The sequence below is a fragment of the Zea mays genome, chromosome 7, assembly GCF_902167145.1.
Source record: "Zea mays cultivar B73 chromosome 7, Zm-B73-REFERENCE-NAM-5.0, whole genome shotgun sequence".
Lineage (NCBI taxonomy): Eukaryota > Viridiplantae > Streptophyta > Magnoliopsida > Poales > Poaceae > Zea > Zea mays.
The window spans coordinates 168,473,141-168,544,568 of NC_050102.1; the positions used below are offsets into that span (position 1 = coordinate 168,473,141).

At 44.8% G+C, this 71,428-nt stretch overlaps 4 protein-coding genes across 5 annotated transcripts; 2 read left to right on the forward strand and 2 right to left on the reverse strand.

Annotated features, from left to right (window-relative positions):
* Positions 1–29,718: 29,718 nt before the first annotated feature.
* On the forward strand, positions 29,719–31,542 carry LOC100283120 (axial regulator YABBY2). Of its 2 annotated transcripts, NM_001156022.1 has the most exon segments (7): positions 29,774–29,968; positions 30,084–30,227; positions 30,320–30,443; positions 30,546–30,594; positions 31,057–31,132; positions 31,303–31,351; positions 31,381–31,542. In NM_001156022.1, coding segments are annotated over 6 exon segments (531 nt in total). In that variant the 5' UTR covers positions 29,774–29,869; the 3' UTR covers positions 31,342–31,351; positions 31,381–31,542.
* Positions 31,543–31,635: 93 nt separating this feature from the next.
* Positions 31,636–34,003, reverse strand: LOC103633324 (pre-mRNA-splicing factor 18-like). Its single transcript, NM_001319725.1, has 2 exons — positions 32,986–34,003; positions 31,636–32,238 (listed from the first exon to the last, which is right to left on the reverse strand). The coding sequence occupies exons 1-2, from the start codon at positions 33,901–33,903 to the stop codon at positions 31,834–31,836; spliced, it is 1,323 nt and encodes a 440-aa protein (NP_001306654.1). The 5' UTR covers positions 33,904–34,003; the 3' UTR covers positions 31,636–31,833.
* An 8,327-nt stretch (positions 34,004–42,330) lies between these two features.
* On the reverse strand, positions 42,331–44,124 carry LOC103633325 (uncharacterized). Its single transcript, XM_020541010.2, has 3 exons — positions 43,984–44,124; positions 43,415–43,903; positions 42,331–43,327 (listed from the first exon to the last, which is right to left on the reverse strand). Exons 1-3 carry the CDS (start codon positions 44,122–44,124, stop codon positions 42,722–42,724), a joined length of 1,236 nt encoding a protein of 411 aa, XP_020396599.1. The 3' UTR covers positions 42,331–42,721.
* Positions 44,125–44,491: 367 nt separating this feature from the next.
* On the forward strand, positions 44,492–47,862 carry LOC103633326 (COMPASS-like H3K4 histone methylase component WDR5B). The gene is made up of 2 exons (XM_008655045.3): positions 44,492–45,939; positions 47,245–47,862. The coding sequence occupies exons 1-2, from the start codon at positions 45,244–45,246 to the stop codon at positions 47,533–47,535; spliced, it is 987 nt and encodes a 328-aa protein (XP_008653267.2). The 5' UTR covers positions 44,492–45,243; the 3' UTR covers positions 47,536–47,862.
* The last annotated feature ends 23,566 nt before the right edge of the window (positions 47,863–71,428 follow it).

A 71,428-nucleotide genomic window follows, 5' to 3' on the forward strand; every position in this document is an offset into this window, starting at 1 on the left:
ATTGAGAAATGAACTCTTCACATCCATTTGGTAGAGCTTAATATTGTGAGCGCAAGCATAGGCTAGAAAGATCCAGATTGCTTCCAATCTTGCCACCGAGGCAAAAGTTTTGTCGAAATCTAATCCTTCCACCCGAGTATAACCTTGTGCCACTAGTCTTGCTTTGTTTCTTACTACCAATCCATCTTTAGTATGCTTGTTATGAAACAACCATTTAGTACCAATGATATTGTAATTCTTGGGTGTTTCAGCAAGCTCCCAAACTTCATTTCGGGTGAAGTTATTTAATTTCCCATGCATTTCATTTAACCAATCAACATCAAGTAGTGCTTCATCTACATGGTTAGGCTCAATACAAGATACAAAAGACAAATGTCCACAAAATGAAGCAATACAAGAGTGACTTTGAACACCCTTACTTATGTCACCTACTATTTGATCAACCGAGTGATCTTTAGCAATTGAATGATGAATCCTTGATACAATATGAGAGTCACTAGTTGAAGCTTGAGGAGGAACTGAATGACTTGGAGAACCATGATCATGGACATCCTCAACTTCATTTTTTTGTTGTCTTTGGTGTTTTTCTTCATTTAAGGTTGAAGGGGATGGAATTATATCCATGCTATCATCATCTTTATTTGGTTTTGCATCACCAATAGTCATAGCTAGTTTTGATTGTATTTCTCAAGTGAACTCCACTAACATCATTAAGATTTACAATTTAATTTTGAGACTCATTTTTTCATCAAACTCAATATCATAAGATTCTTCAATAATACCATGAGTCTTGTTTAAAACCTTATAGGCCTTACTATTTGATGAATACCCAAGTAGAAAACGCTGATCACATTTCTTCTCAAATTTAGAGAGACGACTTGCTTTTCTCAAGATATAGCATTTGCAACAAAAAAATAAAAAATATGAAAAATTTGGCTTTGTACCAATAAGCAATTCATAAGGGGTCTTCTTCAAGAGCTTGTGACAATATAATTTATTTGATGCATGACAAGCGATATTTATGGCTTTGGCCCGATAAAAATCTGAAATATTATATTCCGCAAGCATTGAATTAGTCATATCAATTAAAGTCATATTCTTTCTTTCAACAATACTATTTTGTTCTGGTGTAGATTTAGAAGAAAACTAATGCTTAATACCCTTGTCACCAAAATAATCAACAATTCTTGTATTTTTAAATTTCGAACCATTATCACTTTTAACTTTCTTGATATCAAATTCAAATTGGTTTTGAGCCAAAATATCAAATGACTTAAATGTCTCAAAGATATTTGATTTATCACGAAGAAAATATACTCATGTAAGTCTAGAATAATCATACACAATCACAAGGCTATAGGAATTACAAATGATGTTGGTCAAAGAGATCCATGCGAAGTAATTCCGACGACCGATGAGTTGAAATTTGACTCTTGTTGGGATGAGTATTAGCCACTTGCTTTCTGGTTTGACAAGAGCTACATAATTTTTCTTTCTCAAATTTCACATCTTCCAAGCCACGAACTAGATCATGCTTGGTTAATCGATTGAGTTGCTTTATTCCAATATGACCAAGTCTTCTATGCCATAACCAACCTAATGAGGCCTTAGAGAATATACAAGTTGTAAGCTTTGCTTCATTTGATGAAAAATCAACTAAATAAGGATTCTCATGTCTGATGCCTCTAAACCTGAGATTGCTACCATCAACACTAGTAATAAGCACGTCATCAATAGTAAAGTTATAACTAAAGCCTAAATCACATAATTGAGCAATATATAGCAAATTAAAATTAAGTGATTCAACTAGAAGCACATTAGAGATAGAATGATCATTTGAAATAGCAATTCTACCCAAACCTTTGACCTTTCGTTTGCTATTATCCCTAAAGTTGATGTTATCATATCTTGAGCAATCTTCCTCATTCATTTGGGTGAACATCCTCATATCCCCAATCATGTGTTGTGTGCATCCACTATCCAACATCCAGTGATTCCCTCCTACCTTGTAATTCACCTACAAAAGGAAACCAATCTCTTTTAGGTACCGAAACTTGTTTGGGTCCTTGGATGTTAGTGACCAAGGTTTTTGGTACCCAAATGGCTTTCTTCTTGTTGCCAATAATTGGTGTACCAACAAACTTTACATGAACACATCCAACATTATGTGTAAGAACATAACATTAATCAAAGCGAGTGAAGGATACATTCTTATACTTTGGGCAATCCATCTTGATATGTCCCTTCTTGTGGCATTTGTGACAAGTTTTGTCACAATCCTTCACAAATATAGTCTTTTGCTTGGCAAAAGCATTCTTGCCTTTCTTTGGGACATATCTAAGACCCTCACGGTTAAGTGAGCAACATTGGCTTCCCAAAATGAAATCCAACTTAGCTTTGCCACCATAGGCCTTCTCTAAATCAAGAGTTAGAGCATTAACCATTTTCACTAACACATCATTCTCAACAATAATTTGTGAGTCATCACAATTAACATTATCAATCATGAGAGAAGTTGCATTTGCTGCATAGCGTGTTAGTAAGATGTGGTTAACTTGTGGTACTATCAAATAAGTAATAAGTGACTCCAACATCCATGGTGACCACCACGGCTTCATGCACATGAGAGGAGTTTTGAGCTTCCACAAGATTCTCACAACTCTAATTTAGATTGTTGTGAGAGGTCTTTAGCTCCTCTAGAGACGCTTGAATGTTATTATACAAATCCTCCAAGTCCCTAAACTTTTCTTTCTCCTTGTGCATATAAACGTCAGTCTCACCAACATTTTAACTAGATCATCATAAGAATAGCCATCATCATCAACATTCTCATCCACATCCTCATCATCAACATCATGCAAGTCATGAATAATTTTTACCTCTATGCTACCTTTTGCCATAAAGGTAATGTGGAGATGAGAAGAGTGAAGGGGCCTCCTTGGTGGCAATGTCGACATTGAGTTTGGATGAAGTATCTGAGAGCACCTAGAGGGGGGTGAATAGGTGATCCTGTAGAATTCAACACTAAATTCCAACAATCTTGATTATAAAAATATTAGTGCGGGTTAATCAAGTCAATGAGACGATCTCTTGCGAACACAGACAATCAAAGAAGGAACAATCACAAGAGACACGCGATTTTATCCCGTGGTTCGGCCAAGTAACACTTGCCTCTTTCCACGTTGTGGTGTCCCAATGGACGAGGGTTGCACTCAACCCCTTTCAAGTGATCCAATGATCAACTTGAATACCACGACTTTTCTTCCTTATCTCTTTTTCCCGTTTGCGAGGAATCTCCACAAGTTGGAGTCTCTCGCCCTTACAACAAAGATCATAGTGAAAGCACAAGAGTAAGGTTGGGGAGCAATACACACAAATCCGCAGCGCACACACGCACACAAGCCAAGACTTGAGCTCAAAATGAAGCACAAAGAGTTCACGACTAGAACAGAGCTCAAATCACTAACACAATCGATCAAGTGCACGGAGACGAAGTGTGGGAGACTTAGAATGCTTGGGTCGCTCCTCCATGCGCCTAGGGGTCCCTTTTATAGCCCAAAGGCAGCTAGGAGCTGTTGGAGGCCAATAAGGAAGGCTATCCTTGCCTTCTGTCGGGTGGTGCACCGGACAGTCCGGTGCGCCACCGGACAGTCACTGTAGACGGTCCGGTGCCGATCTCCTTCCTATTCTGGCGCAGACGACCGTTGCAAATTCATGGCAGTTGGCGCACCGGACACTGTCCGGTGCCTCCTGTCGACCATTGGCGCGGGCCACGCGTTGCCCGCGGATTGCGCAACCGACCGTTGCGCTGGCGGCCGTTGGCTCACCGGACAGTCCGGTGCACCACCGGACAGTTTGGTGAATTATAGCTGTACGCCGCCGATTTTTCCCGAGAGTGGTCTGTTCACCAGAGGCTGGCCTGGCGTACCGGACACTGTCCGGTGCACCACCGGACAGTCCGGTGTGCCAAGCCGAGCTGGACTTTGGCTGTACCAAGCCAAGTCTTTTGCATTTCTTTTCTTCTCTTCTTTTCTTTGTTTCTAGCACTTAGACAACATATGTTAGTACTCAAAACAATGTACTAAGTCTAGAAACGTACCTTGTTACATGATTTGCACCTTTTGCTTGTTTGGCACATAATATCTCACTCACTATGTGTTGGACACTTAATCACCAAAACATTATAGAAATGGCCCAAGGGCACATTTCCCTTTCAGTATCATCATCATCCGAGCTTGCATATTTGAATCCCATTCGACTAGATAGGCTTGGCCATCCTTCTTTCTATTGAATTTCTTCTTATCTTCCACACCCTTGTCCTTTTTCTGCTTGTTTGGATAATTCATGGCAATGTGTCCAGATTCCCCACACTCAAAGCACTTTCTATCATTGAAAGCATTCCTTATTGAAGACTGACCTCTTCTTGGTTGACCCTTCTTCTTCTTCATGAACTTGTTAAACAATTTCACAAAGAGAACCATTTCTTAATCATTCTCACTTCCACTTTATTCATCACCACTTTCCTCCTTTTTAATGACCTTGGAGGCTTTAGCTTTGAGAGCTATTGATTCACTTTTCACTTTCTTTCCAAACTTATGGCTTCTGCTTGAGATTTTTTTAATATGTCTTGAGTGAGTATCTCTCCTAATACGTCAGTTGGAGAAGTATTGTTCAAATCACTTTCTCACTAACATGGTGACAATAGTATTATACTTCTGTAGAAGAGACCTTGGAAACTTGTGAGAGAAATCCACGTTTGGCACATCTAGTCCAAGTACCTTGAGCTCATTCATGATCTGATTTAACAAGTTGAACATGTCAGATATGCTCTCATCCTTCTTCATGACGGATTTCTCAAATTTTCCTTTGTACACATAGAGTTTGGCACTTTTCACAATAGTTGTGCCCTCATAAATTTACATTAACTTTGTCCAAATCTCATGAGCAATCGTGAGAGTTTTGTTCCGGTTGAATTCATTAATATCCAAAGCAACATATAAAACATTCATAGTTTGATCATACTAGAATTTTCCTCATCACTAGTCGTAGGCTCATCTTGCTTAAGAACCACAAATCCATATGTAACAATTCTCCAAATTTTTTCATCCATTGCTCTAAGGTGAAATGTCACTCTTATTTTTGAAAGGGAAATAGTCTCAATATTTCCTATAATCGATTTTGGTGTTTGACGACCACCACAACCCTTGTGGACTAACCAGTTTGCCTAGTTGATCATTTCACAGGTGCACAAGTTCATCTACAACTATTCTAAATCGACTGTCCGGAATACCGTAGATTATTCCGGACATGAGAAGCTTTTTGGAAAAACACCTAAGAGCGGATCGTCCGGGCCCTTACGGCGAACCGTCCGCGACACCAAGGTGACCCTCGGACAGGAACACTGCAAAAACACAAGTCTACACTACAGATCGTTCGATGGAGAAGCGAGCACCGGTCGAGACCAAGCGCGGACCGTCCGGCCTCAGGCGCGGACCGTCCGGTCGGTGAAGAACCAGAAAACCCGAAGGTGACAGGTTTGGTAAAATGAATTTTAAGCGTCCTCGCGGACCGTACGGGGTGCACGATCGGACCGTCCGCGACTACGGTACCTGACATCTGACGACACATTTAATGCACAGTAGCCGTTGATATAGCCGTTACTGCTGACCGTTGCGATTTCAGCCGTTGATGTGCAGGGGCAGACCGTCCGCGGTCGGCAGAAAGGGAGCAACGACTAGGAAGTGGTTGGGGGCTATAAATACAACCCCAACCACCTCCATTCACTCCACCCAAGCACTCTGTTGGGGGTATGCTTCGTAGCCGAAGATCCTAAAGAAAGAGAACACCTTCGGAAGATCCTCTCAGGAGCAGCGTCGAAGCTATTGCCTATAGAGCTTCGACATAGTGACAGATCTCTAGACGAAGGGACGAACCGACTTAAAGATGGATTGACTTAAAGACCCATGATGTTTTGTGCCATTATTGTAGTCGATTGTAAAGGACATAAATGTAATTTTACACAGGCTGTGCCCTGTGCCTATTGGAAGGGAATTAGGCTTACACCTATTTCCTAATTGATTTTGGTGGTTGAATTACTCAACACAAATAATTGGACTAACTAGTTTGCTCTAGTCTATAAGTTCTACAGGTGCCAAAGGTTCACAATAAGCCAATAAAAAGACCAAGAAAAGGGTTCAAACAAGAGAGCAAAAGACAATCCGGAAGGCACCCTGGTCTGGCGCACCGGACAGTGTCCGGTGTGCCACCGGACAATGTCCGGTGCACCAGGGAACTCGACGCCCAACTCTTCACCTTCGGGAATTTTTAGAGGAGCTCCGCTATAATTCACCGGACTGTCCGGTGCACCACCGGACAGTGTCCGGTGCCCCAAGGGAGATCAACTCTGAACTCGCCAGCTTCGGGAATCCGCTCCGCTATAATTCACCTGACTGTCCGGTGAGTCACCGGACTGTCCGGTGTGACAGCGGAGCAACGACTACTTCACGCGCAACGGTCGACTGCAACGCATTAAATGCGCGCCTGCGCGCACAGAGGAGCAAAACACGCGCGGGTGGCACACCGGACAGCCAGGCGGGCCCACAAGTCAGAGCTCCAACGGTTGGAACCCAACGGCCAGGTGACGTGGCTGGCACACCAGACAGTGTCCGGTGGCGCACCGGACTGTCCGGTGCGCCTGTCGACAGCAGTCTCCACCAACGGTCAAGTTTGGTGGTTGGGGCTATAAATACCCCAACCACCCCCACATTCAAGTCATCCAAGTTTTTCACCTTCCAACTACTTACAAGAGCTCTAGCATTCAATTCTAGACACAACCAAATAGATCAAATCCTCTCCCAACTCCACACAAGCTCTAGTGATTAGAGAGAGATTTGTTGTGTTCTTTTGAGCTCTTGCGCTTGGATTGCTTCTTTCTCTCATTCTTTCTTGCGATCAACTCAATTGTAACCGAGGCAAGAGACACCAATTGTGTGGTGGTCCTTGCGTGGAAGTTTGGTTCCCGTTTGATTGAGAAGAGAAGCTCACTCGGTCCGAGGGACCGTTTGAGAGAGGGAAAGGGTTGAAAGAGACCCGGTCTTTGTGACCACCTCAACGGGGAGTAGGTTTGCGAGAACCGAACCTCGGTAAAACAAATTCTTGTGTCACACTCTTAATTCGCTCACGATTTGTTTTGTGCCCTCTCTCTCGGACTCGTTTATATTTCTAACGCTAACCCGGCTTGTAGTTGTGCTTAAGTTGTTAAATTTCAGATTCGCCCTATTCACTCCCTCTTTAGGCAACTTTCAATTGGTATCGGAGCCCAGTGCTTCATTAGAGCCTAACCGCTCGAAGTGATGTCGGGAGATCACGCCAAGAAGGAGATGGTGACAGACGAGAAGCCCGCTACAAGCCACGGGAAAGCTCCATCGGGAGAGTCCCGCAACAAGGAGAAGGAAAAGGAATCCCTTTCACACAAGTCGCGTCGGAGCGGTGACAAGAAGAAGAAGATGAGGAAAGTGGTCTACTACGAGACCAACTCCTCGTCGTCATCCACCTCCGGCTCTGACATGCCGTCCGTAACTTCTAAGCGCCATGAGCGCAAGAAGTTTAGTAAGATCCCCCTACGCTATCCTCGCATTCCTAAACATACGCCATTACTTTCCGTCCCATTGGGCAAACCACCAACGTTTGATGGTGAATATTATGCTAGGTGGAGTGATATGATGCGATATCACCTAACCTCACTCCACAAAAGTATATGGGATGTTGTTGAGTATGGTGTACATGTACCATCCGTAGGGGATGAAGACTATGATGAGGACGAAGTAGCCCAAATTGTGCACTTCAACTCCTAAGCCACCACTATACTCCTCGCCTCTCTAAGTCGAGAGGAGTATAATAAGGTGCAAGGGTTGAAGAGCGCAAAGGAGATTTGGGACGTGCTAAAGACCGCGCACGAAGGAGACGAGGTGACCAAGATCACCAAGCGGGAAACGATCGAGGGGGAGCTCGGTCGTTTCCGACTTCGCCAAGGGGAGGAGCCACAAGACATGTACAACCGGCTCAAAACCTTGGTGAACCAAGTGTGCAACCTCGGGAGCAAAAAATGGGATGACCACGAAGTGGTTAAGGTTATTCTTAGATCACTTGTCTTCCTTAACCCTACTCAAGTTCAATTAATCCGTGGTAGTCCTAGATATACACTAATGACTCCCGAGGAAGTGATAGGAAATTTTGTGAGCTTTGAATTGATGATCAAAGGCTCAAAGAAAATTAACGAGCTAGATGGCCCCTCCACGCCCGAAGCACAACCGGTTGCATTCAAGGCAACGGAGGAGGAGTCTACATCAAGTAGACAACCAATCGACGCCTCTAAGCTCGACAATGAGGAGATGACGCTCATCATCAAGAGCTTCCGCCAAATCCTCAAACAAAGGAGGGGGAAGGATTACAAGCCCCGCTCCAAGAAAGTGTGCTACAAATGTGGTAAGCCCGGTCATTTTATTGTTAAATGTCCATTATCTAGTGATAGTGACAGGGGCAACGACAAGAAGAGGAGAAGAAAGGAGAAGAAGAGATACTACAAGAAGAAGGGCGGCGATGCCCATGTTTGCCGGGAGTGGGACTCCGACGAGAGCTCCACCGACTCCTCCTCCGACGAGGACGCCGCAAATATCGCCGTCACCAAGGGTCTTCTCTTCCCCAACGTCGGCCACAAGTGTCTCATGGCAAAGGACGGCAAAAGGAAGAAGGTAAAATCAAAATCCTCCACTAAATATGAAACCTCTAGTGATGAGGATAATGCTAGTGATGAGGAGGATAATTTGCGCATCCTTTTTGCCAACCTTAACATGCAACAAAAAGAAAAATTGAATGAATTAATCAGTGCTATTCATGAAAAGGATGAACTCTTGGACACCCAAGAGGACTTCCTAATTAAGGAGAATAAGAAGCATGTTAAGATTAAAAATGCTTACGCTCTAGAAGTAGAAAAATGTGAAAAATTGTCTAGTGAGCTAAGCACTTGCCATGATACTATTACCAACCTTAGAAATGAAAATGCTAAACTTATTGCTAAGGTTGATTCAAATGCTTGTGATGATTCAATTCCCAATCTTAGAGATGATAATGCCAATTTGCTTGCTAAGATTGAAAAATTGAATGATTCTCTCACTAGCCTTAGAAATGAAAATGAAAAATTGATTGCTAAGGCTAAAGATTTTGATGTTTGCAATGTTACTAGTTCCAACCTTAGAAGTGAAAATGATATATTGCATGCTAAGGTTGTAAAATTAAAATCTTGCAAACCATCTACATCTACCGTTGAGCATACTTCCATTTGCACTAGATGTAGAGACATTAACATTGATGCTATTCATGATCACATGGCTTTAATTAAACAACAAAATGGTCATATAGCAAAATTAGATGCAAAAATTGCCGAGCATTACTTAGAAAACGAAAAATTTAAATTTGCTAGAAGCATGCTCTATAGTGGGAGACGCCCTGACATTAAGGATGGCATTGGCTTCCAACAGGGAGGCAATGTCAAACTCAATGCCCCTCCTAAAAGATTGTCTAACTTTGTAAAGGGCAAGGCTCCCATGCCTCAGGATAACGAGGGTTACATTTTGTACCCTGCCGGTTATCCCGAGAGCAAAATTAGGAGAATTCACTCTAGGAAGTCTCACTCTAGCCCTAATCATGCTTTTATGTATAAGGGTGAGACATCTAGCTCTAGGCAATCAACCCGTGCTAAATTGCCTAAGAAGAAAACTCCTAATGCATCAAATGAACCTAGCATCTCATTTAAGACTTTTGATGCATCTTATGTTTTAACTAACAAATCCGGCAAGGTAGTTGCCAAATATGTTGGGGGCAAGCACAAGGGGTCAAAGACTTGTGTTTGGGTACCCAAAGTTCTTGTGTCTAATGCCAAAGGACCCAAAACCATTTGGGTACCTAAAATCAAGAACTAAACTTGTTTTGTAGGTTTATGCATCTGGGGGCTCAAGTTGGATCATCGATAGCGGGTGCACAAACCATATGACTGGGGAGAAGAAGATGTTCTCCTCCTATGAGAAAAACCAAGATCCCCACCGAGCTATCACATTCGGGGATGGAAACCAAGGTTTGGTCAAAGGTTTGGGTAAAATTGCTATTTCACCTGACCATTCCATTTCCAATGTTTTTCTTGTAGATTCTTTAGACTACAATTTGCTTTCCGTTTCGCAATTATGTCAAATGGGCTACAACTGTCTTTTTACTGATGTAGGTGTCACTGTCTTTAGAAGAAGTGATGATTCAATAGCATTTAAGGGAGTGTTAGAGGGTCAGCTATACTTGGTAGATTTTGATAGAGCTGAACTCGACACTTGCTTAATTGCTAAGACTAACATGGGTTGGCTCTGGCACCGCCGACTAGCTCATGTTGGGATGAAGAATCTTCATAAGCTTCTAAAGGGAGAGCACATTTTAGGATTAACAAATGTTCATTTTGAGAAAGACAGGATTTGTAGCGCATGCCAAGCAGGGAAGCAAGTTGGTGTTCATCATCCGCATAAGAACATCATGACGACTGACAGGCCACTGGAGCTCCTACACATGTACCTATTCGGCCCGATTGCTTACTTAAGCATCGGCGGGAGTAAGTACTGTCTAGTTATTGTGGATGATTATTCTTGCTTCACTTGGGTGTTCTTTTTGCAGGAAAAATCTCATACCCAAGAAATCTTAAAGGGATTCTTGAGACGGGCTCAAAACGAGTTCGGCTTAAGGATCAAGAAAATTAGAAGCGACAACGGGACGGAGTTCAAGAACTCACAAATCGAAGGCTTTCTTGAAGAGGAGGGCATCAAGCATGAGTTCTCTTCTCCCTACACGCCAAAACAAAATGGTGTAGTGGAGAGGAAGAATAAAACTCTATTGGACATGGCGAGGACCATGCTTGATGAGTACAAGACTTCGGATCGGTTTTGGGCCGAGGCGGTCAACACCGCCTGCTACGCCATCAACCGGTTGTATCTACACCGAATCCTCAAGAAGACATCATACGAACTCCTAACCGGTAAAAAGCCCAATATTTCATATTTTAGAGTCTTTAGTAGCAAATGCTTTATTCTTGTTAAAAAAGGTAGCAAATCTAAATTTGCTCCTAAGACTGTAGAAGGCTTTTTACTAGGATATGATTCAAACACAAGGGCATATAGAGTCTTTAACAAGTCCTCTGGACAAGTTGAAGTTTCTTGTGACGTTGTGTTTGATGAGACTAACGGCTCTCAAGTAGAGCAAGTTGATCTTGATGAGATAGGTGATGAAGAGGCTCCATGCATCGCACTAAGGAACATGTCCATTGGGGATGTGTGTCCTAAGGAATCCGAAGAGACTCCAAATGCACAAGATCAACCATCCTCCTCCACGCAAGCATCTCCACCAACTCAAAATGAGGATGAGGCTCAAGTTGATGAAGGAGAAGATCAAAGAGATGAGCCACCTCAAGATGACGGCAATAATCAAGGGGGAGATGCAAATGATCAAGACAAGGAGGATGAAGAACCGAGACCGCCACACCCAAGAGTCCACCAAGCAATCCAATGAGATCACCCCGTCGACACCATCCTCGGCGACATTCATAAGGGGGTAACCACTAGATCTCGTGTTGCACATTTTTGTGAGCATTACTCTTTTGTTTCCTCTATTGAGCCACACAAGGTAGAGGAGGCACTACAAGATTCGGATTGGGTGGTGGCGATGCAAGAGGAACTCAACAACTTCACTAGAAATGAGGTATGGCATTTAGTTCCATGTCCTAATCAAAATGTTGTAGGAACCAAGTGGGTCTTCCGCAACAAGCAAGATGAGCATGGTGTGGTGACAAGGAACAAAGCTCGACTTGTGGCCAAGGGATACTCCCAAGTCGAAGGTTTGGATTTCGGTGAAACCTATGCACCCGTAGCTAGGCTTGAGTCAATTCGTATATTATTAGCCTATGCTACTTACCATGGCTTCAAGCTTTACCAAATGGACGTGAAGAGTGCCTTCCTCAATGGACCGATCAAGGAAGAGGTCTATGTTGAGCAACCTCCCGGCTTTGAAGATAGTGAGTACCCTAACCATGTGTATAAACTCTCTAAGGCGCTTTATGGGCTCAAGCAAGCCCCAAGAGCATGGTATGAATGCCTAAAAGATTTTCTTATCACTAATGGCTTCAAAGTCGGAAAAGTCGATCCTACTTTATTTACTAAAACTCTTGACAATGATTTGTTTGTATGCCAAATTTATGTTGATGATATTATATTTGGGTCTACTAACGAATCTACATGTGAAGAATTTAGTAGGATCATGACACAGAAATTCGAGATGTCTATGATGGGGGAGTTGAAGTACTTCTTGGGATTTCAAGTGAAGCAACTCCAAGAAGGCACCTTCATTAGCCAAACGAAGTATATACAAGACATTCTAAACAAGTTTGGGATGAAGGATGCCAAGCCCATCAAGACACCCATGGGAACCAATGGGCATCTCGACCTCGACACGGGAGGTAAATCCATCGATCAAAAGGTATATCGGTCGATGATAGGCTCTTTACTCTATTTATGTGCATCTCGACCGGACATTATGCTTTCCGTATGCATGTGTGCAAGATTCCAAGTCGACCCTAAGGAAGCTCCCATTACGGCCGTAAAACGAATCTTGAGATATTTAGCTTATACTCCTAAGTTTGGGCTTTTGTACCCTCGGGGATCCACATTTGATTTAATTGGTTATTCGGATGCCGATTGGGCGGGGTGTAAGATTAATAGAAAGAGCACATCAGGGACTTGCCAGTTCTTGGGAAGATCCTTGGTGTCTTAGGCTTCAAAGAAGCAAAATTCCGTAGCTCTTTCTACCATCGAAGCCGAGTATATTTCCGTAGGTCATTGTTGCGCGCAACTACTTTGGATGAGGCAAACCCTTAGGTACTATGGTTACAAATTAACCAAAGTTCCTCTTCTATGTGATAATGAGAGTGCAATCCGCATGGCGGATAATCCCGTTGAGCATAGCCGCACTAAACACATATCCATTCGGTATCATTTCTTAAGGGATCACCAACAAAAGGGAGATATCGAGATTGCATATATTAACACTAAGGAACAATTAGTCGATATCTTTACCAAGCCACTAGATGAACAAACTTTTAACAAACTCAGGCATGAGCTAAATATTCTTGATTCTAGGAATTTCTTTTGATGTTTTGCACACATAGCTCATTAATATACCTTTGATCATGTCTCTTTTATATGCTATGACTAATGTGTTTTCAAGTGAATTTCAAACCAAGTCATAGGTCTATTGAAAGGGAATTGGGGTCTTCGGCGAAGACAAAGGCTTCCACTCCACTCCATCGACTCATCCTTCGCCGTCGCTCCAAACAATTCTCCAACTTTGGTATAATCTTCACTCATATTTTGTTTGCCAAAGGGAGAGAAAGTAGTTTCCAAGGGCTCTAATGATTCCGTTTTTGGCGATTTATGCCAAAGGGGGAGAGAGCATGAGCCCAAAGCAATTGAACCGCACCACCACCAATTTCAAAAAAATTTAGTCTTCCAATTTGGTTTTAAAGAAGTATTTTCAAATTGGTATCTTATTTGTGATATAATTTCAAATTGGTATACCCTCTTCAAAATTAATATCAAAACCCTCTTGAACCCTAAGAGGAGGATTTCATTAAGGGGGAGTTTTGTTTAAGTCAAAGGAAAAGCATTTGAAACAGGGGGAGAAAAATTAAAATCTTGAAAATGCTTCTCAAAATCTTATTCACTTACCTTTGACTATTTGCAAAAGAACTTTGAAAAGAATTTACAAAAGAATTTGCAAAAACAAAACATGTGGTGCAAGCGTGGTCCAAAATGTTGAAAATAAAGAAACAATCCATGCATAACTTATGAAAATTTCTATTGGCTCAATTCTAAGTAACCTTTGCACTTACATTATGCAAACTAGTTCAATTATGCACGTCTATACTTGATTTGGTTTGTGTTGGCATCAATCACCAAAAAGGGGGAGATTGGAAGGGAATTAGGCTTACACATATTTCCTAATTGATTTTGGTGGTTGGATTACTCAACATAAATAATTGGACTAACTAGTTTGCTCTAGTCTATAAGTTCTACAGGTGCCAAAGGTTCACAATAAGCCAATAAAAACACCAAGAAAAGGGTTCAAACAAGAGAGCAAAAGACAACCCGGAAGGCACCTTGGTCTGGCGCACCGGACTGTCCGGTGCGCCACCGGACAGTGTCCGGTGCGCCAGGGAACTCGACGCCCAAGTCTTCACCTTCGGGAATTTTCAGAGGAGCTCCGCTATAATTCACCGGACTGTCCGGTGCACCACCGGACAGTGTCCGGTGCCCCAAGGGAGAGCAACTCTGAACTCGCCAGCTTCGGGAATCCGCTCCGCTATAATTCACCAGACTGTCCGGTGTGACAGCGGAGCAATGGATACTTCGCGCGCAACGGTCGACTGCAACGCATTAAATGTGCGCCTGCGCGCGCAGAGGAGCAGAGCACGCGTGGGTGGCACACCGAACAGCCTACAGGGCCTGTCCGGTGCACCACCGGACAGCCAGGCGGGCCCACAAGTCAGAGCTCCAACGGTCGGAACCCAACGGCCAGGTGACGTGGCTGGCACACCGGACAGTGTCCGGTGGCGCACCGGACTGTCCGGTGCGCCCGTCGACAGCAGTCTCCACCAACGGTCAAGTTTGGTGGTTGGGGCTATAAATACCCCAACCACCCCACATTCAAGTCATCCAAGTTTTTCACCTTCCAACTACTTACAAGAGTTCTAGCATTCAATTCTAGACACAACCAAATAGATCAAATCCTCTCCTAACTCCACACAAGCTCTAGTGATTAGAGAGAGATTTGTTGTGTTCTTTTGAGCTCTTGCGCTTGGATTGCTTCTTTCTCTCATTCTTTCTTGCGATCAACTCAATTGTAACCGAGGCAAGAGACACCAATTGTGTGGTGGTCCTTGCGGGGAAGTTTGGTTCCCGTTTGATTGAGAAGAGAAGCTCACTCGGTCCGAGGGACCGTTTGAGAGAGGGAAAGGGTTGAAAGAGACCCGGTCTTTGTGACCACCTCAACGGGGAGTAGGTTTGCGATAACCGAACCTCGGTAAAACAAATCCTTGTGTCACACTCTTAATTCGCTCACGATTTGTTTTGTGCCCTCTCTCTCGAACTCGTTTATATTTCTAACGCTAACCCGACTTGTAGTTGTGCTTAAGTTGTTAAAATTCAGATTCGCCCTATTCACCCCCCCTCTAGGCGACTTTCACCTATAAATAGGTGAACAGTACCCCTGCACTGTTCACGCAATCCTATAATCGCTAACGCATTACGCTGAAATTATTACTTTCCGCTAAGGCGAAGGTATAAATGTACCTAAATATTATGCTTTAATATTTAGGTTCATACTATAAAATATGTGAATAATGTCATTTGTTTCTAATAGATCTTTCTCTAATGTTTAATATTTTATATTTTATTTTGCATTGTTTTATGTCTGATCACGAAGGCATGACCTTCGTGGTATTCTGACCGCGGCCTTCGTCCGAAGTTCATAAAATCCTCGGGGAGATAATGCTTCAGCGGACGAAGGACATTATTATTTAACATTTTATGTTGCCTTGTTTTTGATTCATAGCATTTGAGAACAAGTCTCCAACATTGGTGCCCACCTCCGGTGAACTCACTTCCACTTTTTTGAGCTGATGGCTTCGTTCAACAACCAAGTTGGAGCTGTTTCGGCTCCAAAGCTGGTACTCCCGATAACAGGCGGTTCATGCTCAGAGCCAGCCAACAAGAAGCAGAAGAAGGAGGCACAGAGAAGAGTACAGCATGTCAGGGTGCAAGGACCCTTCATCAAGTCAAGATGGTCCCACATCCCAATTACCTTCTCTCAAGAGGACCTTCAGCTCAAGGATTACCCTCACAATGATGCTATGGTTATTTCTTGTGTTATCAAAGGATTTCTGGTCCACAATGTTCTGGTTGATACATGCAGTGCAACAGATATCATATTTGCTTAATCCTTCAGACAGATGCAAGAGCCAGAGGATAAGATTCATGATGCTACACACCCTCTTTGTGGCTTCGGAGGAAGGCAGATTGTAGCGCTCGGCAAGATCACGATGTCAGTGACCTTCAGATTTGTTAACAATACAAGGACTGAGCAAGTTGTGTTTGATATTGTCGACATGGAATACCCTTACAATGCAATCATTGGTCGTGGGACCCTCAATGCTTTTGAAGCAATTCTTCATCCAGCATATCTTTGCATGAAGATACCTTCGGATCAAGGGCCTATTGCTATTCATGGAAGCCAGGAAGTTGCCAGAAAGCCTGAAGGAAACTGGACAGATTCAAAAGCAATCCATAATATAGATGGAGCCGAAGCTTGTGAGCAATACAAGTACAGAAGGGAGAAGGCCGCTTCGGCTGATCAGCCAAAGCCCATGCTTTTATGTGAAGATATAGCAGAACAGAAGGTGCTGTTGAAATCTCAATTGTTTGAGGAGCAGGAGAAAACCCTAATAAGGTTCCTGTTCAACAACAAAGATGTCTTCGCATGGTCAGCTAATGATCTCTGTGGTGTCAACAGGGATGTTATTGAACACTCGCTCAATGTTGATCCATCCTTCAGACCTAGAAAACAGAGGCTTCGGAAGATGTCTGATGACAAAGCCGAAGGTGCTCGGAATGAAGTGAAAAGACTTCTCAGTGCTGGAGTCATCAGGGAAGTAAAATACCCAGAATGGCTAGCTAACACTATTATGGTGAAGAAGGCCAATGGTAAATGGAGAATGTGCATTGATTTTATAGATCTCAACAAGGCTTGTCCGAAGGATGAATTTCCATTGCCAAGAATAGATTCTCTGGTAGATGCAGCAGCTTCGTCAGCGCTCATGAGTCTACTAGATTGTTATTCAGGTTATCATCAAATCTTGATGAAGAAGGAAGATGAGCCAAAAACCAGCTTCATCACCCCTAGTGGTACATATTGTTACCTTCGGATGCCTAAGGGGCTCAAGAATGCCGGAGGAAGCTTCAGCAAAATGACAGCGAAAGTCCTTCATTCTCAGATAGGCAGAAATGTGCTAACATATGTTGATGATATCATAGTAAAAAGCACGAAGCAAGGAAATCACATTGCCGATCTACAGGAAACATTTGATAACTTTAGGCAAGCTGGCCTCAAGTTGAATCCAGAAAAATGTGTCTTCGGAGTAAAGAAGGGCAAATTCCTTGGTTGTCTAGTTTCAACAAAAGGGATCGAAGCTAATCCAAATAAAATTGAAGCCATTCTTCGGATGGAGCCGCCAAGCACAAAGAAGGGGGCTCAGTGGCTGACAGGAAGATTGGCATCTTTGAATCGATTCATATCTAGATCAGCAGAGAGAAATTTACCATTCTTCGAAGTGCTGAAGTCGGCCGAAGTCTTTTAATGGGGATCAGCTCAACAGAAAGCCTTCGATGAGCTGAAGCAGTATCTGATAGATTTAACAACCCTAACTCCACCAGCGCCAGAGGCTCCTCTGCTGCTGTATGTGGCAGCTTCGCACTCTGCAGTAAGTGCGGCGCTTGTCCAGGAGAAGAGTGAAGGACAAATGAAAAAGCAAGCTCCAGTGTACTTCGTCTCTGAAGTTCTCAGTTTATCAAAGAAAAACTATACAGAATTGGAGAAGGTGTTGTATGCTGTCTTAATGGCCTCCAGGAAGCTTCAACACTATTTTCAAGCATACCATATAATTGTTCCTTCATCACAGCCTTTGAAGGATATTATGAGGAACAGAGAAGCTACTGGAAGGATTCGAAAGTGGGTTGCGGAACTCAACGAGTTCAGCATTGATTATGTGCATAGATCTTCGATTCAGTCCCAGGCGTTAGCAGACTTCATCGCTGACTGGACGTCAGGGGCTCAGGAGGAAGAAGCAAGTAAAGATACCGAAGCTTGGACAGTGTTCTGCGATGGTTCCTGTGGAACCTTCGGGGCAGGTGCAGCTGCTGTTTTAATTGCACCTTCCAAAGTTAGAACATGTTATGCAGTGAAACTTGATTTTAGCTGCACAAATAATATTGCTGAATACGAAACTTTGCTTTTGGGACTTCGGAAGTTGAAGGCAATGGGGATAAGAAGGGCGGTTCTCGAAACTGATTCCCAAGTTATTTCTGGCCACATTGACAAGGGTTGTAAAGCAAGAGATCCGAAGCTTGATAAATATTTGGATACAGTTCGAAGGCTTGAAGCTTCTTTTGAAGGGTTTTCTGTCAAGAATATTCCACGAGAAGAAAATGAGCACGCTGATCTGCTAGCCAAGTCAGCGGCACAGGGGCTGCCTTTACCTTCGGAAGTATTCTTTGAAACAATAAAAGCACCTTCGGTGGAACTTCTTGAAAGAGCAGTGCTCAATATATCTCCTATTTATAGTGAAGATTGGAGAACCGAGATCATGTCTTTTCTCTAGGACAATTTTCTTTCAGATGACGAAGCTTATAATAAGAGAATAGAGGCAAGAGCTCGACAATATGTAATAATAGAAGGGGAATTATACAAACACGGAGTTTGTTCTCCATTGCTCAAATGTTTATCCAAAGCTGAAGGTATAGAATTGATGAAGGAAATACATGCAGGCCTATGTGGATCTCACATCGGATCTAGGCCCTTGCTGGGAAAAGTTTTTTGTCAAGGATTTTATTGGCCGAAGGCAGCTTCGGATGCAGCAGAATTAGTCCAAAAATGCGAAGGCTGTCAAAAATGTGCAAGAGATCAAAAACAGCCTTCATCTGTGACTCAGTTAATACAGCCCACTTGGCCGTTGCAAAGATGGGGCCTTGATTTGCTAGGCCCACTTCCACCAGCGCAAGGAAATTTAAAATATGTTGTGGTGGCAGTAGAATATTTTTCTAAGTAGATCGAGGCGAAGCCTTTAGCCACAATAACTTCGGTCACCGTTCAAAAAAATTTCTGGCAAAATATTGTTTATCGCTTCGGAGTGCCGAAGGCTATTACTGTGGACAACGGAACACAGTTCGATGCTGAAGCTTTCAAAGAGTTTTGTGAACAAATTGGCACGAAGATTCATTTTGCATCAGTTAGACATCCGGAGTCAAATGGACTTGTCGAAAGAGCTAACGACATTATAATGACAGGAATAATGAAGTTAATCTTCAACCAGCCCAGGGGAAAGTGGCCAGATGAATTAATCAAAGTGGTGTGGAGCCACAACACAACAATGTCAAGGTCAACAAGCTTTACACCATTCAAATTACTGTTTGGTGACGAAGCAATAACCCCAGAAGAAGCTAAAGCTGGGTCAATAAGAACAGTGGCTTCGGCGGAGGACGAAGTTGATTATTCTGTGGAAAAAGATGCTATAGAAGGAATCAGGCTTTAGGCTGTGGAGAACATCAACAAATATCAAGCCGAAACAATAAAATGGCGTGATAGAAAGGTTCGGCTAAAAAATATCAAGCCAGGACACTTGGTGCTTCGGAGAGTTGCTAACCCAGATACAGTAGGCAAGCTGCAGTTAAAGTGGGAAGGACCTTTTTTGGTAGTATCTTCGTCAAGACTCAGTTCTTACAGATTGAAGGATATGGACGACAACGACATTCCTAGATCTTGGAATGCGGATGAGCTTTAGCGATATCATGTGTAGTTTAATGTAATCATTTTTATTCTTTCTATGGCACCCTTTTCCTTTCCAAAGGGGGGAGAAAGGTTTTTAATGGGGCCATAGCATATAATTTTCCTTTTTCTTATTTCAGCTCTAAAAGAGCAATATCCCCCAAAAATGTAAATGTAAAAGATGAGCATGCACCATCGAGTGCAAAGAGAAAAGAAAAAACAGGGAGAAGCTCGAAAGACGTCCTTAAGGGGATGCAGAGCACGACGAAGCTACAAAAAAGTCGTTCCTAAGGGAGCGCAGCGTAAGTTTTCTGCTCAAAAGTCGTTCCGAAGGGAATGCAGAGCTTACAGCAAAAAGTCAACGCTGATTCCGCCGAAGTATAAGACAAAGCGCGAAAAGTCAACGCGATACCGCCGAAGTAAAAGGCGAAGAAGTTCAAAAGACGTTCCTAAGGGAATGCAAAACTTACAGCGAAAAGTCAGCGCTGATACACCAAAAAATAAACGGCAGAGACTTTGGTTGTTCCTAAGGGAACAAAGGTTTTGGTTGTGGCTTCGTATGTGTGGGTTTGGACATTCATTCGCACGATACATTACATCATACATTTGCATTCATAAACATTCATTTAGACATACATAAGATCATCATCATCATAGCATAGATAGTTGTTTCGGCTCTAAAGAGAAGGCTTCGGAAAAAAGAAACAAGTTTTATGCTTCGCTGTGTACGAAAAGAAGGGAAGGTGTTTTTCGCCTTCGGCTCAAAATGCTAATTTTGTCCACACCAAAGCACTTCATACATTGATGGAAAGGTAAGAATATATTACAAGGTATGGATAAAGTCCACAAAGTGAAATTCAATTACATCATTCTTTACACAAGTTATTACAAGAGTTTTTTCAGCTATTTCTACAGACTACTCGAGCTTCGTCAGTATTCATGGAGCTTCGTCTTTTTACTCCGTAGCTTCGGCCTCGGCTTCGTCATCCTGTATGTAAGTATTATAAGCAAAATTCAAATTCAAAGGAAAAGGTAAGCATAAGGTATGATTTTGTTACCGGCTTAAGATGGCTTCGAGCTTCGTCACCAGCTTTGCTTCGTCCACCCTTTGTCCATACTAATTTTATAAATCTATTTGCAATACTTCGGGCAAGGTTGGGAATGTTATCCAAGTCTGCTGGTGATAAGTTGAAATTGGGTCTATTGATGACCTTTTCGTGTTCGCAGCCAGACTTCAGGAAGACAACAGCTATGCCCCGAGAAGCTACCAGGGCACAGAAGTCACCATGTCCGGCTATAATTTCGTCAAGATCATCAATTTCACCTTCAATATGTTCGAAGGCACCCGGCAGGTCTTCAGCCGAAGGAGTAAATTTTTCGCTGCTGGCTCCAACTGAATAGAAGACCTGCTTCAGCCGTTGAACACATCGATTGCTGAATTCCAGACATTTATTCTGAAGGCTTGTCAACGATTTTTTCAAGTCTGAACTTTTTTGGACTTCGGCCTCAAATTTTGCGTTAAGCTTCAGCTTTTTTTGTTCGAAGTTTTCTGATTGAGAGAGAAGCTTTGTATTTAATTCTGTTATTTTAGCTTCAGCCTCCGCCAATAAGCCTTCGGATGTTTGAAGCTCGAAGTCTTTCTTTTCAGTAACAGTTGATTGCTCTTTTATTTTGCTCTCTAAATTTTCAATTATAACCTCTTGTTTTTTATCCTCTAAGTCCTACTGCATTTTCAAAGCTTTGCTTAGTAGCATACTCTGCACACAAACAACCTTCGTTAGAAAAAATCTTCTTTATTAAAAACAATAAAAGTCAGAGAAAAGTTGTTTACCTTGAAATTGGAATAAAATAAACTACCGACGATGTGCTGTCGTTGGTAGCGGCTGATATCTGTTTCGAGCTTCAGAAAACCGATACTCTTTGATAGAGTACCGATAACCTTCGCGCCGGTTTGATCCCGCACGCTGCCCAACCTTTCGTCGTCAATACCACCGAAGAGAAGCGCTCCCGGCCGATACCCGCAAGATATAGCATATTCTTTCAGCTCTTCTTTCTCAGCTTTTGTCAGCTCTTGACCAACTAAGTTTTGAAAGTTAAAAGCTTCATCTTCCGAAGTATCTTCGGTCATTTCTTCCTTCTCGGGCTTTGCGACCGTAGTTTCTTCGGTGGCTGCGGCAGCCTCTTCTGCGGCAGCTTCTTCCGCGACCATGTTTAGTAGTATTTTGTCTATATCAGCAACCATGCTTTCTAAATTAATATCTTCGGCTCTGGCCTCTTCTGCGGCAGCCTCCGAAGGTGCAGTTTCAGTAGCTGTCGTGCTTTCAATAGCCGGCGCCTTCGGAGCTGAAGCTCCTGGTGGTGTTCCTTCGATAACTTCTGTCACCGTAATAATTCTTTGCCTTTTTGGCCTAGCTGCCTTCGTTTTCGCGAGCTCCTTTTCCTTCTGAAAAAGCTTTGTCAGATGTGGCCCCAATGGACTTAGTTTGATAGGCAAAGATTCAGTCATTACCTTTAAGATTTCCTCTACTTCAGTAGCAGAGGGTGTTGCAGGAGTTCCTTCTTCATCATCAATTGCTTTGTGCTTCGGAGTCGAAGCTTTTCTCTTCTTTGAAACACCTGTTTTTGGCTCAGACTCCAGCTTTTTCTTCTTTGGTTGTTCTTCATCATTTTTATTCAGAACACTAGCTACTCTTTTCCTTTTTTGGCCTTCGGCACCCTTGTCTAGCCGCTCGTAGTCAGGATATTCAAAGCCCAGAGCATCCATTACTCGGTTTAGCCTTCGTTTCGGACGAGTGCCGAAGGCCGCAGTCATCAATTGGTCTTGTTTTCTAGAATAATTTCCGAGTATTTCATTGCACATCACTTCGATTGTGTCCAGCCACTCTTGGCAAGGCACTTTGAAATGTTTCTTGAATTTGTAATGGTAAGGCAACCGAATAAGTTCCCCCTCCTTCTTTTTTCCTTCAAGCTTCGGCATGGCCCACTCTTTCATAGTTGGAAATACTTTAAAAGTTAAGAATTCTTGCACTAAGTCTCTAGTGCCAATATGCTCCGCAATAACTCTAAATTTAGCTAGAGCAATTTGTGTTGGACCCTCTGGTGTCATGTTGCACGGGGGTCTGGTCTCTCCAAAGATCAACTCTAACGGACTCTGCACTAGCTTCTCCTTCTCTTCGTCAACTTTGACGTAGAACCATTCAGATTTCCAGCCAGCTGGCCACTTGCTTCGGTAACTGATCACTGGAAATTTTGTAGTCTTGCGGTAGGCAAAATTGTAACAGCCGAAGTTTTCATGTAACCCATCTCCTCTAGCCTTGGTCTGATAATGAAGCTCATGCACTCGGCAGAAACCTTCGGCAAATGGTTCCACCCCTTGGTTTCGGAGAGCCCAAATGTAAACGCTAAGCCTAACGATAGCGTTAGGAGTTAGCTGATGAAGGTAGATCCCAAACTTCTTCAGCACATCAGCAATCATCTTGTTCAAAGGGAATCTTAAACCAGCTTTAAAGAAACTTTTAAAGATCACTACTTCATCTTTTCCTGGCTTCGGAGTAGTTTCTTCTCCATCAAAACGGACCAGCTCTTTCTTTGCTTCACTTAAATAGCCCAAATTCAACATCTTAGGCAAATCACCTTCGGAGATGGTGGATTTTCCGAAATCCAGATGGCTGGGTTTACTTGGCACCGCACTGCTATAATCATCTTCAGATTCGGTCTCTTCAACATCAGCCTGCTCTGCTTCAGCGGCAGGGACATCCTCCGATGTTAGCAGCCCTGCCCGCTTCATCGCTTCGGAAATCGGAACAGTCTCAGTAGCTTTGGTCTCATCTCCCTCACGATCAACCCTGGCAGTGGAACGAACTCTGGCCATTTGATTATGACTTTCTTGAAATTTTTGTTGTTGACTTTTTTGATTTTCCCGAAGCTCTTCCTCTTGTGACGAAGCAGAATCAAAAGCGGTGTTTCGTTTGAGCACGATGATTAAGCTTCGGCTATGGCTAAAATTTTGGCAGCAAAACAGTGCAATAGCAATGAATGCTGTGGTAACTTCACACCTACCCGTCTGTTTATATAGTGTCGTAGGTGGGAAGGTGAATCGTCAAGGTCTCCCGCACCGAACAAACAGTCACCCGCACTCGCTGAACGGTGGGCCACAGGGTCCGAGAAGGTGAATCGCTGGGGCGCGCGTAACCGCTGCAAGATGCGGCCACCGCGCGCGCAGATTATTTTAATCGTTTCTCGCCAACGAGCTCAGGGAAGGTGTTTTTCGGATCTTCGTCATCCCGAAGCCTAGAAGACTTTTTCATGGATCAAGCTCGTTACGAAAAACGATCTAGCACCGCGAAGGGGCTACTGTTGGGGGTATGCTTCGTAGCCGAAGATCCTAAAGAATGAGAACACCTTCGGAAGATCCTCTCAGGAGCAACGCCGAAGCTATTGCCTATAGAGCTTCGGCATACTGACAGATCTCTAGACAAAGGGGCGAACCGACTTAAAGATGGATTGACTTAAAGACCCATGATGTTTTGTGTCATTATTGTAGTCGATTGTAAAGGACATAAATATAATTTTACACAGGCTGCGCCCTGTGCCTATAAATAGGTGAACAGTACCCCTGCACTGTTCACGCAATCCTGTAATCGCTAACGCATTACGCTGGAATTATTACTTTCCGCCAAGGCGAAGGTATAAATGTACCTAAATATTATGCTTTAATATTTAGGTTCATACTATAAAATATGTGAATAATGTTATTTGTTTCTAATAGATCTTTCTCTAATTTTTAATATTTTATATTTTATTTCACATTGTTTTTTGTCTGATCACGAAGGCATGACCTTCGTGGTATTCTGACCGTGGCCTTCGTCCGAAGTTCATTAAATCCTCGAGGAGATAATGCTTCAGCGGACGAAGGACATTATTATTTAACATTTTATGTTGCCTTGTTCTTGATTCATAGCATTTGAGAACAAGTCTCCAACACACTCCAATCCTTCACATTCAATACAAGAGCTAGCAATCCATTCAAATACACAATCAAAGCTTCCAATCTCTCCAAGTTCCACAATTGAGACAAGTGATCATTAGTGATTAGTGACTTGAGAGAGAGATCTGTGTATTATTTGTCGCTCTTGTCGCTTGGCTTTTGCAATCGTGCATTCTTCTTTTCCCATTCTTATTCTCAAGTGCTCTGTAAGCAAGGCAAGAGACACCAAGTGTGTGGTGGTCCTTGCGGGGTCTTAGTGACCCGTGAGATTAAGGAAGAAGGCTCACTCGGTCTAAGTGATCGTTTGAGAGAGGGAAAGAGTTGGAATAGACCCGGTCTTTGTGACCTCCTCAACGGGGACTAGGTTCTTTGGAACCGAACCTCGGTAAAACAAATCACCGTGTTCATCCGCTTGTTTTCCATTTGATTTGTTTTTCCCTCTCTCCCAGACTTGAATTAAGTTCTAACGCTAACCCCGTCTTGTAGTGTGTGCTTAAGTTTGTAAATTTCAGATTAGGCCTATTCACCCCCCTCTAGGCGACTTTCAATTTTCTAATAATCATAACTATTTCCTTCAAAGTGTGGCAGCTTCCCCATATGCATGTTGCTTCGACTAGCCATAATATCCTACTTCGAGATGTTTAGATCCAAAGACAATGGAGTTCTCGGGTCTGATACCACTTGTAAGATCTAGGACACTGGCTAGATGGGGGGTGAATAGACAGTTTTGACTAAAATCAACAACACTAGATGAATTTAATCAGTACAATGAGAGGGATAAATTCTCTAGCCTATGTTGAGCTAAGTTAGGTTGGCAACCTAGGGTGAATAAGTAATCAAGGTGACTAGAACAATGATTCAAGTAATCACAAACAATTGCAAGAAAACAAGTAATGGACAATAGAGATATCGATTTTTTCTTGTGGTCTCAGTGATTTGCCAATCACCCCTAATCCATGTTGAGGTGGATTCCAAGCTCCCACTTGCTCCTCTTTCAAGAAACCGCTTGACCTTTGAGCCAAGTGGGCAAGAAAACACTCAATGCCTCAATTCCACTAGTGTTGCCTTTGCCGCTCCAACGAGGTAGGCACAAACCCCTCACAATCTCCTCTTCTACTTCTTCACAACCTTCTCGAAGAGCTCGACAGAGTCAACACCAAGCCGTCTAGGAGGCAACAACCTCCAAGAGTAAAAAGTTGATGATAATCGCTTGTTTGTTCACCTAGTGCCTCATGATCACTTTGATGATGCAGCACACTAGAATCACTGGATCACTCACTAGAATGATATCCCAAGCAATAAATGTAAGTGAGAGTGTTTGGAAAGCTCAAATGTGCTCAATATGTGCAAAGGATGGCCAAGAGAGCTTCTACTCACGAGAACCACTTCTATTTATACCTCTCCAAACACTACTAGCCGTTATGGCCATGTTGCCCCCTTTCTGCGCACTCGTAGACGGTACACGCCTTATGGTCGGATGATTCACACCACCTGTAATAGCTACTTTCCATTTGAAAATTGTGTCAAAGTTGTTAGAAAAAGCAAGGCGCACATAGTCCGTTGACCCTGACCGGACAGTCCGCGACCTGGGAACATTAACTCCCCGAGTTCGACCTACCTAACTTTAATAAAGGTGGACGATCTACTACTCATGGCTGGATGGTTCGTGACCCATGAGTTAGTATAGTCTGAGCTCAGGCCTCGAACAATCTATAATACAAATTACCCAGACGACACAGTCCCTGCCCAAATCAACTTAGGCACATGCGGACGATCTGTCGGCCCCAACCAGACGGTCCGCACACCAACACATGGACTGTGTGCAAATCGACATCTTTCTTGGTCAGGACTGTGGACGGTCCGGCCACTAGGCCCGGACGGTCCGCAGTACAAATAGTTCGGACCACTCTGAAGAACACTAATCTTCGGACCTCTCTAGAACCGCGCAGACAGTCTGGCTTCCTGGCTCGGACGGTATGTGACACAGACACTTAGCCTCCTTTCCAAATTCTCTTTTGAAAAGATTTTAACTCGCAAATTCGGAAGTGTTGTTAGTCCTCATACACATGCAACATCTATATGCTCTATGTCAACCTGTCGGCTCCTACTTTCGGCCTCTACTCCAGTCTCATCGTGTGTGGTGCCCCCGTTGCGACTGCGGGAGGATGTTAGACTGTGTGTGTGCGGGGGCCGGCACCACTGTTGGGCTGCCGGCCCATTAAGGTTAGGGTTGAGTCTATATATATTGTATCCCATCTATTATCAATACATCATCCATTACACTATTCTACACTATGAAGCACTAAGTTTCACATAAGAAACCATCACTGGCTCTCTTGATAGTACGACCATCTAGCGTAATAATCCGATCAAATTACTTCTCTAATCACCTTGTGGCCGACAAAAGTAAAACCCTATTGAATACCTTTGCGTAGACCCATTTCACAATCAATATCAAAGTCTGCAAAACTTTCATTGTAGCTCATCTTTGGATGGTCCAACTTTGTATTTTTATTTCTCCGAGAATTCGTTAGTCCACATATAATCGTCATTAGTTACCAAAACACTACTTAGTGGCCTAGATGCTTCACACCCGCTCGCAAGTGACTCCTTCGGTCCGTGTGTGAGGAAGAAAGGTGAGGCTGACAGTGGCCCCCACCTTCCGGCGCAAGAAGGAGGCACGACGTGCCATTGGGCTAGACAAAGTTTAGCTGGGCCGAGGGCAAGCGGTTTCGGCCCAAAGGCGGGTATTTCAGATTATTTTTTGGTTTTGATTTACAGATTCGGATTTCAATGCACAAACAAAACTCCAGCATGAGATGCAATTTTTATTTTTATATTACTCATTTAAATAAATACATATATATTTAATATTCTTGAAAGGAATATCCACTCAAATAATTAGATAGAAAATCTTTCTTTTTTTGTTCCAAGTTTAAATTCTAGTTCGAAAAATTTAAATCAAAATTTAATATTATCATTTTTCTGTTTTAGGAAAATAACTTCAAAAAGTAAGGAAACCCTTCTTAAAAGACATTTTAACTCAAATCTTCTTGGAGAAGTTTTTATAAATCCAAAAATAGAATTTTAGGGTGTTACAATAAAAAATTATCCATAGCACCCTTTTGTGATTTGATCAACTTGTCTTGTCTCTTTCTTTATTTATTTTTCCTTTTTTCGTTGCTTACATATACTTTCTAGTCATCATGATCTGGATTAAATTAAGAAGAAGAGAAGTATACTTGTTTGAATGTCATGCATGAAGTAATACACATGACAGAACAAGAATATGAGATCGCGGCTGGTATAGCAATTAAATTGAAAGAATGGTATGCCCATCAAGGCTGGATTTGGACAGCGATGCGCATTCGCGTCCCAGTGCTGTAACTGTAAATTGCGTTGGACGCCAGTTTCTAGACTCAGCATCGTCATGGAAGAAGCGATAAAATACACAGATAGGATGATGAAACCATTAAAAGCTTTCACGATCTCTTCATATTACAGTGTGGGGCTTTTGCTTTTCTTTCGACTGAAAGGCATGATGTTGGACTGCTTCATTTTTGTCTTCTTTGTATTTCTTAACTAGACCAAAACTAAAGTAACTATATAGAAAAGGCAGAAGGAGGGGGCCTATGGGATTTAGGGGCCTAGAGCCACCGTTCTGGTGGAGTGGTGGCTCCCTACCTAGATCGGGTTCTGCTAAGGTTAAGGTACACAAAAGGAATGGTTTGTGAGAGAATCTTTTAAGGCTAGTTTAACAGCTTTATTTTTTAAAAAAAAGAATTTTCATTTTCATGAACTAATTTTCGTTGAAAAAAATAGAATTCTTTAAAATAAATAGGAAACTAGCTCTTAGGGGGTGTTTGGTTGCTCCTGCTAAAGTTTAGCCCGGGTTACATCAAGCGTTTGACTTTTAAATAGGAGTATGAAATATAGACCCAACCAACTGGACTAAATTCGTCCCGTCTTTTAATCTTCGGCTGACAAATTAGTTTTATAATCCGACTACATTTAATACCCGAAACGGAGGTTCAAACATTCGATGGGATAGGAGCTAAATTTTAGCGGGGTGTAACCAAACACCCCTTAACCGGAGGTAGTAGATAAAAGAGAAATACAGGGAGACCTCGTGGTTTTCTGCGTCGGCCATCTTTTCAGCGAGGATTCTGAGCGGGACGAGTCCCCTCTGGGGGGGGGGGGGGGGGGGCAGACTTCGCCGCGGACCGCGCGCCGCCGGCGTCGTGGAGAGGACGCACGAGGCTCAGCACTCAGGTCGACAAGTTCAGCAGGCTGGTCAGGCACCTATCGTCGACAAAGACCTTACGGATTCCGTCGCGCTCAACGAAATGACCAACTCCAAGATTAACGCCATGGCCGAAGCGCTGCCTCCAAGACTTGAACTCGGCAACTCCTACGTTTATTTAGAACGAGTCTTTTTGTCGCGGAATCTGGAAATTCAATAGGCTTGCCCGGATCGGACGAATCTTGAGAGTGGCAAAAGGCGCCGAGACCACGTAACCGAAGAGAGGAGTAGCTAGAGCCTCTGGGCTGCAACTGAAAGTCACTCGAAATCCGAAGGAGCACCAACTGTTTTTTTTTCTTTTCTTTTACCAAACCTGCCATGGAGCAAAATTGCCGTGCAAGACCTTTATGGCAGTCAGTGTGGTGGCTCAGTGGCTGACTCTCGCAGCAGCATGGATTTCTGATGAGAGCAGAACAGTGCGCAGGCCGACTGCGACTGCGATAAGGCGCCGATTCTCACATGCCCAGCGTCTGGTTCGCCAGATTAAAAAGTTTCCCCTGAAAGGCTGAGGCCCTCTTGTGGCCTCTAGAAACAGGGGCCGGGGCCAGGGCGGGGCCTGTACCCGAAATACGCAGAGATGGGCATGGCTGCCTGTCCGGGGCACTTGCATGGGAAGTTCCGATCACTTCATTGATTGGAAGCGCTGCCACTCACATGCCGCGAGCACATGCGATGCGCGCGCACGTAACTTGCCCGGTTTCGCAAACGTAATGTTGGATTACAGGCCAGGCTGCGTCTTTAGTTTATCGTCGTCGTTCCCGGCTGCCGCCTACAAAATCTATTGAACACCACCCCATGGTGACACCCTACACTGTCTGTCCTGTCACCAACTCACCAGTCACCACTCACCACCACCCCGCTCTTTGCTGCTTCGCGCTGTGGAGCTCAACGGCGGACGGACGGCCATGTCGTCGTCGTCGTCGCCACGCCACCCTTGCTTCGGCGCCGCCCTCCCGGAGCGCCTCGGCTACGTGCAGTGCAAATTCTGCGCCACCATCCTGCTGGTAACTTAACAACGACCTGTATGCACTGCATGCTCCGGAAACCGCCAATGCCCACACACGGTCTCACGTACGGCGCGCACGATTGCCTGCCTGCCTGCCTACGCATGCAATGCAGGTGGGCGTGCCGATCGGCGGCAGCCTGCAGCTGCTGAAGACGGTGGCCGTGCAGTGCGGAAGCTGCTGCGGCATCCTCTCCGTCGCGCTGCCGCCCGACGAGGCGCCGGCGCCGGCGTCCGTCGAGCTGCTTCCCCTGATGCAGGTTCCCACCGTGCCCTGCCCTGCCCTCCCTTTGCATTAGCGCGCGTCCTCGCTCATTGGGCAAACGACGACGCGTCCCGTTCGATGAAACAGGAGGCCGGCGGCGTTGATCCGCCGCCCAGGGACTCCGACGAGAGCAGCGGAGAGGACCGGGGGGAGACAACGGAGGCTGCTACCGTTGCCGACAACCATGCCGCCTTCCCTGCGGTTAACAAACGTAGGTGATCACACGCGCGGTTTTAACAATGCCTCCACTGATATTTTGGCACTTCTCATCGTTCGTACTTAAGCAAGCATGTGCTTTTGAAACATTTCGCAGCTCCACTTAGGAAGCAACGGACGCCGTCGGCCTACAATTGCTTCATCAAGTAAGAATGCCTTTGTTTGGTTTGTGGAGTCACTCTATGCTTCATGAGGTGATGCATTATAAGTTCATTCCATTAATTTTGGTGTAATCAACTCACTCCTCATATATATACTAATTATTAGCTTATGAGGAATGGGGTGATGATAGATCAACCCATTCTATTCCACAAACCAAATAAAAAAATGAGAAGTGAGAAGAAGATGAATTACTTTATTTTTCAAACCAAACACACTCATAGTCAGCATTTTGCGTACAATAGTTTACGAGACATACGGATCGTGTACACGCATGCTTCGGGTATACACTCATACAGGTCAAATGCATAAGAACTGTTAGCGTTGTTGACTATAAAACCAACAGCTGGTTATATATATATTGTGATTGAAATTTCAGCATGTTTTTAGCTGCTACTCTGGTAGAGACGACGAGATCTTTAATATGCGCTCATCTGATTGTTACTCAGGGAGGAGATACAGAGGATTAAGGCAAGAGACCCGGGCATCACCCACAAGGAGGCCTTCAGCGCTGCTTCTAAGAATGTAGGCGTTCTTCAGCGGACTGCAAGCTCCCCAGACTATTCTGATCTGCCTCAACTAGTTTTTGGATTATTTGTTCATCGAACCATTATCCATTCATATTGTTCATCAAACCATTATCCATCAAAACTTCACATTGTTAGCAAGCTATCATATTGGTTCCTTCACTGCAGTGGGCTCACTTACCTAGGATCCAGAAGACGGGAGGCTGATGGATCTGCTGCTGCTGCACGCGGTTTCCAGATTTGCACGCTGCAAAGAGAGGGAAACAGATTACCTGCGACCTGATCCACGTTGTTAGCTTCAGATGAGATAAATCCATGGATTTCAATGTTGTACATAAACCTTTGGCACGTGGTGTGGTGACTGAAATTACAATCATGCGATAAATGCAGCATTGTTTCCAGATCTTATCAGTTGCGGTACTGACACAACTAGGATAGCACCAAACCTGATTAATACAGTAAGCATGACTGCTGCTTGATGATAAATAGTAAAAAATGGTTCTCCGGAATTGGCAGATATATTAATAAAAACTTTGCCTGACCAGATGTAGCGGTAAAGCGATTTAATTAGCATACATAACTCTGTTGCTTTTCTCTTCAGCACAAACAGGAAAAGAAAAAAAAACAGGCAGGATTGATTGTATATATTACACAAGCATCTCAAGCTCTACTTGTAATCCAATCTAGTCTGCGAAGGCATCACTCTTTCAATGCTGGCATCAACCGGAGCCTTTCCTCGGAAGCTTTACCCGAACCATTCTCTTCCGATAGAAGCGCCTGCAGGTCACTCCCATTTGCCAGGCTGTTGAACTCCACTGATTTTGAGGGCAGTGCAGGGTAACGCCGCTGGGAAAGCGTCATGAGCCTCTTGATTGACTGAAGATACTTGCGAGTGGTCTCGTCATTCATGATGTGGGCGACGCTGTTTGTGTAGATCTTTTCTCGGGCAGAACGCTCGTGGATGCCAACCATTGTAACTCCAATGGGCCATGGTGCATTCCCGATTGCCAGCTTGATATATTGGTCCATTGCTGCTAAATAATCTCGCTTCATGCAACACTCGACAATAACAAGCAATGCTCGACGGATGTCATCAGGAAGAACCTAAAAATGGATCCAGCCATACATGCATCAGAATCAGTGAAGCACCAAGAAACTTGATGAAAGGCTGTAATGACATTAGTTGTGAACGGTATAAACATAATCAATATTCAGATGAGCATCAGTATTTCGCTCAAGCAGAAAGCGGGATGATATTTCCAAGAAGCTTGCTACGCCCTATAGTGAGACTACATTAGTTATATCAAATCTGAATCTCAGTCACGAACTAGAATTTAGTTGATTGCTCAACTGAATTGCAATCCTACACACTAGGTAATTCCATTTAAAAACAAACTTGGGGACATAGTATGCCAGAATTAGAATCTGCACTAGTACAGAACAAATGCAAAACTAAGAACACAAAAGATGCTCGGGGGCTGTCTCTTCCTGCCTCCCCCCCTCCCCCAAAGTCAAGTTTTTTTTATCATAAAATATATATGACAACCAGAATATGATACTAGCATGCATGAGAGGGAGGTATACAGAAGTAGTGTTTATTATACTTGCACAATATACAATGGGTAGCAGACAACATAACATCAAATGTACAACGAAATGATCTTTCAAGAAAGCATGGTATTCAGAATAAAAGTAACACGTTACATGTCTATCGTAAATGTTTGCCATGTTACAGACTAACTACTCAGTTTACTGATTAGAGTTTTGAATAATTGTGTCAATTTGAAGTGCAATCAAATTAATAGCACAATTTAAGCAACCAACAGATGGAAATTGCATAAGAATCAATACCTTCTTTCTGCAGAACTCAAACAGCGGGCTGAGATACCGTGCACACTGCTTGAATGTTGCAACCATGGACTTCCCCTTTGCTGTCCGCTTCTCTAGCTCAGTCATCTCATCCAATTCCTGGTTCCACTCATTAAGCAGCTTCTTGAAGAACACCAAAATCTTGTCTTCATTGCAAAGCTCCTCAAACTTGGTCCTCATCCTCTTGGAGTCCTTGTCTGCGTCAGCATCATCGCCGCTCCCCTTGGCATCCCCATCATCTGCACTGTCTCCAGCGGCACCCCCGTCGCCACCATCACCCCCACCTACACGCTTGCTCTTGCCCTTGGCGTAGGTGTCCCTCCCGGACTTCTGCCGCTTGCGCATCTCGATCATGTCGCGGAGGAAGTCGTTGGTCTGTCCCTCGGTCATGTCGATGTCGTCAATGTCGTCGATGACGCCGGACTTGAGCACGAGCTTGAAGCGCGCGAGGCGGGCGTCGTCGTCCTCCCCGAACAGCGTGACGGGCTCGCGCAGCACGCGGAGGCGCCGCACCACCTCGTGCCGTGGGAGGTCGAGCTCGTCGATGCGACGCTCCTCGGAGAGCAGCGCCTCCTCCTGCGCGGTCTTCTTCGGCGCGAGGGCGGGCGGGACGGAGGGCGCCGAGGAGGTGGCGGCGGCGGAGGAGCTAGGGTTAGGGTTCGCCGCCGCCGTCTGAGCTGCGGCGTCGAAGCTGCTGGGGTCGGAACCGGTAGCAGCTGCGGCGGAATTCGCGGAGGGCGCCGACGTGCCGCCGGACTTGGCGAGGAGCTGGCGGTGCTCGTCGCGGCGCTTCTGGAGCTGCTTCTGCTCCAGCTCCGAGCGCCGCACGAAGCTCTTGCCCCCGAAGTCGGCCGTCGCCGCCTTCCGCTTCTTCTCCAGCTCCCGCTTCAGCAGATCCATTACGCCCGCCGCCCAGTTCGGCTTCGATTCTCCGAGAGGAGGTGCGCCGTGCCGGCGCTGCGGATACCGGCCGTGTACGCGTATTTGACCGTTCCCCTAAATAGAAGAGGACTCGACTCGACTCGACTTGGATCGCGTCGTGGGCAGATTTATAAAGCGTCAAGCGTGCAAGTCCGTTAGATCTAAAAATCTAATCTCTACTATATTATCGGTAAGTGTCCGTGGCCAGAATCCGGTTTCCTCGCTCCGTCTCCTCTTCCTCCGCCCTTTCCTCCCCTCCGAGCGGACTCCTCCGCTCTCTCAGCTCGCATGATCGAACATTCAAGGTTGCGTGGCCAGTTTTTGTGGGATTAGTTTAGCTGATCCTAATCCGGCCATGGTGCTGATATATTTTGTAGTCGTCACTCTCTCTGCTTCCGCCCGGCTCTGCTCCGCCAGTCCAAGCGACGCACCAGTGATCTCCCGGTGCAATCACACTCTCGCGTACCCTCTCCTCTGGCTGCCTATGCTTCGCCCCCGCTCCGGAAGATTTGCAGCTTCATCACCCCAGCATGCACACTCCCCGTCTCCTCCACTGCTTCTGCTTCTGCCGCCGCTCTCGCTCTCTACGGCATTAGGCCGAACGCTCGGGGGTCTGGATCGTCGGGTTGCGGATTTGAGGATCCGCGTGCGTCCAAGCTTGCCTCGTCGCTCTTTCGCTTCCTTAGGTGAAAGCGCCCCCGAGGGATTCCCTCCCTCTCCCTGCGTAGCGGCTCTGCGGCGGTGGCGGTCAACGCCGTTACGTTCTTCGTCGTGTACGTCGTCGAGGTCGTTGTGCACTTGTGCTGGGCCTCGCGCTCTCCTCAAAGTTCCCCTCAGTTTTCTCCCCCTCCTTGTCTCTTCTCCGGCAACGAGCACCAAGAGATGGTATGCCTACAGCTTTTCTTCTCTTACTATTGCGCAAAACTGAGCAGCACCCAAAAGCCTAACTTAAGATATTTGGCTATTTGTAATCAGACCTGAACCTGTTTCAGGGTGTTCTTCTGAACCATTCTGTATTGATTTTGTTGGACAGTGGCAGTTCACATACTTTTGTCAGTAATCATCTTAGAGACAAACACCAGCCTACTCATGTGGTGCCCATATCGGTTAGTGTTCGTGTGGCTAATGGAGAGGTGTTGCTTTGTGAAGAAAAATGGTTGCAGGTTCCATGGCAAATTCAGGGTTGCACATTTCTTTCAGACATCCTGTTTCTTCCTTTGCGCGGTTGTGACATGGTAGTTGGAATGGATTGGTTGCAAACCTTCAGTCCCATGCGAGTTGATTGGGTACAACAGTGGTTAGCCATTCCTTACCAGGGACAAGAATTTATATTGTATGGTCATACACATCCAATACCAGAGTGCACTGTGGTGGAACTACTTTTGGTCAGTGACGACACATCCGTCCGTCCAAGCTCTCAGTTACCGGATCAGATTCAGGCACTCTTGGAGCAATATGCTTCTATCTTTGAGGATCCTCAAGGTTTGCCACCCTCTCATGATTGTGACCATACTATACCTTTAGTGCCGGGTGCCCAACTGTTCACAATGCGGCCTTATCGATATCCCCCACAATTGAAAGATGAGATTGAACGACAAGTTCATGACATGCTCCAGCAGGGTGTTATTCAGAAAAGTCAGAGTGCCTTTGCTTCCCCGGTTCTTTTGGTCAAGAAAAAGAATAACACCTGGCGCTTCTGTGTGGATTATCGCTATCTCAATGCCTTGACAATCAAGAGCAGGTATCCAGTTCCTGTTTTCGATCAATTGATGGACGAGATAGCAAATACCCAGTGGTTTAGCAAATTGGATATTAAATCCGGGTATCAGCAAATCCTGTTAAAACCAGGGAGGAATTCAAAACAACATTTCAGACTCACATGGGACATTATGAGTTCAGAGTGATGGCGTTTGGTTTGACCGGTGCACCAAATACTTTTCTAGCTGCTATGAGTGAGACTTTACAGTCAGTCCTACGTAAGTGTGTTTTGGTTTTTATTAGGACTTGTTTTCAAATGCTATGAATTAAGAACAAGGCAACATAAAAGGGTTAATATTAGAACCCTTCATCCTTCAAAGCATTATATCTCTTAAGATATAAAGATCTTCAGACGAAGGGTGTGAAGGACATACCTTCGACATTTTAACACATATTAATGAACGAAGAGGCATATAAAACATGAGAAATAACATAAATAATCATATGGCATCATTAATATCCTCAAATCATATTATTATGAACAAACGTGAACAATATCGAATTACATTTATACCTTCGGCTCGTCAGAAGGCAAAGATCCAAGTGTAACGTGTGAGCAAATACGAATCAGCGTAAACAGTACGGGGTACTGTTCATCTATTTATAGGCACAGGGCGCAGCCTGTGAGATATTACATTCATATCCTTTACAAAAGATTACAACTATGACACAGGCTCTCATGGACTAATCGGTCATTTTATCTTTAAGCCGGTGCGATCCTTCGTCTTGATACATGTTACTGTGTCGAAGCTTAATGGATGGTGGCTTCGGTGCTGCTTTTGAGAGGATCTGTCGAAGGCATCTCCTCTTTCAGGATCTTCGGCGACGAAGCATACCCCAAACAGCACCCCAACATGTTGTACTCTTCTCTGAGCCTCCTTCTGCTTCTTGTTAGCTGGCTCTGAGCACGAACCGTCTGTTATCGGGAGCACTAACTTTGTAGCCGAAGCAGCTTTAGCTTGCTTGTTGGACGAAGCCATCAGCTCAATCAGTGGAAGTGAGTTCACGGAGATAGGCGTCAATGTTTGGGACTTGTTCTCAAATGCTATGAATTAAGAACAAGACAACATAAAAGGGTTAATAGTTAGAACTCCTCGTCCTTTGAAGCATTATATCTCTTAGGATATAAAGATCTTCAGACGAAGGGTGCGAAGGACATACCTTCGACATTTTAACACATATTATTGAAGGAAGAGACATATAAAACATGAGAAATAACATAAATAATCATATGACATCATTAATATCCTCAAATCATATTATTATGAACAAACGTGAACAATATCGAATTACATTTATACCTTCGGCTCGTCAGAAGGCAAAGATCCAAGTGTGACGTGTGAGCAAATACGAATCAGCGTGAACAGTACGGGGGTACTGTCCATCTATTTATAGGCACAGGGCACAGCCTGTGAGATATTACATTCATGTCCTTTACAAAAGATTACAATTATGACACAGGCTCTCATGGACTAATCGGTCATTTTATCTTTAAATCGGTGCGATCCTTCGTCTTGAGACATGTTACTGTGCCGAAGCTTCATGGATGATGACTTCGACGCTGCTTTTGAGAGGATCTGTCGAAGGCATCTTCTCTTTTATGATCTTCGGCGACGAAGCATACCCCCAACAATTTTCTTCGATGATATACTGATGTACAGTCCATCATTTGAGGAGCACCTCTGTCATTTGACTACGGTGTTTCAGCTACTCATGAGGGATCATTGGAAGGTCAATCTGGCTAAATGTGATTTTGCCCAACAGTCAGTAGTATATTTGGGTCATGTTATAAGTGCTCAAGGTGTATCTACTGATCCCACAAAGATTCAAGTTATTGAACAATGGTCTACTCCAACATCGGCCAAAGAGCTTCGCAATTTTCTTGGGTTGGCGGGTTTTTATCTCAAATTTGTGCGTCACTTTGGTATAATCAGTCGACCCCTTTTTAACTTACTCAAGAAACATGAGTTGTTCATTTGGACACCAGAACATCAAACAACCTTCGAGCTACTTAAAACAACATTGATCACTGCTCCAGTACTGGCCTTACCAGACTTCACAAAACCATTTTGTATTTACATTGATGCCTGTCAGTACGGAATTGGTGTTGTTCTCATGCAGCAAGGACATCCCTTAGCTTTCCTCAGTCGTGCTTTCGGTCCTCAGAATCAAAGATTGTCGACTTATAAAAAGGAATACCTTGCTATTATATTAGCAGTGTCCCACTGGCGTTCTTATCTTTAGTTGGCAGAATTCGTCATATATACTGACCACAACAGTTTAGCTCAACTGAAAGAGCAACGATTGCACACTACTTGGCAACAAAAGGCTTACTCCAAATTAGCCGGGATGTAATATCGCATTATTTATAAGAAAGGTATAGAGAATGCTGCTGCTGATGCCCTTTCTCGCCAGCCCAACCATAACGTTTCTTGTTTCTCAATTTCCCAATGCTCACCTACTTGGTTGCAAGATGTTTTTTTAAAGAGAAAGGCAAAAGATTTGTCATTCCAATATATTAGAAGAGATAAAAAACTTAACAAACAGACACGGCCCGAAAAACTTACAATAATGATCTAGATAGAACACTGACGCTTAAAAGAAATGACCCAAAAACCCCCCTGACCGGGATCCCAGCCGCTACAGACAGGCTACACCTCCACCAATGAGCTCTTTCACCACCTGCACCATTTGCTCTGTCGTTCTTTGTTGATCCTTAAAGATTCTGTTGTTTTTTTCTAGCCATAAACTCCACCAGAAATATATTATGAGGCCATCAAAACTTTTTCTTGATTGCTTACTACAGAGCATCCTCAGTCTAAACCACCACGCGTGTAGTGATCCGGTTTTGGAAATACCGTCCAGGAACCGCAAATCAGCCCAAATCAGGATCATGCTCCATGCTTCCTCGGCGAAGGGGCAATCCTTACAAAGGTGAGCCGCTGTCTCCGGAGACACATTACAAAGCGAACAATTTTGGTTGCAAGGCCAACCCCGTTTTTGCAGATTGTCTGAAGTTAATATTTTATTATGCAACAATGTCCAAGCAAAGAAACGACATTTTGGTTCAGTTTTGGCTTTTCAAATGGGAATGATGTGGGTTTTACAGAAGTTCGTTGTGAACTAAATTTTGTAGGCGCTACTTGAACTGTATTCCCCATCTGCCGACCATCTCCAAGAAATAGTGTCTTCGAGTTCATTGAGACCTTGCGCGTTGTAGCCGGTTATGAGAACAACACGGTGGCTCAAGACTTGTTAGCTAAACTCAGTCTCAATGCCGGGCAGTGGGGCAAGTATTCCCTGGTCAATGGTGTTATCCGTTATAAGGTTCATATTTGGTTAGACAGTAACACATCATTACAACAGCAAGTCTTGAAGGCTCTGCATGATTCTCCTCTAGGGGGGCATTCTGGTGTTCCAGCGACATATCGGCGTCTAAAGCAGCTGTTTCATTGGTCAGGGATGCATTCGATAGTGCATTCTTATGTTCAGTCTTGTGCTGTCTGCCAACAAGCTAAACCAGATCGTTCTAAGTACCCTGGTCTGCTTCAACCACTTCCGGTACCTTCTCAAGCATGGCATACAATTTCTTTGGATTTTGTGGAAGGTTTTCCACGTTCTGGTCGTGCTAACTGTATATTAGTGGTGGTCGATAAATTTTCGAAATATGGTCATTTTCTGCCACTGTTGCATTCTTTTACAGCCTCCAAGGTAGCTAAATTGTTTTTGGACAACGTCTATAAACTCCATGGACTCCCTCACTGCATTATATCTGATCGGGATCGCATCTTCACAAGCAGTTTTTGGCAGTCCTTTTTTCAGCTGACTGGTACGCAACTGAATTTGTCATCTGCATATCATCCGCAATCGGACGGCCAAACTGAGCGTTTAAATCAATGTTTGGAAACCTTCCTACGTTACTTTGTTCACACCTGTCCTACAAAGTGGTTGCAATGGATTTCGGTTGCTGAGTACTGGTACTATACAAGTTATCAGTCTGCTCTTGGACATACACCATTTGAAGTTCTTTACGGGTATGCACCTAAACATTTTGGTATTCCTATGGAGACTACTGTGCCGGTCCTAGAATTGGCTGTGTGGTTACAGGAACGCGAAGTAATGACCAAGGTGATCAAACTTCATTTGCTGCGAGCACAGGAGCGCATGAAATGACAGGCAGACAAGCAGCGGTCGGAGCGTACATTTTCAGTTGCTGATGTGGTCTATATGAAACTCCAACCCTATGTTCAGTCGTGAGTGGTGCCCCGTTCTAATCACAAGCTACCCTTCAAGTTTTTTGGGCCATACACCATAGTGGAACGCGTGGGCACTGTTGCTTACCGTTTGCAGTTGCCTACCTCCAGTAACATCCATCTGGTGTTTCACGTTTCACAATTGAAACGTGCTATAGACCGTGATCAGGCCTTGGTTCCTCATATTCCATTACCTGACTATGCCCTGCAGGTTCCCCTCAAGGTTCTCCAGCGCCAGATGATCACAAGGGGTGGAGAGATCATATCTCAAGTCAAAGTCCATTGGTCCAACATGGCTGAGGAATTAGCAACCTGGGAGGATGAAGAAGCTTTGCGTGCAAGATTCCCGGCGGCTCCAGCTTGGGAACAAGTTTCCTCCCAAGCCTGGAGGAATATCAGCACCGGTGAAAAGAACGCGACAGCAACGGCAAGAGCACTAGCAGCAGCAACCATGTCGACGCCAGCAGTGGCACAAGCGGGCGATGGTCACGAACGGCAAGCGCGGGAGCGTCGTTTGAACTCGAAGTATTATGGGCCTCATTGGGCCATATAAGCCGTGTGGGCTAAAACCGTGAGCAGTGCGCTGAACAAACAATACACCTTCCCCTACTCACGATTCGCTCTCACCCATCTGGCCATCCGCCCATCCGTCCTATCCTGGGAGAGAAATGTGGTATTATGAAACACGACGGATGCGGCTTTGACGAAATAGAGGCTCAGGCGAGGGTTTCTCCGTTATGGAAAAGCTGAGCATAGCCAACACTCTAAAGTGGAAATGGCAGCTCTATTAACAGTTAACGACGACCTCAAACTCACGCCGTTATATTTCCGTTACCATATACGTGAGGCCTACTCGCTCTTACTGCCGTCCACCCGAGTCTCCGCCCAAACAAACCCTAGCCGCCGCACCCTAGCCGTCGCACCATTGCCGCCGCACTAGAGCAGCCGCACTCAAAACCCCATGGATCGAACTGCTCCCCTCGTCGCTGTTTCAGAGGCTGTAGTTGCTGCACGTGCCGCGGCTGTTGCTGCGGCGGAGGCAAGATGTGCGGCGGTGGTGGCTGAGAAGGAGGCACTAGCGGCGGTGCAATCTGCGACTATTGCCGTCGATAAGGTTGAACAAGTCGTCGAAGCTTGCAAGTATCGAAGCTTTATTGAAGATAACTCCATGGTGACATCCTTGGTGATTGAATTTCTTTCTCACTTCCTTTGCCGCATTAGGAATACTTGACAGCTAATGTTGACCAAGGGTGAGTATTATTCTGTTCACAAGTGTTTGAACTAGTTTTATTTGTGCAGGAACATGTTGATGTTAAGTATCACATTAGCATCAAGAACTCACTCTGATATGCCATTCAAGAGATGAGGAGGCAATCTTCACTGTTACATACCATTAATGGGTTGTGTTGTAGTATCCCAGAAGTTGAAGGGGGTAAGGTTGGAAAGCTTGCTGGCCATTTGAAGGTTATCTGCAAGAGCCTCGAGAAAACTTCAATTGTGTGTGAAGAAGATCTGGAGAATAAATCTCCTGGTTGGGACCTTCATCATCCCCCTTCAGATGTTGAAGACTCCAACACTTCATATATTGAGGACCCAATTGATGGATACGTGTCAGAAGATCCAGAGCTATGGGAAATGGTGTTTGATGACATGAAGTGGGAGGAGAATAAAGTGGCTGTCTCTTTGGCCGAGCATTGTCGTATTTGGGGCTACGACTATGACCAGATGTATGATCGTGAGACGAAGTAAGACTTTCTGTGATGAAGCAAGTAACCAGTTATGCAGCCTTTTGGTGATGTCAAGTAACCAGTTATGCAGCCTTTTGTGATGTCAAGACATTCTGTTTGTGTCAAGACATACTTATGAACTTGTAATCTGTGAGAAGGTTGATTCTGCTTGTAACAGAATTCTAAGACTATATAACTGCTTGTAAGATCACAAGCTGTTAATCTTGGAGGTGGTTGTGTAATCTGTGAGGTGGTTGTGTTGATGTTCTGTTCACATTATGTTTCTGTTGACATTATGTATCTACTTCAATGTTAATCTAGCTGATCATTGCAGTCAAGTAGAAAGAAGGTGAGCATACCCAGAAACATACTGGGAAACATACTAGCTGATCATACAGACTGCCGAACACTAACAGAAACTAGCTGGGAACACAGAAACATACTTTGTGGGAGTAAACAGCTTGTGAACACAGAAACATACTAGCTGGGAACTCAGTAACTTCCCAGAAGTTTGGGAACAGCGACGAGGTGGTTATGCGCATTGGAAGTTACTGACTTGGGAAAGCAAACAGGCTGCGCTGTTTCTGACCTCAGTTTCATACCATCGCCCAGCACACAGGGAAACCTCAGTTTCATACCATCGCCCAGTTTCTGACCTCAGTAATTTCCATTCTGGGAACACAAATACTAATACAGACTGGGAGCACAAATACTAGCTGGGAACACTAACACAGAAACAAATACACATTCTGGGAACACATTATCGGAACACTGACACATACTGTCATTGCGCAAACAGACATAATGTGAACATAACATGTTTCTGCGAGCACAAATACACAGTCAAGTCTGGGAGCACAAACTGTCTTCTCGAATGGAACAAATAGAAATTGTGGGAGCACATACACAGTCCTTGTGTCACATACTAGCTGATCATACACATACTAGCTTCAAGTTTCTATTCCCTTGTCGCAGCACGCTTAAAGTTTTTCCTAGGAGTTATTTTCTTAACAAGCCACTTGACACTCCTTGGCGGAGAACTAGGAGTTTCCACACGTACTAGTGCTGCAAGTCCGAACAGATAGCCAGTACTTCAAGTTCGCCAACAGCCTTCTTCAATTGTGACATGAACCAAATCCAACTATCAACAGTCTCAGATTGAAAAAACCCAAATGCTAAAGGATACATCCAATTATGCCCATCGACAGCAGTTACTGAAGCAAGTTGCCCATCCCATCTCCCGTTAGTCGAGTCAACACTTAGGTATGGTCTACAACCATCCCTAAAACCTGAGATGCACGGCCCTAGGGCACAAAAGAAACGGTTGAAATAGTACTTCTCATCCTCTAAAACCACATCAATCTCTACAATGCTATCAGGCTCCTTAGCCAGTACTGCCTCCCGCCACGAGAATAGTAGCTTGAAACTCTCCTCCCAACTGCCAAACAACTCTTCTAATGCCTTCTCATTCCCCTTCCAAACTGTGTCATAACCAATAGTGACATTGTGAACTCCTTGGAGTGTATCTTGCAATTCCTTAGCACCCATATTTGGTTTCTTCATAAGTAGTGGCAACGCGTGAAAAGCTACCCATCCACAACTTGGTGTAGTCGTCTTCCTCCTTCCACTAGATGTGCAAGTATGCGAATCATGCAATACAGCAACCTGCAAAATTATCGAATTACAACTTCGATCACAAACAAAACCTAAAATCAAGACATAGCTTTGGTAAATATGTATGAATTAACATACCACAATGGTCGGTAATCCTTTCTTTTCCTCTCTTGCATAAATCCTCCAGGGGCAGTCACCACCTTTACAATATCCGACGTATCTGGTAGTCGAAGTTACATCGATCCCAAGCTCGAACTCATGCTTTATGGCATACTGCCTCATAGCAATTCGAAATTCCTTCATGTTAGGAAACAAACTACCAGGTTGCATTGACGGATTCATTTTATCATACATGACCCTCTTCTCATTTGGCAGATAGTCTTCAAATGTTTGGTCTATAGTGTTGTCTCCAAAATTAATAGGCTCCGATTGATCCAAATTACTTGTACCACCTAAAACGGCTTCATCTCTTGTATTATCCTGTGCATTTTCCCCCTCGTTGAATCCTAGTTGAGAAAACATCTGCATCTCACTAACAACATCACGACTACCTTCCTCCTCCCAAAAATCACATAGTACCATAGATTCCCAATCTAATCTCGATTTGTCTTGTACCTTATCATTGTCCTGGATGACAAGTAAATACTAAGTGCAGTTACATATAATCCTAAGCTCACTATACTTTACATATATGAAGCACAACTCACCTCATTAACATTATTTCCACCTAATGCATCTAGAGGTAGGGAACTTGGACAAGGGGGTGAAGACATTACAGGACCTGTCATTAAATCTACAAATAATTTACAAATATTAAAGGATATGTCTGCATACCACAAACAAGACATAAATATCTACCTGGAGGGGAAGAAATGACTATGTCTGCATCTTTGAACAACTCCAAATCAACCATGGTGGATCCACTACAAACAGAGACCAAGCTAGATATAGTTGGGGGAGAGAGACGAATGGGGGGAGATAAATTGAAAGAATGAAGAACAACACAGATAGACTCACGGGTGCGTATGGTCAGAAGCAGCGGCCTCCTTCATTCGGGTAAATGCGCACGGACGGGGATGGAGGAGACCTAGCGACGCACGGACGACGTATGGTCGGAGGCAGCGGCGCCCGGCTATGGAGAATGCGACGGAGATGGAGGAGAAGGGGACCGGGATGGAGGAGACCGAGAAGGAGACCTAGCGACGGAGAACGGACGGCGACGAGGCTGGGGGACGGAACCAGGTTAATAGAGTTGTTAACCTGTTAATAGAGCTGTCATTTCCATTTTAGAGTGTTGGCTATACCCAACTTTTCCATAACGGAGAAACCCTCGCCTGAGCCTCTATTTCGTCGAAGCCGCATCCGTCGTGTTTCGTAATACCAAATTTCTCATCCTGGAGTAGTGTTAACAGCGCCGCACCACCTCGTGCCGTGGGAGGTCGAGCTCGTCAATGCGACGCTCCTCGGAGAGCAGCGCCTCCTCCTGCGCGTTCTTCTTTGGCGCGAGGGCGGGCGGGACGGAGGGCGCCGAGGAGGAGGCGGCGGCGGAGGAGCTAGGGTTAGGGTTCGCCGCCGCCGTCTGAGCTGCGGCGTCGAGGTTGCTGGGGTCGGAACCGGTAGCAGCTGCGGCGGAATTCGCGGAGGGCGCCGACGTGCCGGCCTTGGCGAGGACCTGGCGGTGCTCTTCGCGGCGCTTCTGGAGCTGCTTCTGCTCCAGCTCCGACCGCCGCACGAAGCTCTTGCCCCCGAAGTCGGCCGTCGCCGCCTTCCGCTTCTTCTCCAGTTCCCGCTTCAGCAGATCCATTACGCCCGCCGTCCAGTTCGGCTTCGATTCTCCGAGAGGCGGTGCACCGTGCCGGTGCTGCGGATACCGGCCGTGTACGCGTTCCCCCAAATAGAGGAGGACTCGACCCAACTTGGATCGTGTTGTGGGCAGACTAATAAAGCGTGCAAGTCTGTTACCGACCATGTCGCAGCAGCCGGCGCCGGCGCCGCCATATCGGCCGTATAGGCAGGTGAGGGAGGCGACGCCCCACAGCCGGGCGGTCTCCTGCTTGCGGTTCTCCCCCTGCGGGCGCCTCCTCGCGACAGCCTCCCTCGACGGAACGGTAGCGCTGCTCTCCCCGTCCTCACTGACCGTAATCGCCGTCCTGCGCGGTCACTCTGACGGCGTTTCCGACCTGTCCTGGTCCACGGAGTCGTTCTACCTCTGCTCCGCCTCCGACGACCGCACCATCCGCATCTGGGACATCCGGCCCGTCCTCGCCGGTGGCGCCCAGGCAGCCGCCGATTCCAGCGCAGACCGCTGCGTCCGCGTGCTCAAGGGGCACACCAACTTCGTCTTCAGCGCTAACTTCAACCCGCAGACCAGCTCGCAGATCGCTTCCGGAGGATTTGATTGTACCGTGCGCATATGGGACGCCACGAGTGGCCGGTGCACCCGCGCCATCGAAGCGCACTCTGAGCCCGTCACCTCCGTGCATTTCATTAGGGACGGATCCATCGTTGTATCCGGAAGCCATGACGGGAGCTGCAAGATCTGGGACGCCAAGAGCGGGGCTTGCCTCAAGACGGTCATCGATGAAAAGAAGCCCGCAGTGTCCTTCTCCATGTTCTCGCCCAATGGCAAGTTTATCCTCGTTGCCATGCTCGATAACTCACTGGTATGACCATCTAGCTCGTTGTTGATTCATAATAGTACTCATTTATGTTCTAAACTTTGTTGTTCGTTACCTTCGTTATGAAATTCGTTTTTCGACCGTTGTAGAGAAAATAATACTCATCTAATGATCAACTTCTCATACAGTATAAAGTCTTTGTGATGAGAATATCTAGATTTAGCCATAATCGTAGTTCACAAGAAGATCATAGATATGTCTTTCCTCACGCACTATCAACTGCAGATTACTCCTAACCATTTAGGATGGGAATCTTCTGATATGCAAACTAGAATCCCTGGTAACGGTATCTAGCTCTAGCATAGTCTTTTTCAGGTACTCCTGGTATCAAGGTAACACCGTGCATTTTGAATTGGTAACTGCAGACTCTAGATGTTTTGTCCCGACTTCCAGTTTCAAATGAATATCTCTTGACTGAATTAGAAGTTGAAAGCTCATCTCAACAATGCTGTCTGAAAATACGGTGTTGATGTTTGCAAGCAGAAAATGCTATTTTATTCTATATTACATGTTTTCTTAGTGTATCTTTTCTCTTGCATAGAGGCACTATTTTTAAAACAAAAAAAAAAACTAAAATTCAAATCTTTAGGTTCCTGGCTAAATTAGTTCGCTTATGCTTTCTTGCCAGTTTCCTGCCTTCTTCCTCTCTTGATAATTTTTACACTCATTGAGCCCTTTGACTTATAAGAAATAACCACACAAGTTTGAACCATTTGTTCTCCTGGTTGTGAAGGAATTGTTGCGATGTGCAGTATTTATAGCAGTGCTTGTCTTAAAATTCCTTGTACAACTATTATGACTGCAATTGTCATAAATTAAGTCTTATTGGCATGGAAGGTCCATGTGCCACCAGCCCACCAACAGGGATGGAAAAATTAGATATTATAAACTGCCATGGTCTGAATCATTGTAGTGGGAGAAAAATCATTCTAGGCTCATTGAGTTTTAGGGTAGTTTATCTGGTAGTTTTTTTTTCCAAAAAAAATATCACTGCAACATATGTTCACATTTAACATTTTCCCATGCATATGTGAAGTGCACCTGTCCTTGGTATTAATTTGATCCACGGCAACCACAGGACATTAATAATACCCCCTCTGAGCTTCATGTAGGCTGGTTATAGTGGCATTTTTGTTTCGTACTTCCATGTCATATAGCTGAGTTGCTAGCACACTGTTATTCATAATTGTAGTTGTGCCTTTCTTTTTTTACATTAATTTAGTTGTGCTTTCTATTGCATACAAGATGTTTAATTCGTTCAAGCTCCTAACTTGTTATTGCACCTTGCAGAAGCTATGCAATTTTGCCACCGGCAAGTTCTTGAAGGTATACAGTGGACATGTGAACAGACAATACTGCATACAGTCCGCGTTTTCTGTTACGAATGGAAAATACATTGTCAGTGGATCAGAAGACAACTGCGTGTACATATGGGACCTCCAAGGGAGAAATATCCTTCAGAAATTAGAAGGCCATACGGACACTGTCATCTCGGTGTCCTGCCATCCAACAGAGAACAAGATTGCTTCTGGTGGCCTTCATAATGATAGGACTGTAAGATTATGGGTTCAAGATAGCTGATCAACTTGCAGGTGTGGACTACGCTCATAAACAGCACTTGCCTATCAATGAGAAAATATGTCTGCTTCCCATGGATATGGATCGCTATTCCAGATACGTTTACAACTTACACAAAGACATTAACCATGCGAGCTTTGTTTTAATCTGATGTGTTATCCTAAGTTGTGAATGCTGAATAAATCAACATCTAGTCATCTCTAATAATGTTGTGATATGTTATGCCCAACGGCTGTATTCCAATCAATATTGATTTATTTTGCAAAGTTCGCCACTTTAAGATGCAAGATACTTTGTTTTTAGCTGTCTAGAAGGCAGTCACTTAGATTACTTGTTTGCTGATGTCAGTAGATAGGTATTTCTGCCAAAAGCACAAGAGTTGTTTTGACAGCTATTTGCATCTTTGTAAATGGTTCCTATCTGTCAGACTGTCACCATACACTCTGGCAGAGAGTAGTATTTATCACCACAGGCAGAGACACGACGGGAAATGTAGAACGTACCAATTACCAATGTACTCTCTTCGTTTCAATCTATAATTTGTTTGATTTTTTAACCTAACTCGTTATTAAAAAATTATAAGTATAATTAATTTCTGCTATTACAGTTATGGAGTATATACCTTAACGTTGAAATAGATCTTGATTCATCATCTTTTTTACAAATAACTTCTTACAGCTATTTCAAATTAACTCGCTGCACGCCTATTGGTGGCTAAATGATGGCTCGACACGGGCCAGACGTGCGCGGGCCATAACTCTGGTCCAGGCACGCCATGCCGACTGTGCCGAACCAGCTCGTTGGCTCATTTGATTAAATCAGCGTAAAATGTTAAAAAATGGTGCAGGAGGTGGGGTTCGAACCCATGCTCTGATGGAAGAAGAGCGAGAGAAACTGGGTAAAGCTATCTAACCAGTAGAATATCATGCTCAAATATTTTTAATATTGAATATAAATTATATATATGTATATACGTTTTTTGTAAAATAAAAAATAGAATCGTGTTGGGCTGGACCAACACTACGGTCCGAAGCTACAGCCCAAGCACGGCACAACGTTCTTGGCTCTTGCAAGCATTAGGTCGTTTCTGAGACCATATTGGCACAATGGACACTATGGTGTTTGAAGTTGCTGAATTGGATGGAGCAACAATGATTTGTCACACTAACAGTAAAATGAAAGGTTATTTATTGGTTTTAAACGTTAGTAATTGCTACGAAGTAGCATAATTTATATGGAGCGCATACAATTTTTATTGATGTCTGACTTTAGCAATCACTCCATATTTTTGATCTATCTTTTTTATAAGTTTGAGTTCATGTGACTTATTTTAGAAACTTGAGCTCACAAACTCTCTTATTTGGTTTCTGTATGGTGAAATTATGTCAGTTTATAATATCTGTTCGTTCAGTCAGTCATTGTGAACTCTCTTCTAATCACTCACTTCATTGACCGTGTTGTATCAAAACATATTGGATGGAGTAAATAATAACATCAGTTAGCCAAATAAAAATATTATACGGAGAGCGACGACAATCAATAAAAAATCTTGAAATTTTTTCTGGTGGATAGTTTACATGGGTATTGTTGTAAGCCATCGCAACGCACGGCCAACAGACTAGTATATATTAAAGCAACAGTTTCAATGGTCGTCCCGTGTTACTCTTTTATAAAGAACTCCTTTTATTTGTTTAAAATCCATCCGCAGCTCTTTGCCCCACCCGAAGGAATAGATATATGGATAGCCCATAGAACACACACCCTCCTTTTCTCTCTCTACTATCTACGGCTCCAATCTCCTTCCCCTACTGTTGGAACTCGCTAACTCGTGGTCAGCCAAGCTCAAACAATGGGAGAACAGAAAATGGTTTGATGCCGATTAGCACAGAGTATTAGGGCAACAATGTTTTTTTCGTCTCCCGCAATGGTGCTCTACGGAGGTATTTATAGGTAACCGAGGGATAGCCCTACCCTATCAAAGACGATTGTGCCCTCGGTTACCTACGTTACCCTGGAATATTCCCCCTTGGAGGGGTTATGGCGGGTCGTTACAGCGTGATTAATTACAAGCACAGACAGACACACTAAGAACTCTACCCTCTTAGCGGCTTACAAGTGGGGCCCTATAACATGGGTTGTAACATGAGTCGTTTATACGTGGGCCCCTTATTACAATAACGAGTGGGTAACAACACATGGTCTTCGCGTTCCACTTGCTCAGCCTTTGGAATTCTCAGCAGTATTCGTTCTGACCCACCGAAGCGGAGGGAGCACCCAAGCCTTCCCCCACTCTGTGCGCTCCCTTCGTAGTGGAGCTCACTTTTGAGTCTTCGCGCTCTTTAGTCTTCGCATCGCTGCTGCTTTGGCTAACATGTCGGCTTTTTCGTTCTTGTTCCGCTCAATGTGTTGTAAGGTGATTCCTTTGAATTGCTTTTCTAGACTTCGGACAGCAGCGAGATATTGTATGAGTACTGGCTCTTTTGCGGAGTAGTCTTTTTCGACTTGGCCGGCGACAAACTTAGAATTAGTTTTGACAATACATGTGGTAACTCCGAGGGCTCTCAGCTTGCGAAGGCCTAAGATGATTGCTTCATATTCAGCGATGTTATTTGTGCATTTATCTGAGTCTAGTGCGAAACGGAGATGCGCGACATATCTGTGTTTGAGTCCTGTGGGTGATGTAATGATTGCTGGAGCGCCAGCGCCTACGTGACACGATGCCCCATCGCAGTGGATGGTCCAGAGGGTTTCTGCATGAAACTGTTGTGGCTCCGAAGGCCCTGTCCAGTCTACTATGAAATTGGCCAAAACCTAGGATTTGATTGCTGTCCTGGGCTCGAAGGTGATATTGTAAACAGAGAGTTCTGAAAGGGAATTAGGCTTACACCTAGTTCCTATATAATTTTGGTGGTTGAATTGCCCAACACAAATCTTTGGACTAACTAGTTTGTTCTAGTGTATAAGTTATACAGGTGTCAAAGGTTCACAACATAGCCAATAAAATGACCAAGTGTTGGGTTCAACAAAAGGGCAATGAGCCAACCGTAGGCCCTCTGGTCTGGGAGCACCGGACTGTCCGGTGTGCCACCGGACAGTGTCCGGTGCACCACCGGACAATGTCCGGTGCACCAGGGGACTCCAGCTCGAACTCGCCACCTTCGGGAATTTCCAGGGGCTCTCGCGCTATAATTCACCGGACTGTCCGGTGTACACCGGACAGTGTCCGGTGCGCCATGGAGAAGCGGCCTCAGGAACTCTTCTGCTTCGGGAAAAGCCAACGGCTCGTCCGCTATAATTCACCGGACATGTCCGGTGTGCACCGGACTGTCCGGTGTGACTCCAGCGCAACGGCTATCCCGCGCCAACGGCTACCTGCAGAGGCATTAAATGCGCCGCAGCGCGCGCAGACGTCAGGTTTGCCCATACTGGCGCACCGGACAATGAACAGGAGCTGTCCGGTGCGCCACCGGACATCAAGGGTGGCCCACAAGTCAGAACTCCAACGGTCAGATTCCAACGGCACTGATGACGTGGCAGGGGCACCGGACATGTCCGGTGTGCACCGGACTGTCCGGTGCGCCATCGAGCAGACTGGCTCCCCAACGGCCACATTTGGTGGTTGGGGCTATAAATACCCCAACCACCCCACATTCATTGCCATCCAAGTTTTCCCACTTCTCAACCACTTACAAGAGCTAGGCATTCAATTCTAGACACATTCAAAGAGATCAAATCCTCTCCAATTCCACACAAAACCCTAGTGACTAGAGAGAGTGATTTGCCGTGTTCTTTTGAGCTCTTGCGCTTGGATCGCATTCTTTCTTTCTCTTGTGCTCTTGTGATCAACACTCAATTGTAACCAAGGCAAGAGGCACCGATTGTGTGGTGGCCCTTGCGGGGAAGTTTTGTTCCCGGTTGATTGAGAAGAAGGAAAGCTCACTCGGTCGGAGGGACCGTTTGAGAGAGGGAAGGGTTGAAAGAGACCCGGCCTTTGTGGCCTCCTCAACGGGGAGTAGGTTTGCAAGAACCGAACCTCGGTAAAACAAATCCGCGTGTCACTCTCCTTATTTGCTTGCGATTTGTTTTGCGCCCTCTCTTGTGGACTCATTTATTATTACTAACGCTAACCCCGGCTTGTAGTTGTGTTTATATTTGTAAATTTCAGTTTCGCCCTATTCACCCCCCCCCTCTAGGCGACTATCAATTGGTATCAGAGCCCGGTGCTTCATTAGAGCCTAACCGCTCGAAGTGATGTCGGGAGATCACGCCAAGAAGGAGATGGAGACCGGCGACAAGCCCACTACAAGCCAAGGGAGTACCTCATCGGAAGAGTCCCGCACCAAGAAAAGGGAGAAGAAGAAGAACTCCTCCAAGCGGAAGGAGAAAAGATCTTCCTCTTCTCACCACAAGGAGAAGAAGGAAAAATCTTCTTCCCACAAGCCGCATCGGAAAGGCGATAAGCACAAGAGGATGAGGAAGGTGGTCTACTACGAGACCGACACTTCATCAACTTCTACCTCCGACTCCGATGCGCCCTCCGTCACTTCTAAGCGCCAAGAGCGCAAGAAGTATAGTAAGATCCCCCTACGCTACCCTCGCATTCCAAAACATACACCTTTACTTTCCGTCCCATTAGGCAAACCACCAACTTTTAATGGTGAAGATTATGCTATGTGGAGTAATTTGATGCGATTTCATCTAACCTCTCTCCACAAAAGAATATGGGATGTTGTTGAGTATGGTGTACAGGTACCATCAATAGGGGATGAGGACTATGACACGGACGAAGTGGCCCAAATCGAGCACTTCAACTCCCAAGCCGCAACTATCCTCCTTGCCTCACTAAGCAAGGAGGAATACAACAAAGTACAAGGATTGAAGAACGCCAAGGAGATTTGGGACCTACTCAAGACGGCGCACGAGGGTGATGAACTCACCAAGATCACCAAGCGGGAAACGATCGAGGGGGAGCTCGGTCGCTTCCGTCTTCGCCAAGGGGAGGAGCCACAAGACATGTACAACCGGCTCAAGACCTTGGTGAACCAAGTGCGCAACCTCGGGAGCACAAAATGGGATGACCACGAAGTGGTTAAGGTTATTCTAAGAGCTCTTATTTTCCTTAACCCCACTCAAGTACAATTAATTCGTGGGAATCCTAGATATCCACTAATGACCCCCGAGGAAGTTATCGGGAATTTTGTGAGTTTTGAATGCATGATTAAGGGCTCCAAGAAGATCAATGAGCTTGACGAGCCTTCCACCTCCGAGGCGCAACCGGTGGCCTTCAAGGCAACGGAGGAGAAGAAGGAGGAGTCTACAAGTAGACAACCAATTGACGCCTCCAAGCTCGACAACGAGGAGATGGCCCTAATCATCAAAAGCTTTCGGCAAATTCTCAAACAACGGAAGGGGAAGGACTACAAACCCCGTTCCAAGAAGGTTTGCTACAAGTGTGGTAAGCCCGGTCACTTCATTGCAAAATGTCCTATGTCTAGTGACAGTGACAGGGGCGACGACAAGAAGGGAAGAAGAAAGGAGAAGAAGAAATACTACAAGAAGAAGGGCGGCGATGCCCATGTTTGTCGGGAGTGGGACTCCGACGAAAGCTCAAGCGACTCCTCCGACGACGAGGACGCCGCCAACATCGCCGTCACCAAGGGCCTTCTCTTCCCCAACGTCGGCCACAAGTGTCTTATGGCCAAGGACGGCAAAAAGAAGGTAAAATCAAGGTCCTCCACTAAATATGAAACATCTAGTGATGAGGATGATGATAAAAATGAGGAGGATAACTTGCGCACTCTTTTTGCTAACCTTAACATGGAACAAAAGGAAAAATTAAATGAACTAATTAGTGCCATCCATGAAAAGGATGATCTCTTGGACTCCCAAGAGGACTTCCTAATCAAGGAGAATAAGAAACATGTTAAGGTTAAAAATGCTTACGCTCTAAAGGTTGAAAAATGTGAAAAATTGTCTAGTGAGCTAAGCACTTGCCATGAGATGATTGACAACCTTAGAAATGAAAATGCTACTTTAAATACTAAGGTTGATTCACATGTTTGTAATGTTTCAATTACCAATCTTAGAGATGATAACGTTGACTTGCTTGCTAAGATTGATGAATTGAATGCATCTCTTGCTAGCCTTAGATTAGAGAATGAAAATTTAATTGCTAAGGCTAAAGATTTTAATGTTTGCAATGCTACTATTTCCGACCTTAGAACTAAGAATGAAATGTTGCATGCTAAGGTTGTAGAACTTAAATCTTGCAAACCCTCTACATCTAATGTTGAGCATGTTTCTATTTGCACTAGATGTAGAGATATTAATGTTGATGCTATCCATGATCACCTAGCCTTAATTAAAAAACAAAATGATCATATAGCTAAACTAGATGCTAAAATTGCCGAGCACAACTTAGAAAATGAGAAATTTAAATTTGCTCGTAGCATGCTTTATAATGGGAGACGCCCTGGCATCAAGGATGGTATTGGCTTCCAAAGGGGAGACAATGTCAAACTTAATGCCCCCCCTAAGAACTTGTCTAACTTTGTCAAGGGCAAAGCACCCATGCCTCAGGATAACGAGGGTTACATTTTATACCCTGCAGGCTATCCTGAGAGCAAAATTAGGAAGATTCATTCTAGGAAGTCTCACTCTGGCCCTAACCATGCTTTCATGTATAAGGGTGAGACATCTAGTTCTAGGCAACCAACCCGTGCCAAGTTGCCTAAGAAGAAAATTCCTAATGCATCAAATGATCATGCCATTTCATTTAAAACTGTTGATGCATCTTATGTGCTTACTAGCAAATCCGGCAAGGTAGTTGCCAAATTTGTTGGGGGCAAACACAAGGGCTCCAAGACTTGTGTTTGGGTACCCAAAGTTCTTGTATCTAATGCCAAAGGACCCAAAACAGTTTGGGTACCTAAAGTCAAGAACTAAATTTGTTTTGTAGGTTTATGCATCCGGGGGCTCAAGTTGGATACTCGACAGCGGGTGCACAAACCACATGACCGGGGAGAAAAGGATGTTCTCCTCATATGAGAAAAACAAAGATCCCCAACGAGCTATCACATTCGGGGATGGAAATCAAGGGTTGGTCAAAGGTTTGGGTAAAATTGCTATTTCACCTGACCATTCCATTTCCAATGTTTTTCTTGTTGATTCATTAGATTACAACTTGCTTTCTGTTTCCCAATTATGTCAAATGGGCTACAACTGTCTTTTTACTGATATAGGTGTCACTGTCTTTAGAAGAAGTGATGATTCAATAGCATTTAAGGGTGTGTTAGAGGGTCAGCTATACTTAGTAGATTTTGATAGAGCTGAGCTCGACACAAGTTTAATTGCTAAGACTAACATGGGTTGGCTCTGGCACCGCCGACTAGCCCATGTTGGGATGAAGAATCTTCATAAGCTTCTAAAGGGAGAGCACATTTTAGGACTAACCAATGTTCATTTTGAGAAAGACAGGATTTGTAGCGCATGCCAAGCAGGGAAGCAAGTTGGCACTCATCATCCACACAAGAACATAATGACGACTGACAGGCCACTGGAGCTCCTACACATGGATCTATTCGGCCCGATCGCTTACATAAGCATCGGCGGGAGTAAGTACTGTCTAGTTATTGTGGATGATTATTCTCGCTTCACTTGGGTATTCTTTTTACAGGAAAAATCTCAAACCCAAGAGACCTTAAAGGGATTCTTGAGACGAGCTCAAAATGAGTTCGGCTTAAGGATCAAGAAAATAAGAAGCGACAACGGGACGGAGTTCAAGAACTCTCAAATTGAAAGCTTCCTTGAGGAGGAGGGCATCAAGCATGAGTTCTCTTCTCCCTACACGCCACAACAAAATGGTGTAGTGGAGAGGAAGAATCGAACTCTATTGGACATGGCAAGAACCATGCTTGATGAGTACAAAACACCGGACCGGTTTTGGGCCGAGGCGGTCAACACAGCCTGCTACGCCATCAACCGGTTATATCTTCACCGAATCCTCAAGAAGACATCATATGAACTCCTAACCGGTAAAAAGCCCAACATTTCATATTTTAGAGTTTTTGGTAGCAAATGCTTCATTCTTATTAAAAGAGGTAGAAAATCTAAATTTGCTCCTAAAACTGTAGAAGGCTTTTTACTTGGTTATGACTCAAACATAAGGGCATATAGGGTCTTTAACAAGTCCACTGGACTAGTTGAAGTCTCATGTGACGTTGTGTTTGATGAAACTAACGGCTCTCAAGTAGAGCAAGTTGATCTTGATGAAGTAGGTGAAGAACAGGCTCCATGCATAGCGCTTAGGAACATGTCCATTGGGGATGTGTGTCCTAGGGAATCCGAAGAGCCTCCAAATGCACAAGATCAACCATCCTCCTCCACGCAAGCATCTCCACCAACTCAAAATGAGGATGAGGCTCAAGTTGATGAAGGGCAAAATCAAGAAGATGAGCCACCTCAAGAAGACGGCAATGATCAAGGGGGAGATGCAAATGATCAAGAAAAGGAGGATGAGGAAGAACCAAGACCGCCACACCCAAGAGTACACCAAGCAATCCAACGAGATCACCCCGTCGACACCATCCTCGGCGACATTCATAAGGGGGTAACTACTCGATCTCGGGTTGCTCATTTTTGTGAACATTACTCTTTTGTTTCCTCTATTGAGCCACACAGGATAGAGGAAGCTCTCCAAGATTCGGATTGGGTGGTGGCGATGCAAGAGGAGCTCAACAATTTCACGAGGAATGAGGTATGGCATTTAGTTCCACGTCCTAACCAAAATGTTGTAGGAACCAAATGGGTCTTCCGCAACAAGCAAGATGAGCATGGTGTGGTGACAAGGAACAAAGCTCGACTCGTGGCCAAAGGGTATTCACAAGTCGAAGGTTTGGATTTTGGTGAAACCTATGCACCCGTAGCTAGGCTTGAGTCAATTCGCATATTATTGGCCTATGCTACTTACCATGGCTTTAAGCTCTATCAAATGGACGTGAAAAGTGCCTTCCTCAACGGACCAATCAAGGAAGAGGTCTATGTTGAGCAACCTCCCGGCTTTGAAGACAGTGAGTATCCTAATCATGTCTATAGGCTCTCTAAGGCGCTTTATGGGCTCAAGCAAGCCCCAAGAGCATGGTATGAATGCCTTAGAGATTTCCTTATTGCAAATGGCTTCAAAGTCGGCAAGGCCGATCCTACACTCTTTACTAAAACTCTTGAAAATGACTTGTTTGTATGCCAAATTTATGTTGATGATATTATATTTGGGTCTACTGACGAGTCTACATGTGAAGAGTTTAGTAGGATCATGACACAGAAATTCGAGATGTCAATGATGGGGGAGTTGAAGTATTTTCTAGGATTCCAAGTCAAGCAACTCCGAGAGGGCACCTTCATTAGCCAAACGAAGTACACTCAAGACATTCTTGCTAAGTTTGGAATGAAGGATGCCAAACCCATCAAGACACCCATGGGAACTAATGGGCATCTCGACCTCGACACGGGAGGTAAGTCCGTGGATCAAAAGGTATACCGGTCGATGATTGGTTCATTGCTTTATTTATGTGCATCTCGACCGGACATTATGCTTTCCGTTTGCATGTGTGCAAGATTCCAATCCGACCCTAAGGAATCACACCTTACGGCCGTAAAACGAATCTTGAGATATTTGGCTTATACACCTAAGTTTGGGCTTTGGTACCCTCGGGGATCCACATTTGATTTACTTGGTTATTCGGATGCCGATTGGGCGGGGTGCAAAATCAATAGGAAGAGCACATCGGGGACTTGTCAGTTCTTGGGAAGATCCTTGGTGTCTTGGGCTTCAAAGAAGCAAAATTCGGTCGCTCTTTCCACCGCCGAAGCCGAGTACATTGCCGCAGGACATTGTTGCGCGCAATTGCTTTGGATGAGGCAAACCCTGCGGGACTACGGTTACAAATTAACCAAAGTCCCTTTGCTATGTGATAATGAGAGTGCAATTAAAATGGCCGACAATCCCGTCGAGCATAGCCGCACTAAGCACATAGCCATTCGGTATCATTTTCTTAGGGATCACCAACAAAAGGGGGATATCGAGATTTCTTACATTAATACTAAAGATCAATTAGCCGATATCTTTACCAAGCCACTTGATGAACAATCTTTTACCAGACTTAGGCATGAGCTCAATATTCTTGATTCTAGAAATTTCTTTTGCTAGCTTGCACACATAGCTCATTTAAATACCTTTGATCATATCTCTTTTATATGCTATGACTCATGTGTTTTCAAGCCGATTTCAAACCAAGTCATAGGTATATTGAAAGGGAATTGGAGTCTTCGGCGAAGACAAAGGCTTCCACTCCGTAACTCATGCTTCGCCATCACTCCGAGCAACTCTCTCTTCTTCAGGGGAGAAATGAGCATCAAGGAAAAGGACTTCATCCTTGGGGGAGAGAGTAAAAGCTCAAACGCAAAAGGACTTCGTCTTTGGTATAATCTTAACTCACTTATTTATGACCAAAGGGGAAGATTGCACACTGAGGGCTCTAATGATTCCGTTTTTGGCGATTCATGCCAAAAAGGGGGAGAAAGTGAGCCCAAAGCAAAAGGACCGCACCATCACCACCAAATTCAAGTCTTTATCATTTGGTATCCTATTGTGTTCAAAAGGGGAAGAAAGTAGTATTTCAAAAATGATATATCAAAACCCTCTTGAACACTAAGAGGTGGATCTCTTTTAGGGGGAGTTTTGTTTAGTCAAAGGAAAAGCATTTGAAATAGGGGGAGACAATTTCAAATCTTGAAAATGCTTTGCAAACTCTTATTCATGTACCTTTGACTATTTGCAAAAGATCTTTGAAATGGATTTACAAAAAGAATTTGCAAAAACAAAACATGTGGTGCAAACGTGGTCCAAAATGTTATATAAGAAAGAAACAATCCTTGCATATCTTATGAAGTAGTTACATTGGCTAAATTCCAAGCAACCTTTGCACTTATTTTATGCAAACTAGTTCAATTATGCACTTCTATATTTGCTTTGGTTTGTGTTGGCATCAATCACCAAAAAGGGGGAGATTGAAAGGGAATTAGGCTTACACCTAGTTCCTATATAATTTTGGTGGTTGAATTGCCCAACACAAATCTTTGGACTAACTAGTTTGTTCTAGTGTATAAGTTATACAGGTGTCAAAGGTTCACAACATAGCCAATAAAATGACCAAGTGTTGGGTTCAACAAAAGGGCAATGAGCCAACCGTAGGCCCTCTGGTCTGGGAGCACCGGACTGTCCGGTGTGCCACCGGACAGTGTCCGGTGCACCACCGGACAATGTCCGGTGCACCAGGGGACTCCAGCTCGAACTCGCCACCTTCGGGAATTTCCAGGGGCTCTCGCGCTATAATTCACCGGACTGTCCGGTGTACACCGGACAGTGTCCGGTGCGCCATGGAGAAGCGGCCTCAGGAACTCTTCTGCTTCGGGAAAAGCCAACGGCTCGTCCGCTATAATTCACCGGACATGTCCGGTGTGCACCGGACTGTCCGGTGTGACTCCAGCGCAACGGCTATCCCGCGCCAACGGCTACCTGCAGAGGCATTAAATGCGCCGCAGCGCGCGCAGACGTCAGGTTTGCCCATACTGGCGCACCGGACAATGAACAGGAGCTGTCCGGTGCGCCACCGGACATCAAGGGTGGCCCACAAGTCAGAACTCCAACGGTCAGATTCCAACGACACTGATGACGTGGCAGGGGCACCGGACATGTCCGGTGTGCACCGGACTGTCCGGTGCGCCATCGAGCAGACTGGCTCCCCAACGGCCACATTTGGTGGTTGGGGCTATAAATACCCCAACCACCCCACATTCATTGCCATCCAAGTTTTCCCACTTCTCAACCACTTACAAGAGCTAGGCATTCAATTCTAGACACATTCAAAGAGATCAAATCCTCTCCAATTCCACACAAAACCCTAGTGACTAGAGAGAGTGATTTGCCGTGTTCTTTTGAGCTCTTGCGCTTGGATCGCATTCTTTCTTTCTCTTGTGCTCTTGTGATCAACACTCAATTGTAACCAAGGCAAGAGGCACCGATTGTGTGGTGGCCCTTGCGGGGAAGTTTTGTTCCCGGTTGATTGAGAAGAAGGAAAGCTCACTCGGTCGGAGGGACCGTTTGAGAGAGGGAAGGGTTGAAAGAGACCCGGCCTTTGTGGCCTCCTCAACGGGGAGTAGGTTTGCAAGAACCGAACCTCGGTAAAACAAATCCGCGTGTCACTCTCCTTATTTGCTTGCGATTTGTTTTGCGCCCTCTCTTGTGGACTCATTTATTATTACTAACGCTAACCCCGGCTTGTAGTTGTGTTTATATTTGTAAATTTCAGTTTCGCCCTATTCACCCCCCCCCTCTAGGCGACTATCAAGTTCAGCGACCCATTTGGCTATTCTAGCGGACGCCTCTGGATTTCTGAATAACTCTCGAAGACCCCAATCTGAATTGACTCGTACTTTGTGTGCCTCAAAATAATGTCTTAGCTTACACGAAGCCATGATGACGGTGTACACTATCTTTTCTAACTCTGTCATGTTGCACTTGGAGGTTGTAAGTACTTCGGAGACAAAATATACGGGGCATTGGTGGGTCTTGCCCTCTCTGCTCCTTTCTTGGACCAAGGTTGCGCTGACTGCGCTGGGTGAAGCTGCGATGTAGAGTAGTAGGTGTAAGACCAGGTCTGGGCTGGTTAATGTTGTCAGATCAGATAAATATTGTTTCAAAGACTCGAAGGTTGAGGCCTGCTCTGGGCCCCAGGTGAAGTCCTTTGCACCTGAGAGCACCTAGAGGGGGGGGGGGGGTGAATAGGTGATCCTGTAAAACTTGAAACTTAATGCCACAAAACTTGATTAGGAGTTAGCACAAGAATGCCAAGTGGCTAGAGAGGAGTCTTAGCAAAACACAATAACCACACAGAGATCAATCACAGAGATGGCACAGTGGTTTATCCCGTGGTTCGGCCAAGTTCATAACCTAACAAAAACCCTTCTACAGCTTTGGGAGCAAATTTGGAATTCCTACCCTTCTTCACTAGAATGTAGCATTTACTCCCAAAAACTCGGAAGTACGAACCATTGGGTTTGTTACCGGTTAGTAGCTCATACGAAGTCTTCTTGAGGAGGCGATGAAGGTAGACCCGGTTGATGGTGTGGCAAGCCGTGTTCACGGCTTCCGACCAAAAGCGCTCGGGGGTCTTGAACTCTCCAAGCATCGTCCTCGCCATGTCTATAAGCGTCCTGTTCTTCCTCTCTACCACACCATTTTGCTGTGGTTTGTAGGGAGCGGAGAACTCGTGCTTGATTCCTTCCTCCTCAAGATACTCCTCCACTTGAAGGTTCTTGAATTCGGACCCATTGTCGCTCCTTATCTTCTTCACCTTGAGCTCAAACTCGTTTTGAGCTCTCCTTAGGAAGCGCTTAAGGGTCCCTTGGGTTTCAGATTTATCCTGCAAAAAGAATACCCAAGTGAAGCGGGAAAAATCATCAACTATAACAAGACCATACTTACTTCCTCTTATGCTTAGATAGGCGACGGGTCCGAAGAGATCCATATGAAGTAACTCTAGGGGTCTTGATGTTGTCATCACATTCTTGGCATGATGAGAGCTTCCCACCTGTTTCCCTGCTTGACAAGCTGCACAAGGTCTATCTTTTTCGAAAGTAACATTAGTTAGACCTATCACGTGTTCTCCCTTTAGAAGCTTGTGAAGATTCTTCATCCCCACATGTGCTAAGCGGCGATGCCACAACCAGCCCATGCTAGTCTTAGCAATTAAGCATGCATCTAGACCGGCCTCCTCTTTTGCAAAATCAACTAAATAGAGTTTACCGTCTAATACACCCTTAAACGCTAATGAACCATCACTTCTTCTAAAGACAGACACATCTACATTTGTGAATAAACAATTATATCCCATATTGCATAATTGACTAACAGATAACAAATTATATCCAAGTGACTCAACTAAGAATACATTAGAAATAGAGTGCTCGGAAGAAATAGCAATTTTTCCTAACCCTTTCACCTTGCCTTGGTTCCCATCACCAAATATAATTGAATCTTGGGGATCCTTGTTCTTGACGTAGGAAGAGAACATCCTCTTCTCCCCCGTCATGTGGTTTGTGCATCCGCTGTCGATAATCCAGCTTGAGCCCCCGGATGCATAAACCTGCAAGACAATTTTACGCTTGGGTCTTAGGTACCCAACTCATGTTGGGTCCTACAAGGTTAGTCACAATAGTCTTAGGGACCCAAATGTAAGTCTTGTCTCCCTTACATTTTGCCCCTAATTTTCTAGCAATTATCTTCCTATCCTTTCTACAAATAGCAAAGGAAGCATTTAAAGCATGATAAATTGTAGAAGGTTCACTATTTGTTTTCCTAGGCACATGAACAACATTTCTTCTAGGCATGTGATTAATAGCATTTCTCCTAGCTAAATTTCTATCATGCATAATAGAAGAACTTGAAGCAAACATTGCAGTTGAATCATAAGCATGTGAAACAATATCATTGCAACTTCTATCATGGTGAACATTTCTAGAATATCTCCTATCATGGTATAAGAAAGCATGGTTCTTTTGCACACTGTTTGCCATAGGGGCCTTCCCTTTCTCCTTGATGGAGATGGGAGCCTTATGGCTTGTCAAGTTCTTGGCTTCCCTCTTGAAGCCAAGCCCATCCTTAATTGAGGGGTGTCTACCAACCGTGTAGACATCCCTAACAAATTTTAGTTTATCAAAATCACTCTTGCTAGTCTTAAGTTGGGCATTAAGACTAGCCACTTCATCATTTAATTTAGAAATGCAAGCTAGGTGTTCACTATAAGCATCAACATTAACATCTTTGCACCTATTACAAATCATAACATGTTCTACACAAGAGTTAGATTTATTTGCTACTTCTAGTTTAGCACTTAAATCAACATTAACACCTTTTAAAGTAGAAATGGTTTCATGACAAGTAGATTGTTCACAAGAAAGCATTTCATTCCTTTTAACTTCTAGAGCAAGAGAATTTTGTGCACTAACAAATTTATCATGCTCTTCATACAAAAGATCCTCTTGCTTTTCTAATAACCTATTCTTATCATTCAAGGCATCAATTAATTCATTAATTTTATCAACCTTGGTTCTATCTAGGCCCTTGAATAAACATGAATAATCTATTTCATCATCATCACTAGACTCATCCTCACTTGAAGAAGTATAAGTAGTATTCCGAGTACATACCTTCTTCTCCTTCGCCATGAGGCATGTGTGGCGCTCGTTGGGGAAGAGGGATGACTTGTTGAAGGCGGTGACGGCGAGTCCTTCGTTGTCGGAGTCGGACGAGGAGCAATCCGAGTCCCACTCCTTTCCAAGATGTGCCTCACCCTTTGCCTTCTTGTAGTTCTTCTTCTTTTCCCACTTTCCACTCTTCTTTTCCTGGTCACTATCATTATCAGGACAATTAGCGATAAAATGACCAATCTTACCACATTTGAAGCAGGAGCGCTTCCCCTTCGTCTTGTTCTTGTTGGGGTGCTCCTTGCGACCCTTTAGCGCCGTCTTGAATCTCTTGATGATGAGGGCCATCTCTTCATCATTAAGTCCGATCGCCTCAACTTGCGCCACCTTGCTAGGTAGCGCCTCCTTGCTCCTTGTTGCCTTGAGAGAAATAGTTTGAGGCTCTTGGATTGGTCCATTTAGTGCATCGTCGACGTATCTTGCCTCCTTGATCATCATCCGCCCGCTTACAAATTTCCCAAGAATTTCTTCGGGCGACATCTTGTTGTACCTAGGATTCTCACGGATATTGTTCACAAGATGTGGATCAAGAACAGTAAAGGACCTTAGCATTAGGCGAACAACGTCGTGGTCCGTCCATCGCGTGCTTCCATAGCTCCTTATCTTGTTGATGAGGGTCTTGAGCCTGTTGTACGTCTGTGTTGGCTCCTCCCCTCTTATCATCGCGAATCTCCCGAGTTCGCCTTCCACCAATTCCATTTTGGTGAGCATGATCTTGAGGGTGTCCCAGATTTGCTTGGCATTGTCCAAGCCGCTCACCTTATGGTACTCGTCCCTACACAATGAGGCTAACAACACAGTAGTAGCTTGTGCATTTTTATGAATCTGTTCATTGATAAACACAGGACTATCCGAGCTATCAAATTTCATTCCATTCTCTACTATTTCCCATATACTAGGATGGAGAGAGAACAAGTGACTACGCATTTTGTGACTCCAAAATCCGTAGTCCTCCCCATCAAAGTGTGGAGGTTTGCCAAGAGGAATGGAAAGCAAATGTGCATTTGAGCTATGCGGAATACGAGAATAATCGAAAGAGAAGTTTGAGTTAACCGTCTTCTTTTTCTCGTAGTCATTGTCGTCGTCCTTTTGGGAAGAAGAGGATTCATCGCTGTCGTCGTAGTAGACGATCTCCTTGATGCGCCTTGTTTTCTTCTTCCTCCCATCTCTTCTTTTGTGGCTTGAGCCCGAGTCAGTGGGCTTGTCCTCCTTTGGATCATTGACAAAGGACTCCTTCTCCTTATCGTTGACCACCATCCCCTTGCCCTTAGGATCCATCTCTTCGGGCGATTAGTCCCTTTCTTGAAGAGGACGGCTCCGATACCAATTGAGAGCACCTAGAGGGGGGGTGAATAGGTGATCCTGTAAAACTTGAAACTTAATGCCACAAAACTTGATTAGGAGTTAGCACAAGAATGCCAAGTGGCTAGAGAGGAGTCTTAGCAAAACACAATAACCACACAGAGATCAATCACAGAGATGGCACAGTGGTTTATCCCGTGGTTCAGCCAAGTTCAACACTTGCCTAGTTCACGTTGTGGCGTCCCAACGGACGAGGGTTGCAATCAACCCCTCTCAAGCGGTCCAAAGACCTACTTGAATACCACGGTGTTTTGCTTTGCTTTACTATACCCCGTTTGCGAGGAATCTCCACAACTTAGAGCCTCTCGCCCTTACACTTTGATGTTCACAAAGAAGCACGGAATAAGGGAGGGATGAGCAACACACACAAGACACAAAATCACAGACCAACACGCACACAAGTCGCAACAAGAGCTCACAACACAACTCAGCGAGTTCACAACTCAAATGGAGCTCTAATTGCTATCACAAAGAATCAAATGCGCGGAATTGAAGTCTTGGTGCTTATGAATGCTTAGAGAATTCTTGGTTTCCTCCTCCATGCGCCTAGGGGTCCCTTTTATAGCCCCAAGGCAGCTAGGAGCCGTTGAGTGCATTACAGGAAGGAAATTCTTGCCTTCTGTCGCCTGGCGCACCAGACAGTCCGGTGCACCACCGGACACTGTCTGGTGCGGATCTCCTTCCTTATTTGGCGAAGCCGACCGTTGGCACTTGAGAGCCGTTGGCGCACCGGACAGTCCGGTGCCCCCTTCCGACCGTTGGCTCGACCACGTGTCTCGCGCGGATCGCGCGGCCGACCGTTGGCCTGGCTGACTGTTGGCTCACCGGACAGTCCGGTGCACACCGGACAGTCTGATGAATTATAGCCGTACGCCGTTAATCACCTCCCGAGAGCAACTAGTTCGCCTGAGCCAGCCTGGCGCACCGGACACTGTCCGGTGCACCACCGGACAGTCCGGTGCACCCAGACAGAGCTGACTTTGGTTGAATAAAGCCATCTTTAATCTCAACTTGATTTTTCCTGTTTCCAGCACTTAGACACAATACATTAGTCTCTAAAACAATGTACTAAGTCTGAGAAACATACCTTTATACTTGATTTGTACTTTGTCCGCCATTAACACTTAGGCACTTGTGTTGGACACTAAATCACCAAAATACTTAGAAATGGCCCAAGGACACATTTCCCTTTCAGCACCGCGTGACGTTTTTGAGGAAAGGAAGGCTTCGCTCGGCGGATCATGAGATGAATCTGTTTAGTGCAGCCAATCTGCATGTCAGCCGTTGTATGTCTTTTGTTGATTGTGGCGGTGCCATGTCCATGATAGCCTGGATTTTGCTGGGGTTGGCTTCGATTCTGAGAGCACCTAGAGGGGGGGGGTGAATAGGTGATCCTGTAAAACTTAAAACTTAATGCCACAAAACTTGATTAGGAGTTAGCACAAGAATGCCAAGTGGCTAGAGAAGAGTCTTTGCAAGACACAATAACCACAAGAAGATCAATCACAGATAGACACAGTGGTTTATCCTGTGGTTCAACCAAGTTCAACACTTGCCTAGTCCACGTTGTGGCGTCCCAACGGACGAGGGTTGCAATCAACCCCTCTCAAGCGGTCCAAAGACCCACTTGAATACCACGGTGTTTTGCTTTGCTTTACTATATCCCGTTTGCGAGGAATCTCCACAACTTGGAGCCTCTCGCCCTTACACTTTGATGTTCACAAAGAAGCACGGAGTAAGGGAGGGATGAGCAACGCACACAAGACACGAAATCACAGTACCAACTGAAAGGGAAATGTGCCCTTGGGCCATTTCTAAGTATTTTGGTGATTTAGTGTCCACCACAAGTGCCTAAGTGTTGATCTATGCAAAGTGGTGGACAAAGTGAAAATCAAGTCAAAAGGTATGTTTCTCAGACTTAGTACATTGTTTTAGAGACTAATGTATTGTGTCTAAGTGCTGGAAACAGGAGAAATCGAATTGGAGAAGAAATGGCCTTGTTCAGCCAAAGCCAGCTCTGTCTGGGTGCACCGGACTGTCCGGTGGTGCACCAGACAGTGTCCGGTGCACCAGGCTGGCTCAGGCAAACTTGCTACTCTCGGGAAGAAATTAACGGCGTACGACTATAATTCACCGGACTGTCCGGTGTGCACCGGACAGTGTCCGGTGAGCCAACGGTCGCCGGGCCAACGGTCGACCGCTTAATCCGGGCGCGACGCGTGGCCGAGCCAACGGCTAGAAGGGGGCACCGGACTGTCCGGTGTGCACCGGACAGTGTCCGGTGCGCCAACGGCTCCAAGGCACCAATGGTCGGCTTCGCCAAATAAGAAAAGAGATCCGCACCGGACAGTGTCCGGTGGTGCACCGGACTGTCCGGTGCGCCAGGCGACAGAAGGCAAGAATTGCCTTCCTGGAATGCACCCAACGGCTCCTAGCTGCCTTGGGGCTATAAAAAGGACCCCTAGGCGCATGGAGGAGTACACCAAGCATTCTCTAAGCATTCCTAAGCACTAAGACATCGATTCCGCGCTTTTGATTCCTTGCAATAACAATTAGAGCTCTAGTTGAGTTGTGAACTCATTGAGTTGTGTTGTGAGCTCTTGTTGCGACTTGTGTGCGTGGTGTTGCTGTGATTTCTTGTCTTGAGCGTGTTGCTCATCCCTCCCTTACTCCGTGCTTCTTTGTGAACTTCAAGTGTAAGGGCGAGAGTCTCCAAAGTGTGGAGATTCCTCGCAAACGGGATATAGTAAAGCAAGCAAAATACCGTGGTATTCAAGTGGGTCTTTGGACCTCTTGAGAGGGGTTGATTGCAACCCTCGTCCGTTGGGACGCCACAACGTGGAGTAGGCAAGCGTTGGTCTTGGCCGAACCATGAGATAAACCATTGTGCCATCTCTGTGATTGATCTCTTGTGGTTATTGTGTTTTGTTGAGACTCCTCCCTAAGCCACTTGGCATTATTGTGCTAACGCCTAATTAAGTTTTTGTGGATTAAGTTTCAAGTTTCACAGGATCACCTATTCACCCCCCCTCTAGGTGCTCTCAATTGGTATCAGAGCCGTTCTCTTCACAAAGGGACTAATCGCCCGAAGAGATGGATCCTAAGGGGAAGGGAATTGTGATCAACGATAAGGAGAAGGAGTCCTTCGTCAACGAGTCAAAGGATGACAAGCCTACCGACTCGGGCTCGGGCCACAAACGCAAAGATGGGAAGAAGAAGAAGACAAGACGCATCAAGGAGATCGTCTACTACGACGACAGCGATGAGTCCACCTCTTCCCAAAAGGACAACGACGACAACGACTACGACAAAAGAAAGACGGTTAATTCGAACTTTTCTTTCGATTACTCTCATATTCCGCATAGCTCAAATGCACATTTGCTTTCCATCCCTCTTGGCAAACCTCCACACTTTGATGGGGAGGACTACGGATTTTGGAGTCACAAAATGCGTAGTCACATGTTCTCTCTCCATCCAAGTATATAGGAGATTGTTGAGAATGGAATGAAATTTGATAGCTCGGATAGTCCTATATTTATTAATGAACAGATTCATAAAAATGCACAAGCTACTACTGTGTTGTTAGCCTCTTTGTGCAGGGACGAGTACCATAAGGTGAGCGGCTTGGACAATGCCAAGCAGATCTGGGACACCCTTAAGATCTCTCATGAGGGGAACGACGTCACCTTACTCACCAAGATGGAGTTGGTAGAGGGCGAGCTCGGGAGATTTGCAATGATAAGGGGCGAGGAGCCAACCCAAACATACAACCGGCTCAAGACCCTCATCAACAAAATAAGGAGCTACGGAAGCACGCGATGGACGGACCACGACGTCGTTCGCCTAATGCTAAGGTCCTTTACTGTACTTGATCCACATCTGGTGAACAATATTCGTGAAAATCCTAGGTACACCAAGATGTCGCCCGAAGAAGTTCTTGGGAAGTTTGTGAGCGGGCGAATGATGATCAAGGAGGCGAGATACGTGGACGACGCATTGAATGGTCCAATCAATGAGCCTCAACCCTTTGCTCTTAAATCAACAAGAAGCAAGGAGGCGCTACCTAGCAAGGTGGCACAAGTTGAGGCGGCAGGGCTAAATGATGAAGAGATGGCTCTCATCATCAAGCGCTTCAAGACGGCGCTAAAGGGTCACAAGGGACAGCCAAGTAAGACCAAGACAAAGGGGAAGCAATCATGCTTCAAGTGTGGTAAGATTGGTCATTTTATCGCTAACTGCCCCGATAATGTTAGTGACCAGGAATAGGGGAACAAGAGGGAGAAGAAGAAGGCATACAAAAAGGCTAAGGGTGATGCACACCTTGGCAAGGAGTGGGACTCGGATTGTTCGTCATCCGACTCCGACAATGAAGGACTCGCCGCCACCGCCTTCAACAAGTCATCCCTCTTCCCCAACGAGCGCCACACATGCCTCATGGCGAAGGAGAAGAAGGTATGTACTCGAAACAATGCCACTTATGATTCTTCTAGTGATGATGAGTCCAGTGATGAAGAAATAGATTACTCTAGTTTGTTCAAGGGATTGGATAGAACTAAAATAGATAAGATTAATGAATTGATTGATGCCTTGAATGAAAAGGATAGACTTTTACAGAAACAGGAGGACCTTTTATATGAAGAGCATGACAAATTTGTAGAGGCACAAAAATCTCATGCTTTAGAAGTTAAAAGAAATGAAATGCTTTCTTGTGAACCATCTTCTTGCCATGAGACAATTTCTAGCTTAAGGAGCATAAATGATGATTTGAATGCTAAGCTAGAAATAGCTAGTAAATCTAACTCTTGTATAGAACATGTTATGATTTGCAATAGGTGTAAAGATTTTGACATTGATGCCTGTAGTGAACACCTAGTTTCAATTTCCAAATTAAATGATGAAGTGGCTAGTCTTAATGCCCAACTTAAGACTAGCAAGAGTGAATTTGAAAAACTGAAATTTGCAAGGGATGCCTACACGATTGGTAGACACCCCTCAATTAAGGATGGACTTGGCTTCAAGAGGGAAGCCAAGGACTTAACAAGGCATAAGGCTCCCATCTCCGCCAAGGAGAAAGGGAAGGCCCCTATGGCTAGTAGTGCTAAAAGGAACCATGCTTTTATGTACAATGATAGAAGACAGTCTTATAGGAGTTGAAATGCCTATGATGCTTTTGACTCTCATGCCATGTTTGCTTCTAGTTCTTCCTATATGCATGGTAGAGATATGTCTAGGAGATATGTTGTTCATATGCCTAGAAGAAATGTTGTTAATGTTCCTAGGAAAATTAATGAACCTTCTACAATATATCATGCTTTAAATGCTTCCTTCGCTATTTGTAGAAAGGATAGGAAGGTGATTGCTAGGAAATTAGGGGCAAGATGCAAGGGAGATAAAACTTGCATTTGGGTCCCTAAAACCATTGTGACTAACCTTGTAGGACCCAACAAGAGTTGGGTACCTAAAACCCAAGCCTAAATTTGCCTTGCAGGTTTATGCATCCGGGGGTTCAAGCTGGATTATCGACAGCGGATGCACAAACCACATGACGGGGGAGAAGAAGATGTTCACCTCCTACGTCAAGAACAAGGATTCCCAAGATTCAATCATATTCGGTGATGGGAACCAAGGCAAAGTGAAAGGGTTAGGGAAAATTGCTATTTCATCCGAGCACTCGATTTCTAATGTGTTTTTAGTTGAGTCTCTTGGATATAATTTGTTATCGGTTAGTCAATTGTGCAATATGGGATATAATTGTTTATTTACAAATATAGATGTGTCTGTCTTTAGAAGGTGTGATGGTTCACTAGCTTTTAAGGGTGTACTAGACGACAAACTTTATTTAGTTGATTTTGCAAAAGAGGAGGCCGGTCTAAATGCATGCTTAATTGCTAAGACTTGCATGGGCTGGCTGTGGCATCGCCGTTTAGCACATGTGGGGATGAAGAACCTTCACAAGCTTCTAAAGGGAGAACACGTGATAGGTTTGACTAACGTGCATTTCGAAAAAGATAGACCTTGTGCATGTTGTCAAGCAGGTAAACAAGTGGGAGGAGTGCATCACAGCAAGAATGTGATGACCACATCAAGACCCCTGGAGCTGCTACATATGGACCTCTTCGGACCCGTCGCCTATCTAAGCATAGGAGGAAGTAAGTATGGTCTAGTTATTGTTGATGACTTTTCCTGCTTCACTTGGGTGTTCTTTTTGCAGGATAAGTCTGAAACTCAAAAGACCCTCAAACGCTTCCTAAGGAGAGCTCAAAATGAGTTTGAGCTCAAGGTGAAGAAGATAAGAAGTGACAACGGGTCCGAGTTCAAGAACCTTCAAGTGGAGGAGTACCTTGAGGAGGAAGGGATCAAGCACGAGTTCTCCGCTCCCTACACACCATAGCAAAATGGTGTGGTAGAGAGGAAGAACAGGACGCTTATAGACATGGCGAGGACGATGCTCGGAGAGTTCAAGACCTCCGAGCGCTTTTGGTCGGAAGCCGTGAACACGGCTTGCCACGCCATCAACAGGGTCTACCTTCATCGCCTCCTCAAGAAGACGTCATATGAGCTACTAACCGGTAACAAACCCAATGTTTCATATTTTCGAGTTTTTGGGAGTAAATGCTACATTCTAGTGAAGAAGGGTAGGAATTCTAAATTTGCTCCCAAAGCTGTAGAAGGGTTTTTGTTATGTTATGATTCAAATGCAAAGGCGTATAGGGTCTTCAACAAATCATCGGGTTTGGTTGAAGTCTCTAGCGACGTTGTATTTGATGAGACTAATGGCTCTCCAAGAGAGCAAGTTGTTGATCTTGATGATGTAGATGAAGAAGATGTTCCGACGGCCGCAATACAAACCATGGCGATTGGAGATGTGCGGCCACAGGAACAAAATGAACAAGATCAACCTTCTTCCTCAACAATGGTGCATCCCCCAACTCAAGAAGATGAACATGTTCATCAAGAGGAGGCGTGTGATCAAGGGGGAGCACAAGATGAACATGTAATGGAGGAAGAAGCACAACCGGCACCTCCAACTCAAGTCCGAGAAATGATTCAAAGAGATCATCCCGTCGACCAGATTTTGGGTGACATTAGCAAGGGAGTAACTACTCGGTCTCGATTAGTTAATTTTTGTGAGCATTACTCCTTTGTCTCTTCATTTGAGCCTTTTAGGGTAGAAGAGGCCTTGCTAGATCCGGACTGGGTGTTGGCCATGCAA

What these genes read in the sequence shown, in the direction of transcription:
- LOC103633326 (XM_008655045.3), top strand. Translation starts at nt 45,244, where the DNA reads ATGTCGCAGCAGCCGGCGCCGGCGCCGCCATATCGGCCGTATAGGCAG. An exon ending in CCATGCTCGATAACTCACTG is followed by an intron (nt 45,940 to 47,244) that starts GTATGACCATCT and finishes TGCACCTTGCAG; the next exon opens with AAGCTATGCAATTTTGCCAC.
- LOC100283120 (XM_008653250.3), top strand. Translation starts at nt 29,870, where the DNA reads ATGTCGTCGTCGTCGTCGCCACGCCACCCTTGCTTCGGCGCCGCCCTC. An exon ending in TCTGCGCCACCATCCTGCTG is followed by an intron (nt 29,969 to 30,083) that starts GTAACTTAACAA and finishes CATGCAATGCAG; the next exon opens with GTGGGCGTGCCGATCGGCGG. An exon ending in TCAGCGCTGCTTCTAAGAAT is followed by an intron (nt 31,133 to 31,302) that starts GTAGGCGTTCTT and finishes CCTTCACTGCAG; the next exon opens with TGGGCTCACTTACCTAGGAT.
- LOC103633324 (NM_001319725.1), bottom strand. Translation starts at nt 33,903, where the DNA reads ATGGATCTGCTGAAGCGGGAGCTGGAGAAGAAGCGGAAGGCGGCGACG. An exon ending in TTGAGTTCTGCAGAAAGAAG is followed by an intron (nt 32,239 to 32,985) that starts GTATTGATTCTT and finishes ATCCATTTTTAG; the next exon opens with GTTCTTCCTGATGACATCCG.
- LOC103633325 (XM_020541010.2), bottom strand. Translation starts at nt 44,124, where the DNA reads ATGTCTTGTTTGTGGTATGCAGACATATCCTTTAATATTTGTAAATTA. An exon ending in GTGGAAATAATGTTAATGAG is followed by an intron (nt 43,904 to 43,983) that starts GTGAGTTGTGCT and finishes CTTGTCATCCAG; the next exon opens with GACAATGATAAGGTACAAGA. An exon ending in AAGGATTACCGACCATTGTG is followed by an intron (nt 43,328 to 43,414) that starts GTATGTTAATTC and finishes ATAATTTTGCAG; the next exon opens with GTTGCTGTATTGCATGATTC.